At 43.6% G+C, this 72,089-nt stretch overlaps 1 protein-coding gene across 2 annotated transcripts; it reads left to right on the top strand.

Moving 5' to 3' along the window:
* Positions 1-5,562: 5,562 nt before the first annotated feature.
* Positions 5,563-43,624, top strand: LOC311238402 (uncharacterized protein). Of its 2 annotated transcripts, XM_084326452.1 has the most exons (13): positions 26,725-26,851; positions 32,987-33,047; positions 37,336-37,414; positions 37,501-37,716; positions 38,885-39,000; positions 39,102-39,368; positions 39,487-39,676; positions 39,832-40,307; positions 40,511-40,838; positions 40,936-41,155; positions 41,518-41,574; positions 41,915-41,980; positions 42,069-43,624. In XM_084326452.1, the coding sequence occupies exons 1-13, from the start codon at positions 26,731-26,733 to the stop codon at positions 42,404-42,406; spliced, it is 2,535 nt and encodes an 844-aa protein (XP_084182578.1). In that variant the 5' UTR covers positions 26,725-26,730; the 3' UTR covers positions 42,407-43,624. The 2 variants fall into 2 exon arrangements, with proteins under 2 accessions (XP_084182579.1, XP_084182578.1); XM_084326453.1 differs by lacking the exons at positions 26,725-26,851; positions 32,987-33,047; positions 37,336-37,414; positions 37,501-37,716 and adding an exon at positions 5,563-5,805.
* The last annotated feature ends 28,465 nt before the right edge of the window (positions 43,625-72,089 follow it).

Genomic DNA, 72,089 nt, shown 5'->3' on the forward strand with positions numbered 1-72,089 from the left:
ATCTTTGTCCTTTTGGATCTATGTATATTCATGTTGCCTTTGTGAAGTTATCTTTTCCTTCTGTTTTGTTCTTCCATTAAAAGTTGAATATCCTTTGGGGCTCATCTTTGCTTATCTCTCTCATACATGCTCTCTCTCTAACACACACACACACAGACATGCTCTCTCTCTCTAACACACAAACACACATGCTCTCTCTCTCTCTCTCTCTAACACACACAGACATGCTCTATATCTCTCTCTAACACACAAAATGACATGCTCTCTCTCTATATATTTCTCTCTCTTTCTAACACACATATACATGCTCTCTCTCTAACACACACACACAAACAGACATGCTCTCTCTCTATCTCTCTCTTTCTAACACACACAACTGTGCAGCGATAACACTGTATATTGACTGTAGAACGGGAGCTCTCTCTCGCTCTCTCTCTTGCTATATGTTGACTGTATCATGCCCAGCCTCGGGCAGCGCTATTATTTAAGAATATGTTGACTGTATGAAAAAAAGAAAAGATTTTTTTTTTTTTTACCTTTTAGGGGGAGGGGGGGGGGGGCTCGCGTTTAAATATCGCACAGGGCCTCGCATTCCTCCCAGGCGGCCCTGTATGTAGGTGTATATACAATATACAATATAATATATATAAGGGCTGCAACGATTAGTCGACATAATCGACGACGACGATTATGAGAAATCGTCGACGAGATATTGTTGCGTCGATTAGTCATAAAAAAAAAGATAGTTATTATAATTTTTTTTTTTTTTTTTTTTTTTGCACTACCTATCTTTGTGAAAGTGGCTTCTCAGCTCTGGTCCAGCCAGCTGAAGACTTCTTAGCTTAACATAACAGACCGACAGTAAGTTTGGGGGAACTAATGGGATAACTGGGGATGTTGTTTGGTCCTGACAAGAGTCTCAAAGCAACTCTGAGGTCATGATCAATGTCCAATCTGTTCCTCTGCTCTGTCTTCAGCTGGACCAGAGCTGAGAAGCCACTTTCACAAAGATAGGTAGTGAAGAAAAAAAATCAACAGATTAGTCGACTACCAAAATAGTCATTAGTTGCAGCCCTAATATATATATATATAGAAAGGATTATAGGTATATTCAGACAGATATACATCACAAGGCATTAGTCCGGGCTCTTGATGAACGAGAGGTGCACCTAGTTGTTGTCTTTTTGCTTTTTGCTGAATGAATGAATGAATGAATGAAAACTTTATTTAACAGATTGCAGAATGGGTACAATACAGTACGGCTCAATACACACAATTGTTAAGGGGATGCAGACCTGAGAAAGACGTTTGTCTTGTTTCCATCAGGGTCCCCCATTTTCAATTCATATAGACATTTATGACATACACAACATACATGACATTTATGGCATAGGGACATATAGGTATAGCACTCATTCAAGGGTACTACGACTATGCTTGCACCTCATGGTACCAAAGCACCTCAAAGGCGCTAAAAACAAGATTACAAACATCACAAAACAAACTGGTCAGACTTCTACTTGACCTTACCCCTAGAACCCACCTCACCCGAGTCGAGTTGGCTTGAGATAAAGGCATGGATCTGGTTTTCAGCGTCCTTTTGATTTATAAATGGCCGTACTTTAGCTATGTTTCTAAGGTGGAAGAATTAAGTTTTTGTCAACTTGTTGATTGTGATTTAAAGCTTAGGTCTGAGTTTACCATGACACCAAGACTTAACTCACTCAAATACAGTTAGCAGCTGGATAGACCACAGATGGAAATTAGCTTCTGCTAAATCTGGTGCAAACATATTTTCATGTAACAATGATGAATTGTCAAAAAAAAAAAAAAAAAAAAAATTTATTTAAATAGATTCGGGGCTTTTCAGAAAACATTCGGGGCTTGAGCCCCAGTATCCACCCCCTAGCTCCGCCCCTGGTACCCATGTACATGTCAAAATACTTCCCAAAGGTCAGTGAATACCACGACCACAACACCAGAGGAAGCTCAACAAATCATGTTAAACCCAGATTCGGCTCAAACAAGGGACTAAACACGTTAACCCAATCTTTCTTTCACCAAAGTACAAACAGAGAATAAAAAGTACTCCTGTAGTCTCGCGAGAGGTGCAGAAATGGGATTTGACGTCAGAGGAGACGCTCCGGTCTGTGTTTCACTGCACAGACTGGAATGTGTTCCGCGACACAGATAACATTAATGTCTACACGGAAACAGTGCTGGACTATGTTTGTACTAGGGTGGAAGAAACAATCCCCACTACCAAAATGAGAGTTTGCCCAAATCAAAAACCCTGGGTAGACAAATCCGTCCGTGAAGCTCTGAGAGAGCGCACCAAAGCATACAACGACGGCCTAGTGGCAGGCAACATGAATGACCACAAGGTGGCGCGATACAACGTAAGGAGGACAGTGTCAGAGGCCAAACGGCGCTACAGGGATAAAATTGAACTCCAGTTTGAACAAGCTGACTCTAGAGCTATGTGGCAGGGGCTCAAAACGATGACAGACTACAAAGGCGCCTCCCTCAAACTGAACAGTGACATCTCCTTAGCAAATGACCTCAATACCTTCTATGCGAGGTTTGATGCTGGTAATAACAACACCAGCTCACAAGCCACGGCAATGGGGGGGGGGGGGGGTCGGCTGCTGATGGAGGCGCAGTGTTCAGGGTAACAGAGCATGAGGTGAGGCGGACCTTTAAAAAAGTGAATATCAGGAAGGCAGCAGGTCCGGACGGCATCCCCGGCCGCGTCCTAAAAGTCTGTGCCGACCAACTGGCCCCAGTATTCACTGACATATTTAACCTGTTGTTAGAACAGGCTGTCATCCCCACCTGCCTGAAGAAGTCCACTATTATCCCTGTACCCAAAAAATCCAAGCCTGCTTGCCTCAACGACTACCGCCCTGTAGCTCTCACCTCCATAGCCATGAAGTGCTTTGAGAAGCTAGTAAAGGGCTACATCTGCTCCTCCCTCCCCATCAACATGGACCCCCTGCAATTTGCATACCGCCCCAACAGGTCCACGGAGGACGCCATAGCCCATGTGCTGCACACAGCAGCATCACACCTGGACAAGAGGCAGGGGAACTATGTGAGAATGCTATTCATCGACTACAGCTCGGCATTCAATACCATAGTCCCCTCCATACTCATAGCCAAGCTCAGGGACCTGGGCTTGAACTATGACCTCTGCCAGTGGGTCTTGGACTTCCTGACTGGCAGACCCCAGGTGGTGAGAGCAGGCAACTGCACCTCCTCATCCATCACCCTCAACATAGGGGCCCCCCATGGCTGTGTTCTGAGTCCCCTCCTCTACTCCCTGTACACACACGACTGTGTGGCTCAGCGGAGTAGCAATACAATCATCAAATTTGCTGACGACACAGTGGTGGTGGGCCTGATCTCTGCCAACGATGAGAGGGCCTACCTGGAAGAGGTCAAGGTCCTGGCGGGATGGTGCCAGGAAAACAGCCTCTCCCTGAACGTCAGCAAAACAAAGGAGATGATTGTGGACTTCAGGAGGTCGGGGGTCAAGGACTACAGCCCCCTCAGCATCGACGGGGCACCGGTTGAGAGAGTCAACAGCTTTAAGTACCTCAGAGCCTACATATCCGAGGACTTGACATGGACCACACACATTGACAGTGTTGTGAAGAAGGCACGACAACGCCTCTACTTCCTCAGGCGCCTAAGGAAGTTCCAAGTCAGTCAGAAGATCCTTAAGAACTTCTACTCATGTACAATAGAGAGCATCTTGACCGGCAACATCACCTCCTGGTTTGGAAATAGCACTGCACAAGACCGAAGCAGACTACAAAGAGTGACACGTTCAGCCGAACGCACAATTGGAGGGGGGCTCCCCACCCTCCAGAACATTTACAACAAGCGTTGCAAGGGCAAGGCTAAGAGAATCATTAAAGACTCCAGTCACCCGAACAACTGCCTCTTTGAACTGCTGCGGTCAGGCAAGCGATACCGGAGTCTCAAGGCGAGCACAGAAAGACTCAGAAGAAGCTTCTATCCCCAGGCCATCAGGCTGCTAAACGAACAATGAATGAACACTACACAACAACAACCACCAAACGCACATAGCACACACATCCACACGCACACACTCACTTAAACAAACACACTGTAGCACCCACTCCACACACTTTATAGCACACACCCACTTTAAACAAACACACTGTAGCACCCACTCCCCACACTTTATATTTATTGATGAAGGATTGCACTACAACTCGTACACCTTACTGTAAATTGTACCTAAATTGTACCTCATCCCATTTCTGCTTTGCACTAGATAGTACTGTACATTAGTACACTGCATAGTATTGTATATTATATGGTAACTCAGAACATTGTACATATGTCTATACCGAACACTGTGACCTCTTTTTCTTCTTCTAAATTACACGTATACTATGTTTGATACTATCTTGTCTAGCACAGTCTCTGGAGCGTAACAGTAAGAAGCATTTTGTATGAAAGTATTCTGTACTTCTGTTTGACAACTATTAAAGAAACTTGAAACTTGAAACGTTTCGCAATTATGCCACATCAATGTGGAACGCCCTACCCAAAGCTGTAAAGGAATGTGAATACCCACATTCAAAACCGCTCTTAAAGAGCACCTACGGGAGGCTGCAATTCGAAACTGGCCACCGTAAATGTCCAAACCCCCCCACCCCCTCCTAATAGACAGTCTCCTCCCCACCGCATGTATATATTCTCTCCCCACCGTATGTATATTTCTCTCCCACCCACCCACCCCCTCCTAATGTACAGTCTCCTCCCCACCGTATGTATATATTATCTCCCCACGTATGTATATTTCTCTCCCACCCACCCACCCCCTCCTAATCTACAGGATCTATGGGTAACAGTACGGTATATTTGCATATCGTGTATGTCACAAATGTAACAGTACTAAATACCTGTATGTCATGTATGTTGTGTATGTCATAAATGTCACTATGAATTGAAAATGGGGGAATTAATGAATGAATGAAAACTTGATTTAACAGATTGCAGAATGGGTACAAAACAGTACGGCTCAATACACACAATTGTTAAGGCGATGCAGACCAGAGAAAGACGTTTGGCTTGTTTACATCAGGGTCCCCCATTTTCAATTCATAGCGACATTTATGACATACACAACAGGGACCCTGATGTAAACAAGACAAACGTCTTTCTCTGGTCTGCATCCCCTTAACAATTGTGTTTGTGTTTTCAATTGGTTTGGGGGGTAGGATTTGATTTTAATTGAATTATATTTAATTAAATAAAAAATAAAATTGTTTGGTTATTGTTGTTTTCCTTTCTTTATCGGGTTCTCGATTGTTCAGTATGTGGCGGTGGCGGTATGCATAGATATCTATGCGCCTTTTGTGGTCGCGATCTGCCATTAAACCATTGAAGAAGAAGAAGAAGAAGAAGAAGAAGAAGAAGAAGAAGAAGAAGAAGAAGAAGAAGAAGAAGAAGAAGAAGAAGAAGACAGAGTGATGCATTGTGGGATGTATGCGCGGTCAGAGAGTGCAGCGGGAACGATAGAACTTTATTTGTCTGTAACTTTAGTCAATAACATTAAGAATAGAGAGCTGTTGTCAACATTGCAAACCCAAATAAATGCCCAGTCCTCGAGAGAAGTGTCTCCTGGTTTACTGTCACCACCTTCCAGAGGGAATGAGCCAGAAGTCCGGCTACTTCTAACAAGTAGTTACATTACGGAGCTTCACCTGCAGCAGGAGACGCTGCTGGACTCTGCTACGTTCAGAACAACACAGGAAACAAACACAGGTAGGTTCATGTCGACCTCTCCGTTTAGTTACAGTAAAATCAGCTTACTGACCGCACATCTGATCTGTTGGGCGTTTCTGCCACTTTTCCACCAGACTGGGCCTTGACCAGAGGTAGCTGGAGCAGCTAACAAGCTAAGCTAAGCCCACCCACCCACCCCCTCCTAATGTACAGTCCCCTCCCCATCATAATATACTCTGTCGGGATCTAGGGTTAACAGTACTGTATATTTGAATACCGTTTATGTCACAAATGTATCAGTACTAAATACCTATATGTCCCTATGCCATAAATGTCATGTATGTTGTGTATGTGTAATTATGATGAATTGAAAATGGGGGACCCTGGTGTAAACAAGACGAAAGTCTTTCTCTGGTCTGCATCCCCTTAACAATTGTATGTATTGAGATGTACTGTACTGTACCCATTCTGCAATCTGTTAATAAACTTTTCAATCAATCAATCAATATGTCATAAATGTCTATATGAATTGAAAATGGGGGACCCTGATGGAAACAAGACAAACGTCTTTCTCAGGTCTGCATCCCCTTAACAATTGTGTGTATTGAGCCGTACTGTATTGTACCCATTCTGCAATCTGTTAAATAAAGTTTTCATTCATTCATTCAAGCTGCTAAACTGAACACGTGACGTTAGGTCAGAAACTGGTGCGACTCTATGTATAGAGAGAGAGACATGTGCGTTTATTCAGCTCCTTACTAATAATACTGTTATCTTAGCTGCCTGGTACCTCTGTATCTGGGGCTAGTGTTACTGTGTTATCTTAGCTGGTACCTCTGTATCTGGAGCTAGTGTTACTGTGTTATCTTAGCTGGTACCTCTGTATCTGGAGCTAGTGTTACTGTGTTATCTTAGCTGGTACCTCTGTATCTGGAGCTAGTGTTACTGTGTTATCTTAGCTGGTACCTCTGTATCTGGAGCTAGTGTTACTGTGTTATCTTAGCTGGTACCTCTGTATCTGGAGCTAGTGTTACTGTGTTATCTTAGCTGGTACCTCTGTATCTGGAGCTAGTGTTACTGTGTTATCTTAGCTGGTACCTCTGTATCTGGAGCTAGTGTTACTGTGTTATCTTAGCTGGTACCGTACCTCTGTATCTGGAGCTAGTGTTACTGTGTTAACTTAGCTGGTACCTCTGTATCTGGGGCTAGTGTTACTGTGTTATCTTAGCTGGTACCTCTGTATCTGGAGCTAGTGTTACTGTGTTAGCTTAGCTGGTACCTCTGTATCTGGAGCTAGTGTTACTGTGTTATCTTAGCTGGTACCTCTGTATCTGGAGCTAGTGTTACTGTGTTATCTTAGCTGGTACCTCTGTATCTGGAGCTAGTGTTACTGTGTTATCTTAGCTGGTACCTCTGTATCTGGGGTTAGTGTTATCTTAGCTGGTACCTCTCTATCTGGGGCTAGTGTTACTGTGTTATCTTAGCTGGTACCTCTGTATCTGGAGCTAGTGTTACTGTGTTATCTTAGCGGTACCTCTGTATCTGGGGCTAGTGTTACTGTGTTATTTTAGCTGGTACCTCTATATCTGGAGCTAGTGTTACTGTGTTATCTTAGCTGGTACCTCTGTATCTGGAGCTAGTGTTACTGTGTTAGCTTAGCTGGTACCTCTGTATCTGGGGCTAGTGTTACTGTGTTATCTTAGCTGGTACCTCTGTATCTGGAGCTAGTGTTACTGTGTTATCTTAGCTGGTACCTCTATATCTGGAGCTAGTGTTACTGTGTTATCTTATCTGGTACCTCTGTATCTGGAGCTAGTGTTACTGTGTTAGCTTAGCTACTAAGGGGTAGTGTTGTCTGTAGATGTCCACAATAGTCTTTACAGGCGGGGTGATGTCCACTTAAAAATATTTAAAATAATTTTTATAAACTGGTCAACACTGCTCAAAACGGCTGTATTTCCGTATTTGGCTGCCTGGTGCGCCTGAGCTGTGATCACAGCGCATGCGCATCATGCACCCAACGCCGGAAATAATGCAGTGTTGACCAGTTTATAAAAATTATTTAAAATGTTTATTAGCAACGCCAAGCTTTCAAACCCTGCCGCGTGTGTGTGAAACCCTAATGGAACGCTGGGTACCTGGCTTGCATCGCAGTCACGAAAGGGGCTACCACTCTGCCGGACTAGGAAGGGAGGGGTTTTAGTTTGTGTGGTGTGATAACTATGTTGAAATTTATTTAGAATTTAGACGTTAGTTTTACAACTGAAATAAAAATTGTTATTACAGAGAGGGAGTAAAGTACAGAAAAAAAGGTACCAATATCGATTCCCAGGTACTTGTACCGGTATCGGTTGAAATGTGAACGGTCCCCAACCCTAGTCGTAGGTGAAGAGGTATTCAGTATGGTTCTGACACTGGGTCTGTAGTAAACAGATGAGCATCAAGTTCTGTTCAAGTAATGTAATTAATGTAACGTTATCTTTGAAATAATGTAATCTTATTGAGCTCAATAGGGCACAATAAATTACTTTGCTCTTTTGATGTCATACATCACTCCCAGCAGCTTTCTGTGGGGGCAGGTGTGGCAGTAAGTAGGAGGCTGATTATGGTGATTTGTGCGTCGCCCTCCCTGCCACAGGTGATTTTTATTTTTTGCATACATTTTTGCAAATGTGCTGATCGCCCCTCAGTCCTCTTGTACATTCATGTGTTGGCATTTTCTTTTTCAAAAACCACAACCTCCAATGCATTTCTATGGGTTGTTTTAGTGTAAGCCCTTACGTGCTTTAGTCATACGTAACGTAAGTCATACTAGGCTGAGCGTGTGGCATTCATTTGACATCACATCCGTAATCACACCAACCAGGAAATAACTAATGCTAATAGTTGTTGACTTTGATAACAATCACTTCACCAGATACATTCAGTGCTGGATCTAACTAAATGGATTTATAGAGACACATTTATGGAAAGTTCACGTCCGGACCACAAAGCTTCTCGAAGGGTTAGCGTGACACGCGACGGCTCTTCCAATTCATACGCAATGTTCTACCGGCAGCAAAAAAAGTGAGTCTCAGCCTTAGCGTTATGATATTATGATATGAAAATGTAATTGTAGTGCGGTCAGACCCGGTTACGGGTTGTCTTTTCCCTTTATTTTCTTCTGAGTTGCAATAAAACACATGTAAATAAATCTGTAAAGTAAAGTGCAATGGTGAGGATAAAATAAATAATAATTTTAAATAAAAATCTACATAAACTATGGGCTATATACACAGGTATACAGTGAGGTACAGTGGGCTAAGTAGTGTTTTGATTCAGTAGTCTGACAGCTGAGAGGAAGAAACTATTTGTGGTCCTGTTGGTTCTGCCTGGGAGGCTGCGAGTACCCCGCAGGCGGGTGAACACACAGTCCATTGTTGGGGTGAGAAGCATCTCTGATGATGTTCCGTGCTCTCCGTGAGAACCGCTTCTCGTAGACTGATGAGATGGTGGGGGGGGGGGGGGGGGGGGGGGGGGGGGGGCAGTGGGGTCTTGTGACGTGAATGCATAGGGGAATAGGAGCGAGTGTTTTAATGCAACTAATCTCCATTTAGATGCAAATGCAAATACATCAGAATTGTCATTTAGAAATGAGATTGCATAGATGACATGTATGAATCGAGATTGCGTTTTTATCGTGCAGCCCATTTTGCAATTGAATATTTCAAAATGTTTTACTAGTATCCTCAGGTCACATGGGTAGTTGCCTCTTTGACACCATCGACACCTAACTTAATAGCCATAATAGGAGATGAGCCATGAAGTAAATTTATGTCGGCCGGGTAGTGCAGCGGATTAAGCGTCTGTCTACCACCACAGAGACAGTGGGATCGAATCCAGCTGTGGTGCTTCCGGGTTGGCCGACCGTCCATACTAGCACAATTGGCAGTGTTAGCGGGTGGGAAGCCGGCGAGGGTGGGTCCTGGTCATTGTAAACAGCGACTCCTACAGTTCGGCCGGGGCGCCTGCACAGCAAGGGAAGGATCTAGGAAAGGTAGTGTGTTCCTTCCACACGTTACTCTCCCCCAGTGAGAGTCCGCGCTGCCAGGTGAAAAGAAGCGGTGGGCTGGTTACACATGTGTCGGAGGAAGCATGTGATCCGCCCTCCCGGACAGACGGTAGGGGGTATAGTGCGCAACGACCAGGAAGGGGATTGGGAATTGGCATAACGACAAACATTGGGATGGAGAAAAATGGAAAAAGAAGGAGGAAAAAGATTATATATAAAATAAAATAAAAGCCCACTGTACCTGAGTAGGGTGAGTAGAGCTGCCGCGGTATTGATTATTTCCTTACCGCACAAATTTGCAAAATATTTCCTACCGCCGCGGTTATTACCGCATGCACAAAAAAAAAAGAAAAAAAAAAAAAGTTTGAATGCATTTTTTTTAGTAGTAGTCTACTCTTTATAGCATATAGCCTGCCTCTAGTCTAAATGTCTATTTTTAGAGGATGACTTTGCAGCATGAATATTGTTTGGGATTCGGCAAGCACGCATTAGTTATTGAAAGTGAAACACGGATTCGAAGTTTCCCATCTGGTCGTGCGCCGTTCACTCGGTGTCGCGGGCAGGGGTGGTTACCCCTAACCCCCCCGACCCTTTCTTATTATTATTACTATAAAGTTACTACTTTATAATAAAGGCATTCGTTTTGTGGCATTAACATTATATAGTTATACGTTCAATAACATCAGCGTATTTACCGGACAATAGCAAGGCAAGCAATACTCTATTCATATCTCAGTTCCTTTCTTTGCTCAGAGCGTGCTGAGTTGTCCCATTCTGCGGTCTGTTAATAAAGTTTTCAATCAGACAAGTGTATAGAACGAAGGGCTTTTATTATAACATTCGTTGCAGACAGTAAAATCATTATGTCTCGTTTAGTACTCCTGAGGAGCGATGATAGTCCACTCCGGCGGAGAGTTAAAGCTAACGTTATTAGCCGTGTTGTGATGATCTGACATTCAGGAAGTAAAAACCTAATACGCGCTTGCCGATTGGTGGTAACACACTGCATGACGCTACACCGTGTGACGCGTCTCTCTTCTGACCAATCAGTGGTCTGCAATGTTTCACGTGACTTTTCTGGTACCCAATAGGGTCGCTTGGAACCTCGATAGATGAGTAGGGTATATCTGCAGAGCCGCAAGCCCAACGAGAGGAGGGTAATTTATTATTATTATTATAAAAACAGCGGTGACGCGGTATTCAGCCTACTCTGCGGTGGCCGTGATGTAACAGCGATACCGCGGTAATCGCGGCAGCTCTAAGGGTGAGTAACCTACATGCCATTACTGCTTTTTATCTATTGACTCATTATAGCTACTTTATTATCTTGAAATAATATAACGGCAAACGGGTGCTATTTGCAGATTTTAGCTCTGCTAAAATTCACCCTATAATTCACCCTCACCTGCTTGTTCAGAAGCTTATGAGTTTGGGGATAAACCCCTCAATAATCAAATGGTTCTATTCTCCTCTTACCAACAGGACACAACAAGTCAAGGTGAATGACTGTGGCACACTCTCGTCAAATTCAAGGTGCGGTGAACTTTTTTTTTATGTTGTGGGACTTGTACAGCACTTCAACTTTGTCAGTGCTGTAAAGTTTAAACCTTTTTAAATCTTAGACAAATGAAACACTTTGCTTTAGGGCTGGGCGATATGACGATATTATATAAATATCGGGTACAGTTAACGATACACTTTTTTAACGTATCGTGGATATCGTGATGTTTTGCCCAAGAGGATTGTGTCGCGTCAATCTGGTCCACACGTTCAAACTTTTGAACAACGCCGCCCCCACACACACTACTGCATCAAAGTTACTACTTATGATTAACAAACGCATTCGTTTTGTGGCATTAACGTTATATAGTTACACGTTCAATAGGGATGGGTACCTTTCACATTTGAACTGATACCGGTACCGGTACCTGTGAATCGATACCGGTACCCAACGGTACCTTTTTTCTGTACTTTAGTCTCAAGAAATTTAATTTACCTACCTCAGTCGTAAAAAAAAAATCCAAACTTCAAATAACTACAATTTAGACAGTTTTCGGCTTGTCATTGCTCCGACTGCTTTGTTGTTGAATCAAGTCAAATCCTAGGTAAGCATATATTGTGCGTGTGAACGTTGACATGAAAAGAAAAAAGTAAAAAAAAAAAAAAAAAAATTTTTTTTTTTCTTTCGGTTTCTCACTTGATTCGATACTCGGTAGTACCGACGTGTTTCGGTTCGGTACCTCAAAAGTACCGAATTCGGTACCCATCCCTAACGTTCACTAACATCAGCGTATTTACCCGAACATAGCAACGTCCGAGGACGACATAGATAGCAAGCATTACTCATTCATATCTCAGCCCGTGCCGAGTTGTGCCCATTCTGCGGTCTGTTAATAAAGTTTTCAATCAGACAGATGTATGGAAAGGCTTTTATTATAACATTCGTTGCAGTAAAATCTAGAGCTGCCGCGATAACCGCATTACCGCGGTATCGCTGTTGCATCACGCTCACCGCAGAGTTAGGCTGAATACCGCGTCACCGCTGTTTTTTATCATAATAATAAAGTTGGCTTGCGGCTTTGCAGATATACCCTACTCGGTTCCAAGCGACCCTATTGGGTAGAAGTGGTACCAGAAAAGTCATGTGAAACATTGCAGACCACTGACTGGTCAGAAGAGAGACGCGTCACAGTTTGGAGGCTCTGAACAAAAACAGAACGCCGCCATCTTTACTGCCTCGCTAAGGATGCATTTCATTCAGGATTTGTTTGCGACAGAACCAAGTGCAATAAACAAAAAATAATGGATTCACTGTGTATTCTGCCTTATTTATTGACGAAACAAAACCGACATCAACCCAATTTACCACCGAGCGGAGAGTTTAGTGTCACAACAAGATCGCTGATGTCGTTTGTTGTTGTTATTAGCCTAATACTACCGTCAGCCGATATACACGAGAGGTAACGTTAAACCCGGGTTGCTTGGTAGAATACACAATGAGAGGTAACGTTAGCTTTGGCAGAATAGACGCAACGAGAGTATGGTTAATGTTGTTATTGATTGATTGATTGATTTAAACTGTGTTAAACTCTGGCTTGCTGCAAGCCCTCGGACATGGCTAATTGGCTATGCCCACGGAGCTTTCAGTGTACACAAGCGAGCGGCACCGCCTGCATCCCCACACGGAGACAAACGGAGTAGTACCTGGCTGCAGTGGAAAAGGAACGAAGTACCAGGTGCCTAAAGCGGGTCGAGTCGAGTAGGTACTATGCAGTGGAAAAGCGCCATTAGACTAGAGGCAGGCTATAAGAGTAGACTACTAAAAAAAAAAAAATGCATTCAAACTTTTTTTTTTTTTTGTGCGCACTGTGCGGTAATAACCGCGGCGGTAGGAAATATTTCGCAAATTTGTGCGGTAAGGAAAATATCAATACCGCGGCAGCTCTAGTAAAATCATTATGCCTCGTTTAGTCATGCTGCGGTGTGCTGGTAATCTGACTCGTCGACCGCGGGGAGCTACCGTTGTTGTTGAGCTCTCGTCAAAATCAATGGAGGACTTTCTGGAAAGTAAAAAACGAATAGCGCTTGCCGATTGGTGCTAAGAACAGCAGGGCGGGTGCAAGCGGTGTGACGTAATTGGCAGACTCGACTGTCAATCAAAATGATTCTGTTGCCGGCTGAATGATTGAATGAATGAGAACTTTATTAACAGATTGCAGAATGGGTACAATACAGTACAGCTCAATACAACAACAGTGGACTGGAGTAGAGCCATATGGAATCCGCGATCACGGAATCGCGGACGGAATCGCGGAATTGAGCAATAAAAATGGGAATCCACTATAATTTTTTTTTTTTTTTTTTTTTTACCTTTTTTTTATGTTGTGGGACTTGTACAGCATTTTGTTCAACTTTGTCAGTGCTGTAAAGTTTAAACCTTTTAAAATCTTAGACAAACACTTTGCTTTCATGAAATATTGTAAGCCGTCATTTGAGGCTTTATAAAAGCAGCACAATGAACACAAATCTGTCAGTGCCGAGTCCGACCTCATCTTAAATAACAAACAGCATTGCTTGTTGTAGTTAACAAAGAGAGGCAGAGTTGATTTAGCAAAAATATATATAATTTTAAAAAATTATCAAATTTTATTTTCATATTCGAATCCCATGCCCATCGAACAAAGCTTCAAAGTATTTAAGATGGCCCTATTAAATGGACTGTTATATCTTATTAAATTGTGGACATTTATTCATTCCCACTTATTAGACACTATTCCTGATGGTAAAATGAGCGTACAAAGCAAAATACAGAATTCTGAAATATTAAAACGGAAAAAACGGAATTTGGAAAAAAATAAAATGGAATTTGGAAAAAAATAAAACGGATTTCATATGGCTCTAGACTGGAGGATGAAGACCAGAAAAAGACTTTCGGCTTTTTTACATAAGGGTCCTCTATTTTCAATTCATCAAAACATTTAGAGACATACAAATATTCAGTAGTTTCATTAAAATGCTATTGATTGATTGATTGATTGATTGATTGATTGATTTAAAACTTTATTAACATATTGCAGAATGGGTACAGTACAGCTCAATACATACAATTGTTAAGGGGATGCAGACCAGAGAAAGACTTTCGTCTTGTTTACATCAGGGTCCCCTTTTTCAATTCATCATATTTCATATCTAAATCATATAATATCTCATTGCTAAATATATGCAATATATAATCTAATAATCCAATCATCTAAACCTAATATATAATATAAAAATGCTAAATGCATGGGTATTTTATTTTGTCTTTAATGTTAGCTTGCAAACTCAAATACTGTCTTGGTAAGCCTCATAATGATTTGTTTGTGGAAAAAAAGAAAAACATTGTGATGTGTATTGTGTATCGCCGAAAGGTCAGAAAATATCGTGATATCATATTTAGGCCATATCGCCCAGCCCTACTTTGCTTTCATGAAATATTGTAAGCCGTCATTTGAGGCTTTATAAAAGCAGCACAATGAACACAAATCTGTCAGTGCCGAGTCCGACCTCATCTTAAATAACAAACAGCATTGCTTGTTGTAGTTAACAAAGAGAGGCAGAGTTGATTTTGCACCAAAATATATACATTCGAATTTTATTTTCATATTCGAATCCCATGCCCATCGAACGAAGCTTCGAAGTATTTAAGACAGCCCTAGAAATTACAGTGTGGCAGTAATGGGAAAAGGGTGCTAGCTCGCCATCAATCAGTAACTTGCCACAAGACTTGCATTCGCTCTCTCCAGCACACAGCCTCCCTGCCTGGCACAACAACCACAACAGTAGGGTCTATAGTCACAGTCAGGACAGTAGGCTCTACAAGTAGGCTCCCTTAAAACGCTAACGCTATTAAAAAAAAAAAATAATACAGTGGGTGTTAAAATAAGAATATGACTTGGCCTGAAAAAAAGTCAGTCAGGAGATTTCTTTTTGATTTAATCCCTGAGCCTACATGCCATTACTGCTTCTTATCTATTGACTCATTATAGCTACTTTATTATCTTGAAATAATATAACGGCGAACGGGTGCTATTTGCAGATTTTAGCTCTGCGTTTGATATTGTTCATCCTCACCTGCTTGTCCAGAAGCTTATGAGTATGAAGAGTGAAGAGTATGGGGCAGGGTTAAAAAAAAATTAAAATCCAGTGCTTTTTTTGCCCCCCTTAATTGATTATCGGGGTCTTTTTTTTATTTTGTGGGCACAGAATTTTTATGATGAAAATTAACAAAGATTATAAAACATTGTTGACGCTTTTTTTTACAGTCTCATCCCTATGTTTGATAACGTAATGTTATGTCTCCATATATAGGGCTCTACGCTAACCTTTTTCCCAAGGAGCACATGTGCTCCTAAATAAAATTTTAATAAAAATATCTGCCGATAATCTAAATTTAGGAGCACACAAAGAAATTTAGGAGCACAGTAAAAAATGTTCAAGTAACACAGTTTATTAACAAACTATTTATTACATGCATATTATACTGTGCGTGTGCATAGTGCTAGGGATGGGCGTGAGTAATCGATTACTTGTAGCTATGAGAAAAATGGGGGGGAATCGAAATTATTAATATTTTATGAAAAAACTGTAATTTTTTATTTATTTTACATATTTTTTCACTATATAAGTGTTTGTTGGTTTCCATAACACTTTGGGTGCCGGGAAACGCTTTACAGCGTCATTCCCGGCCATGCTCAAGTTGCAGAAGGACGCTTTACAGCGTCTTTAATATCAATATTTCAAAAATCTGTGATCGGATTCATATTTCCCCTCCGCTGGCCTGAGATCCACCAGGAGGACCCACTGAGCTCTCTGGCGGTTCAGGAGCGCCATCTGGTGGCCGATCGGCGCAATCGCCAAACAGGAAGTGCTGTGGAGGTTGTGCTGGTCGGCCATATTACTTCCGGGCACTCTGTTTGGCTGCCGGCACTCTGGCTCGTCACAATATATAGCGATCCATTGCCAATAACTCGATAAACAACATGATTTGGACGTATATAGTATTATACAAGCTGGAAATGGTTCATCAGGATAAACATCCCATAATCGAAAACGGTCTACACCACGCTGATCGTCCAACGGCGCGAGGAAGATCCGGTAAGATTCAGCGTTATTTTTGAACGTGTTCCATATAAACTGTTATGATGAACATATGACCCACACTAGATGAATGATATAACGCTGCCCACGGAATTATAAACGATCCCCCGCCCATCCGGTCATCATCAGATCATACGTAGATCATTCTAGAAGTACGTCCAATTGACATTTTTTATATCTCCCCGATTGCCATCAAACTGTATTTCATCATCAATATAATGCATTTGGGGCTATAGATCACGTTCTGGAGAAAGCTGCAGAAAGAGATGAAAACATACTTATACATTAGACTATTCATTACTATGAATATGTGAATGAAAAAGTTTAACGTTGCTACACAATGAACAATACATATAGGACTTTGAATGGGCCCTAATAATGGCAATGTAGCAATAGAATTAAAAAAGTTATAGCCCTGCAAAGAAGGGTACTTCTCCATAGACAAATAGAGCTGGCAATCTATGGTATATCATGAATTTAACCCATGGCAGAGAGAGAGAGAGAGAGAGAGAGAGAGAGAGAGAGAGAGAGAGAGAGAGAGAGAGAGAGAGAGAGAGAGAGAGAGAGAGAGAGAGAGAGAGAGAGAGAGAGAGAGAGAGAGAGAGAGAGAGAGAGAGAGAGAGAGAGAGAGAGAGAGAGATGAGAGAGAGAAGAGAGAGAGAGAGAGAGAGGAGAGAGAGAGAGAGAGAGAGAGAGAGAGAGAGAGAGAGAGAGAGAGAGAGAGAGAGAGAGAGAGAGAGAGAGAGAGAGAGAGAGAGAGAGAGAGAGAGAGAGAGAGAGAGGAGAGAGAGAGAGAGAGAGAGAGAGAGAGAGAGAGAGAGAGAGAAGAGAGAGAGAGAGAGAGAGAGAGAGAGAGAGAGAGAGAGAGAGAGAGAGAGAGAGAGAGATTTCAACAACAACATTGCTGCTAATTGGACCGATTATTTTTTCGATTAGTCGACTAATCGAAAACCAATGTAAACAACAACAAAAAAAAAAATTTCCCTTTTTTTTTTAAATTACCTATCTTTGTGAAAGTGGCTTCTCAGCTCTGGTCCAGCTGAAGACGGAGCAGAGGAACAGATTGGACATTGAGCATGACCTCAGAGTTGCTTGTCTACCATCACCCCAGACTTTGAGACTCTTGTCAGGACAAACAACAACATCATAACATGATGATCCCATAGCAAATTAAAATAATGACTCATGAAACATTTGAATTTGGATCTTTAAGCCACTTTAAATGAAAATGTATTGAAGAACAATACAGCAATCACTCATAACAAGATAAATAAATTAAATAATACAAATTAAAGTGGAAGTGTACTTTAAATAACTTTTGTTTGCTGTGTGTGAGAGGAGTCCGTGTGTGTGTGTGTGTGGTCTTACTCTGATCGCTGTGTGAGTGAGAGGAGTGTGTGTACTGTGTAATTTGTGTGTGTGTCTTACTCTGATCGCTGTGTGAGTGAGAGGTGTGTACTGTGTAATTTGTGTATGTGTGTGTGCATGGCCGCCTAGTTATAGTTGAAAGTGGGGGTGCATTTTTTTTGAAATAGTTTTTTTTTTTTTTTTTTTTTTTTTTTTTTGACAGGCAAACGGCAGATATTTTTTTCATTTAATGAACCTGTACGTGCAATTTCCTGCAATGTAGAGCCTTCAATCTTGACTAATAAAGCTGCTCTTTTCACTATAAAACTCAGTTTATATTGCAGTATGATAGCCAATTACTATAATAATAATAATATTAAAAAATGGAATTAACATATTGCAGAATGGGTACAATATAGTACGGCTCAATACACACAATTGTTAAGGGGATGCAGACCAGAAAAAGACTTTTGTTTTGTTTACATCAGGGTCCCCCATTTACAATTCATAATGAATTGTAAGTAAGGGTGCAATTAACACCGTGCAATCCATTATTTGTGGAGCCCGCCCTTTAAGTCTTTGAGCTATTAGGCTACTAGGGTTCTTACTTTGCGTTTTGGTGTACTGAAAAATGCTCCGATGTCTGTATTCTTTCTTTTTTCTGCCATGTTACCTGGTTGGCTGGACACACACACACACATTTTCATTTCAGGTATTGTACCTTAAGATAATTGAACATCTTGATTTACCGTAAATCCTCAAATATAGGACGGGTCTTCTATTTACCTCAGCTGCAAAGAGCACCAGGCCTTTATTAGAGAGGCTTATATAAGAGGCAGGCCTTAATTTCTAAAAATGACACTCATGGACATAATCCCTTCATTTTCAGACTTTTATTGCATTATTATTATAATAAAAAAAATAAAAAAAAATTAAATTGGGGGGGGGCCCTCGTCACTAAAGGCCCACGGGCCGCGGCCGTCGTTAATCCGGCCCTGCTCGTCTGCCATAGCGAACGGTAAAATTTGCAAACGAAGTCAACGTTATCCAGCTGACGACACCACATATCTAGATATATGACAACGTTAGCTAGCGGCTAGCACTAAAGCTAACGCCAACCAGAGGGAAACTTTGTTATTATTATTATTGACCAGATGGCATTTCGGACCAGGAAACAATTTTATTGTATTGCGTGGTAGAAGTTATACCACTCAATAGTAAAGATGATGTCTAACATAATAGTTTGTTCGAACAACTGAACTTACTTAGTGGAAGATCCTGCTGTTGTGACAAAGTGTTCACGCTGCCTGCGTATCAGTTTACACCTGGAGGCTGCCTGCAGCGCTGTGAGACTGGAGTGCGCGTCCGCTCTGTCTGCTGGGGGCTGGATCAAACCATATCGGACAGGGGGGTGTCGCAGTCTTTGGAAACTTAAAAACTTGCTATTAAGTGTCATTGCGTATTATTAATTTGATTGAAATTACGTAGTTATGCTTAGATAAGATTTATATATTGGGGGGGGGATATTTATATCATATGATATGATCAAAAAGTGAGGGAGCAAAGAGACAAGCTTGCTCCCCCAAGTTCAATAGTCCTGGAGCACATGCATCGTCTGCTCTGTTAAGTGGGCGCCTATGTGTGTGTGTCTTACTCTGATCGCTGTGTGTGAGTGAGAGGAGTGTGAATGTGTGTGTGTCTTACTCTGATCGCTGTGTGTGAGAGAGAGGAGTGTGAATGTGTGTGTGTCTTACTCTGATCGCTGTGTGTGAGTGAGAGTAGGGCTGGGCGATATGGAAAAAAATCATATCGCGATAACGATATGATAATTTTATTTTATTTCTCGATATCGATAATTATCGAATTGTTATAAGTATAAAAAAAAAAAAAACATATATATATATTTTTTTAACAACAGATGTATGTTTATTTTGCAGCAATTCTTTGTCATTGCCGCCATCTTTAGTGTTACATCCCCTCACACTCCAGTTCTCAGGCTGCAGCTGGTTTAAAAGCTAAAGTAAACCGGCTTCTCTGCTGGCTGTGGCTCCAGAGGAGTTGAACAGTTCTGGCTCTGCTAGTTTATTTTCGATCTTTTGGCGCTTTTTTGGTGGACAAACCACCGCACATGTGCACTGTGACTCGTGACTGGAGTCTAGTTCTGCTAGCACACATAGCCTACTGTGTACAGACGGTTTCAAAATGTATTTTAAATTAGAAGGCAAACTAAATAAATGGACAAGAGAAAAAGAAATCTGAATTTGGTCAGTATTGTCATTTGGACAAGCAAAGCCATTACTTTAAGTTGCAGGCAAGAAAGACAAGTCTGTCCACGGTCTCTGGTTTAAAAACTGCCCTGTTGCAGGTAAAAAAAAAAAAAAATCGATTTTTTTTTTATTTCGATATTCGATATCGATTATTAAAATATATCGCGATATTTATCGTTATATCGCCCAGCCCTAAGTGAGAGGAGTGTGTATGTGTGTGTGTCTTACTCTGATCGCTGTGTGTGAGTGATAGGGCTGCAACGATTAGTCGACATAATCGACGACGTCGATTATAAAAAATCGTTGACGAGAAATTGTTGCGTCGATTAGTCATTAAAAAAAAACGTTATTTAATTTTTTTTTTTTTTTTTTTTTTTTGCACTACCTATCTTTGTGAGAGTGGCTTCTCAGGGTTCCAGACAACATCATAACATGATGATTCCATAGCAAATTTTGGACATTGAAAACATTGTTCCCCTGCAGGAGATGATGATCAGACTAGACACACAATACATTACACACGCACTCCTCTCACTCACACACAGCGATCAGAGTAAGACACACACATACACACTCCTCTCACTCACACACAGCGATCAGAGTAAGACACACACACATACACACTCCTCTCACTCACACACAGCGATCAGAGTAAGACACACACACATTCACACTCCTCTCTCTCACACACAGCGATCAGAGTAAGACACACACACATACACACTCCTCTCACTCACACACAGCAATCAGAGTAAGACACACACACATACACACTCCTCTCACTCACACACAGCGATCAGAGTAAGACACACACACATTCACACTCCTCTCTCTCACACACAGCGATCAGAGTAAGACACACACATTCACACTCCTCTCACTCACACAGCGATCAGAGTAAGACACACACATACACAAATTACACAGTACACACCTCTCACTCACACAGCGATCAGAGTAAGACACACACACAAATTACACAGTACACACACTCCTCTCACTCACACAGTGATCAGAGTAAGACACACACACATACACACACACACACACAGACTCCTCTCACACACAGCAAACAAAAGTTATTTAAAGTACACTTCCACTTTAATTTGTATTATTTAATTTATTTATCTTGTTATGAGTGATTGCTGTATTGTTCTTCAAATACATTTTCATTTAAAGTGGCTTAAAGATCCAAATTCAAATGTTTCATGAGTCATTATTTTAATTTGCTATGGGATCATCATGTTATGATGTTGTTGTTTGGTCCTGACAAGAGTCTCAAAGTCTGGGGTGATGGTAGACAAGCAACTCTGAGGTCATGCTCAATGTCCAATCTGTTCCTCTGCTCTGTCTTCAGCTGGACCAGAGCTGAGAAGCCACTTTCACAAAGATAGGTAATAAAAAAAAAAAAAAAAAAAAAAAAATCATTTTTTTTGTTGTTGTTGTTTACATTGGTTTTCGATTAGTCGACTAATCGAAAAAATAATCGGCAGATTAGTCGACTACCAAATTAGTCATTAGTTGCAGCCCTAGTGAGTGAGAGGAGTGTGTATGTGTGTGTCTTACTCTGATCGCTGTGTGTGAGTGAGAGGAGTGCGTATTGTGTGTCTAGTCTGATCATCATCTCCTGCAGGGGAACAATGTTTTCAATGTCCAAAATTTGCTATGGGATCATCATGTTATGATGTTGTCTGGAACCCTGAGAAGCCACTCTCACAAAGATAGGTAGTGCACCAAATTTTTTTTTTTTTCTTTTTTTTTTGACTAATCGACGCAACAATTTCTCGTCAACGATTTTTTATAATCGACGTCGTCGATTATGTCGACTAATCGTTGCAGCCCTAATCGATACTTCGATATTTTTGACAACACTATTACCTACTTATGTATTATGGTTGTACGTCTCTATGTATTGTCATACTCATATTTGCCTGAAGTCCGTTTTACTAACTAACTGAATGAATGATTGTATATATATTATCTTTTTTCTTTGTTTACACTTATCGCAGACTGATGCATCACTGATGTTCCCAGTACATTTTCCCCTCTGGGACAATAGATCATTCTTATTTTATAACACCCGCCCGTTACTATTCCATTATTTATCATTACATGATACAATGTATCCATGCCTGTAGCTAAATGCTGAAAAACAGGGATATTATATGTATTGTGTGTTATCTCTCCACTCCATGCTATGGTAGTGCTTGTGCCAGCACAGGAGATACGATTACAATTAGGGATGCCCCGATCGATCGGCCAGCGATCGGTATCGGCCGATATTCAGTATAAATATGAGATTGGGGAATTCCGATAATGCTTTCTAGTCCCCGATTGCGAAAACCAATCGGTGATGCTAAAAACATGAGCCAATTCTCAGCGGAGTTGGTGTCATTGTCGCATGTTAACTATCCTAAAACATGTCGGTGGTGTGGAACTATTACAAAGTGTCTGAGACAGATGCAACAAATGCCATCTGCAATGTATGCCAGGATAAAATACCTTGTGGGAAGTTTCAACGCAACTAATTTAATAACACTTGGAAGTCCCATCACCCAGAGGAGCATGGAGAGTTTGTTAAGCTTACCGCGGAGTAAAAAGAAAAAGGCAGATTAAAAACAAACGGCTGCTGACACAAACCACTTTAGAGAGCACCGTGCATATAACCGTGATAGTCAGAAGGCTAAGGCGATCACATGAAAAGTCATGAAATTCATAGGGCTGGACGAGACGGACCACTCCGTCACATTGAGCAACCCCCGGTACACTCCCAGCTCGCTGAAGAGACAACAAGCATTCCGTGAAGACCTGCCCTACTCTGCCTCTGATTCGCAGACTGGGTGGGGGAATGTGATTGGACCAAAGCAGAGTAGACAGACAGACATACACACACAGTGGAGTCGGACATGCAAAGATGCTGCTTGCATTATTGATAGCGGAGAATTTGTACTCGTTGCGTTGTCTCGCAGATGATACAGATAATACATATGAAAAGTATCATTTGCTCAGAGTCCAGAGACAGTTGTGGTTTGGTCCGGATCTGGACCGGAGTCCAGACTTTGAGAATGCCTGTGTTAGACCTACAGTATAATACTGCCAGCTGCTATAACAAAACAATCGGTATCGGCAGTGTATCGGCCGATATGGCTCATAGATGATCGGTATCGGTGGCAAAAAACATGATCGGGCATCCCTAATTACAATGTATTTTTTATATATAGACTATGTACATATTTCAATCAATATCTTCCTTTTGAGCATATTATATGGGCATACATGAATGGAATGGCGAGGATGTAAAGCATGTTAGACGCATTTATTAAAACCGTTGCTCACAGAGTTTACACCCCGTTTGTCATAGCTTTTAAAATTGAAGGTGGGGGGTATCGGGCTCAGCCCCTCCCTTCCAGCTGGAGTTGACGTGAAACATCAAATGCGAGCGAACGCGCACTGTCGAGTCCCGGCTCTAGGCAGAATCACGAATAGTGGTTTAAGAGAAGTTATTTATATTTCGAACGTGATCCATTGCGAATCGTTTTCAAATAAACGCTAGATTATCGATAGTATATGTGTACTTATGCACGCTAGAGAAGCGGGTTGAAAAATCAATTATCTATGCCCTGCCTGGCGCTAACACATATGAGACACGTTGTGATCCGCTGTGAAAAAAACTCTGATTACCCCAAGACTGGTAAAATAGATTCCTTACCTCACATCAGATGTTCTGCAAAAAGATTATTCCAATTCCTGATCGCCATTCCAAATATCGATCGCGTTTATTGATCCTGCCGTTATGTACTCGAAACACATATTCCACGCTGCTCTGATGGTCCCCAATTAATGCAGTAGTCTCGTGTTACATTGCCTGAGAAGTAAAATGTGGATTCCGGGTTTTTTTTTTCTCCCATGCATTTCCATTGAGTCCAATCCAATGGGTGCATGACCATCCGGGAGGCGTCTATACTTTCTACAACGGAGCTCGGTTTCCGGGTTCCTCCGATTGGCCACGACGCCCACGTGACCTCTGCTAGCACGCCCCCTTCCTGCTGCGCTGCGCTCGCCAAGCTCCTGCCGCGCCGCGCTCCCGCCTTCCTCAATGAAATGGAAATCGCTACTTTACATCAGGGTGAACGCTGGCTGTTGGTAACACCACCCACTTCAATGACAGGCTCTCATATTTGCGAATGTATAAACTATTAAAAAAATATACTGTTAACTGGAATATGTTGTTTCTTTACACATATGTTGGATTATGTAATTGGTTTGTCATGACAAACCAATAAAATCGCTACTTTACATCAGGCTGAACGCTGTTATGCTGCCACCACCCACTTCAATGACAGAGCTCGGCGCATTACATCAGGCTGAACGCTAGGGCTGCAACGATTAGTCGAAAAATCGTAGACGAGAAATTGTTGCGTCGATTAGTCATTAAAAAAAATTATTATTATTATTTTTTCCCCCCCGCTACCTATCTTTGTGAAAGTGGATCTCAGCTCTGGTCCTGCCAGCTGAAGACTTCTTAGCTTAACATAACAGACCGACAGTAAGTTTGGGGGAACTAATGGGATAACTGGGGATGTTGTTTGGTCCTGACAAGAGTCTCAAAGCAACTCTGAGGTCATGCTCAATGTCCAATCTGTTCCTCTGCTCTGTCTTCAGCTGGACCAGAGCTGAGAAGCCACTTTCACAAAGATAGGTATTTTTTTTTAATATATAATTGTTTTTCGATTAGTCGACTAATCGAAAAAATAATCGACAGATTAGTCGACTACCAAAATAGTCATTAGTTGCAGCCCTACTGAACGCTGTTATGCTGCCACCACCCACTTCAATGACAGAGCTCGGCGCATTACATCAGGCTGAACGAACGCTGTTATGCTGCCACCACCCACTTCAATGACAGAGCTCGGCGCATTACATCAGGCTGAACGCTGTTATGCTGCCACCCATAGATATCTATATAGAACACTAGATAGCTTAAGGCGGAGTCACCAGCGTCACTGAACCGCCGCCATCTTGCTCGAGTCAGCCTTGAGTGAGGGTGAGTGAGCTGCACAGACAAAAATACTCATAACTCGCTGAAATATTGACTGATTTACAAACGGGTTGGTTTATTACAAGCATTATTAACGTGGCTATGATTCAAGTGGTTTGTAAAAAAAAATAACTTTAAGTAAAAAAGTAGACATGAATGTTATCAGTAGCTGAGCTGCCTCGAGCAAGATGGCCGCCCTACGACGACGTCGCTCTACATTGGCCGGCAGCGCGGGTAAGCTATCTAGTGTTCTATATAGATATCTATGCTGCCACCACCCACTTCAATGACAGAGCTCGGCGCGGCAGGAGCTTGGCGCTTGAGGAAGCTGGTGAGCGTGGCGCGCGGCAGGAAGGGGGCGTGCTAGCGGAGGTCACGTGGGCGTCGTGGCCAATCGGAGGAACCCGGAAACCGAGCTCCGTTGTAGAAAGTATAGACTCATCCGGGAGACGATAGGGGGCGGTATTTGCCCTGTTCGAGCTCATAGACAGTCCCAATGATAACGTGAGGCTGGATTGATGAAAACTGAATGGATATCGCTAATAAAAGCAATAACGATTAAATAACGAGATTTCTCGTCCTTGGCACTCAACACATGGCGGCCAACAACGAGTTTTATTGTCCTTGGCACTCAAAGTGTTAAGATCAAGTATAGTCAATATCTAAACAAATGAACAATGGGCAGATAATTTACAGGGGTTTTTGTAGATGCAGTACAGAATTTTGCCATCCGGACAGTACACATGCAATATGAATGTAGAAATGGGTTTATAGTAGGGATGTCCCGATCCGATCACGTGATTTTCCGAAGATCAGGATAAAAAAAAAGGGGGATTTTTTTTATTCAACAAACATGACCATGTTCACGTCTTAAACTCATACTGAGGCCTTAGTTTTGGTTTTAAATTGCATATCATCATTCATATTGTCACACAGAACGGAAGAATTTTGCCAAAACAAACTCAATTCCTTTGATTTAATTATACATCAAATGATTTATGTCAAGGATTGCAATGCCTCGCTTGAATGAAGTTAACTTTTCACCTGGATAACGTCAACATTCAGGGTGAATGTGAGAAATTGGGATGGGATTTAAAAAAAAATGTTATCGGATCGGGAAAGATCGGTATCGGTAGATACTCAAAATCACATGATCGGGATCGGATCGGGAGCAAAAAAATGTGATCGGGACATCCCTAGTTTATAGGGCCAAGTGAGGCATCATTTGAAAGGCCAGAATCTCCTCTATTATAATACCATAGTTAAATCTGTAACCCTCTTACATAGAAACTAAATCACCAATTCTCATTCTCTCCTTCCACTGACACACTTCTCCATCACTATCTCCCTCCAGATAGCTGTCCTGTCAGGCCATTCTGTCTATACACCCATGTTTTTTTCAGTTCTTATGAAAATCTTCCCGTCAGGATTTTCTTTCCTTTCCAATTTGTTAGCCTAGGAAAAGAGAGCTACCTGTATAGCTGGTTAAGGACTGATGGTTCTTGCTTGGCTTTCTGTGTTTCTGATGAATTTCAACTGAAAAGTTAGACCTTTGTTTGTTAGGATGAATGTAAAATGTACTGATATTTCTTTCCTTACTTTCCCCCAAGATTGGTCTGAATATGACCACCCATCATAGCCTCTCACACCTTGGTTCGAGAGAACTGTCTGTCTGTTTGGTGGACTGCATGAAACCGTCACAGGTGGACCAGGCGAAGAGCTGTTTGGACTGCATGGAAACAAGTATGGAAATGTTCACTTTAATCTGTAAACAATATGACTTTATAAGTGTTGACTTTAACCTCTTAACACAATATCTGCCACCCAGTTTGAGCATATTATAGAATTATCTGCCAGCGCTGTAAGCCTATGGAGTTGTTCACCTTCTTTGCAGGGCTATAACTTTTTAAATATTATAGCTATATCGACATTACTATGGCCCATTCAACATCGGGTATCTATCTATCAGATGTGGGAACGTTATATTTTTCCATTCATACATTGTCGTGTTAATACCGTCGTGAATATAAGTATGTTTTTAGAGTGGTCTGCAGTAATTCCTAGAATGCGAGTTATAGGCCCCGGTGCATATTATACATAATCGATTGGCGTTTCGTACGCTACATTAAAAAATTCAAATGCATATGATCGGTATACATTATGCTCCATCATGCGTGAAGGAAAGGGGGGGGTCGTTTATGATTCCTTGATTGTCAGTAACGGCTTTCTTTAGTACGACATCATACGTTGATCAGATGGATTGCAATGAAATAAATGGACAATCGAGCTGGAATTAACGTTGGATTCCTCTTACCTGTGGCCGATGAGTCTGGAGAAAAAATATTCCATTATTTGATTTCCATCTGCTAGATCCGTTTCGGTTTGTACGACACAAAAAAAACGCTGTAAGCATATTGATTCTTGCGTCTCGAAAGCGATCCAATGCACTAGAGTGTTTGTCTGGATCCACATAACAAGAGAGCTCTGCCTGGAACATATTCACCAATGCACAGAGCGCCCCATCCTGTTTAGAGTGGGTGCAACATTGGCCCATTACCTGCCGGCCGCGGTAGATGCAGTGTAGTGTTAGCCGCCAGGTGGCGGGCAGACCTTAAATTCTAATCGCCAAAGAATAAATCTACAAGCCAATGGCGCTGGGCGTGTAACTATTTTGTAACTAAAATGCTGCTTTAGAGTACTTGATTAGAAATACAAAACAATAAAAAAAAAAAAAATTACAGATGTGTTCCATAGACTCACAGGAATTGTGTAACATTGCCCAAATGCGTGTATGCTTTTTTTTTTTTTTATATAACTAACTTTTTTTTTTTTTATATAACTCGCATTCTAATGCGTGTATGCTTTTACCAACGCGTTTGTGTTTCCGGGTTCCCGTTTTTGCGCTCTGATTGGCCGCTGACCTACGCTAGCACGCCCCCCTCGCTACGCCCCGCAGCAGCGGACGCTAAATTGAAAGCTGTTTCCACTCGTACGCCCCCCTCGCTATGAGTGACGCACAAACAGCTGTTTCCGTGTGCTACACACGACAGTACAGTATGCGTACAGTACAGCTCAATACATACAATTGTTAAGGGGATGCAGACCAGAGAAAGACTTTCGTCTTGTTTACATCAGGGTCCCCCATTTTCAATTCATCATAATAAGCGGGACTCTCTGTTTCCGCGTGCTACACGTACAGTACAGTTTAAAGTGCTTAGAAATGTCGGTAAATGCCCGGTAAATGCCGGTTCATTCATGCTTTGAGGCACGCTTCCTGACAGGATTTTATAATATTGTATTTTATAATATTGTAGCTTGACAACGCTCTCGGCTGAGAGTCAAGAAACGACGCTCTCAGCAGTCGCCTTATGCAGCATCACTTTTCACATCAAAACAAAAGTAGAACTGTAATGTGGAGTTAGCACACGGAAACAGCTGTTCGTGCGTGAGTCACTCATAGCAAGTCACGCTTATTATGATGAATTGAAAATGGGGGACCCTGATGTAAACAAGACGAGCGAGGCACGCTTATTATGATGAATTGAAAATGGGGGACCCTGATGTAAACAAGACGAAAGTCGTGTAGCACGCGGAAACAGCTGTGCGTGCGTCACTCATAGCGAGGGGGGCGTACGCGTGGAAACAGCTGTTAGATTTAGCGTCCTCTGCTGCGTGGCGTAGCGAGGGGGGCGTGCTAGCGTAGGTCAGCGGCCAATCAGAGCGCAACACGGGAACCCGGAAACACAAATGCGTTGGTAAAAGCATACACGCTGCCCAAATAGTGAAAGGAATAGCAAGACATGGGACCTTTAACCTATTGGTAAACAAACGTATTGCTGAAAATATACACTATGGCAGCTGTTGTGACATGGTTAGGATGTTTACTGTTGGATACATTTGAAAAAAGAAACAAACATTATGTCATACAGTCTAGACAGATTGATTTATGACGTGATGTCATCTGCCGGACCGCACGGGTGGAAGAGGTTAATATCTAATTTCCGTGAAATCCTCTGCGATTCCGCAATCGCGGATTCCATAGGGTCCTACTCTGACCTCATCTGGTCTTTCCAAAGACCAGAGATGGGATGTGATCATGGGTGAGCACACACACACAGAAAGGGAGAATGGTTTATAGCAGACTTAATGATTTTTGAATATTTCAGCTAATGAAATCAAATGTTTATCATCACCTATCCAGTTTGTTTTTATATTTTTATTTTTGTTAGACACATTGAACCCGGTGGTCTGTGTCTATTATGAAATGATAATTGAGCGTCATTGAAGGTCCGTGCTGGTCTGTGTATTATGAAATGACAATTGCGCGTTCATTGGAATTTGGATTATTTTCTAACTGGGTGGGTCTTGGGTATCGAAATGTTTTCATTAGGTGGTGTCAAAGAGGCAACTACCCATGTGAACTAAGGATACTAGTAAAACATTTTGAAATATTGAATTGCAAATAGAATCGATTGTTGTTCTTCTGGTAAAATAATCGTTTAGATGAATCAATAACAAAATAATCTTTAGTTGCATCCCTAGTGTTGGTGCCATGTACAGGAGTTCAGTCGTAGGTGAAGAGGTATTCAGCATAGGTTCTGACATACATTGCTTCCAAATAAAAGGAGAAAAGACAAAGTGCCTTAATTTTCATTTAGTTTACACTCAGGATTATTAAAAAGTAGTCATGGATTATGTGGTTATTTTGTAGACAAATGTTTCATCCAATTTACAGAAATTGTACTATATCGTGATATATATTGTTACTGAGATATGAAATTTCCTATAGCTTGATATAAGATTTGATCCATAAGGTGACAGTTGACCTGTTGAGCCCTAGCCATATTAACGCTGTAAAGCGTTATTGCCCGCCATGCTTTGACCGCCAGATCTCGCTGTACAGCGTTATTGAGATCAATATTTAATTTTTTCGCCATGGCATTCATAATTCATATATAAACCTCCGATGCTGCAGCTGGACCCTACGGCTCAATACAACGACGGCTCAATACCGCCGCCTGGTGGATGGTCGGATGGAGTTATACTCGAACAACAGGAAGTGGGGGCTGTGCGTCGATTAAATTCATCCGGCCGTCAGACATTGTTGCAAGGCTCCCGACAGACACTATAGTACATATGGATCGCTTTATAAACTTAATAATCAATATGATTTCGGCGTTTATTGCGACATACAAACCGGAAATGGACCTAGGCGATCGACGTCCTATACTTGGGATATTTCACCGCCAGTCTCTTTGATGCACGGTAAGAGGACACTGACATTATTTTCAGCCCAATTGTTTATTCATTTCACTGCAAACCATCTGATCAATATATCACCCATACTACATAAAGCATTTACTGACGATCACGGAATTATAAACGACCCCCCCCCCCCTTTCCTCCGCGTATGATGGCGCATAACGTATACGATCATATACAGTTGCATTTTTTTATATAGCGTGTCTAGGGAATAAACGGCAATCGATAATCTATATATGCGTTTAGGCCTATAACTCACGTTCTAGGAATTACTGCAGAAAACGATAAAAACATACTTGTATTCTAGAAGGTATTTTTGTATTTTTGTATGAATGAAAAAGTATAAAGTTCCTACATCCTGAACGATAGATAATCGATGTTGAATGGGCCATAGTAATGTCAATTTAGCAATACAATTTAAAAAGTTATATCCCTGCAAAGAAGGTGAACATCTCCATAGGCTTACAGTGGTGGCAGACTGGCTATATTGATGGATATAACCAATGGCAGGGAATGTGAGACTAAGTGCCTTTAATTTTTATTTAGTTTACACTCAGGATTATTAAAAAGTAGTCATGGATTATGTGGTCATTTTGTAGACAAATGTTTCATCCAATTTACAGAAAACATACTATATTGTGATATATATCGTTATTTCGTTACAGATATATGACATTTCCCATAGCGTGATATAACATAAAAAATACAATACATAATAAATGTATTTATGATCATCATGCAACATAAAACAATTGTAGGAACGGTTTGGGAGAGGGAGGGGTTTTAGGTTGCGTGTTGTGAGTTAAAAAAATAAATAATTCTTAACACTTTGGATGCGACGGGTCCCCGTCTCAAAACATGGTTGAATGCCAGCACCCACTTCAATGATAGCGTTGTGAACGCATAAACTATGTCTTAAATTATGTCTATGTGTCTAATCTGGCCGTCGCTTATCAATGACTTGTTTGCAGTGAACATTGTCGAAAGTTAACGTATTGTTTTTTAATCTGTTCATTTCCGTTTTATACCATTTTGAAAAATCCTCTTTCTTGAAAGTTTCAGGAAAAGATAAAGATTCTGTGATAAACAGCCTTTACTGGAATATTCTGGAATACACAACAAACGTTGTAATTTTTTGGCCTATTTATGAATAGTTTTCAAATAAACGCTAGATTATCGATAGTATATGTGTACTTATGCACGCTAGAGAAGCGAGCTGAAAAATCTATTCTCATTTCCTGATCAGCGCACACACACATATGGCACACGCTGATATCTCTGATTATCCTAAGACTGGTAAAATAGATTCCTTACCTCAGATCAGATGTTCTCCAAAAAGATTATTCCAATTCCTGATTGCCATTCCAAATATCGATCGCGTTTATTGATTCAGCGCTGGGTACTGGAAATATGTATTCCACGCAGTTTTGCGGCTCTGCAATGACTTGGATCTCTTCGGATGGCTTGCCGGAGAAGTAAAATGAGGAAACTGGATGGTTGGCACTCAAAAGTGTTAAAGTTTAAAGCTCAATATATCAAAACGTGGCACTTTACAGTGAACAGGAGGTATATTTGTATTAAAAACAATAGATTGTTTTTCATTTAAATGTCGAACAGCTCAAAAATAAAAATGTCAAATGATATTTCCGTTGCCTTTTTTGAGTTGATCTAAATGTTACTGATGGTGTTAAATGGGCATATAATATCGTCTCATATCGATCGCAGGCACCTGAATCGAATCGTATCATATTGTCGCAGACGTTGTGATATCTGCAAATATTGTATTGTTGTCCAAAGAATCGTATCGTATCATGATGAGACTGGTGATTCCCACCCATAGTGTGATATAAGGTTTGATCCATAAGGTGACACTTAAATCTGTCATAACCTGAGACTAAAGGGGCTTTAGTCCCGGACTAAATTTAAACAGACCTTAACCATAGCCATGATGTAACCACTCCTTCTCCAGAAACTGTTGACTAACTGGTGCTTTAAACAAAGTGGTTTAAGTCTAGAACTGTAGACGACTCTGGACTACACTGTGTTCTTAACCTGTTAAGCCCTATTTTCTGAAAATCGACCTAAAAATACATACCTAAGTAAATGGAAGATTGCTCCACTTCTACAAGGTCCATTTGCATGTTCTTCTAGGGACATCTATGGATCTCATGGAATGTATTCCTAGTGTCAGAAATATTGTGTCTGTTGCTAGGCTTGAGTAAATTGTGATGAAACAAAGGAGAATATAAATTATGATTTTTCTTTGCGTCTTTGACAGTGAATAACACCATGCTAAAAATGACCAGACATGAAAAACTGACACTGAGCTCGTTCAGCACCTATTCTGGGGTCATGCTGAGCATTTAGTCTGTTTCTGTATTTGTTTTTCAGGTATGCTAGAGTAGTGATTTTTTTTCTTCTTTTTTTTACTTTTTATTGGCGACCCAATAAAAACGGGTCCGAGACCCATTTTGGGTCGTGACCCAGAGTTTGGGAAACGCTGGTCTAGAGGACTATGAATGCCAATTTCATGGGCAGTACAATTAATGAATTCATTTGAATCACCTGTGTTGGTCCTCAACATGACTCATCCTTGAATCCTTCCCTCGTTTCAAGGAAGGACACGCTTTTACGTCCACCCACCCTCGTGCTGGAAGATGGAGGAGCAGAAGCAGAGGTACATTTTAGTACATTTATCTGGTGTGCTGTAGGCTACATCATAAGCAGGGCTGAAAATTAACACCTGCCACCGGCAGGTAAAACGTCCATTTGGCGACTAGATTCAGAAGGCTACCTGCCACTCTGGCAGGTAAATGTGTGTACCAGTCACACAAAAACTAATTGTTTGACAGACTAGTGGAGCAAAGCTTTCATTAGGTTATGTAATTGTAACCATATGTATATTTCTCTCCCACCCACCCACCCCCTCCTAATGTACAGTCCCCTCCCCATCATATGTATATACTCTGTCAGCATCTATGGGTAACAGTACTGTATATTTGCATATCGTATATGTCACAAATGTAACGGTACTAAATACCTGTATGTCATGTATGTCCCTATGCCATAAATGTCATGTATGTTGTGTATGTATAAATGTCACTATGAATTGAAAATGGGGGACCCTGATGTAAACAAGACAAACTTCTTTCTCTGGTCTGCATCCCCTTAACAATTGTGTGTATTGAGCTGTACTGTACCCATTCTGCAATCTGTTAAATAAAGTTTTCATTCATTCATTGAACGCATATAATGCTCAAAAATGTTTTGCCTACTAAAACAGATATTTGTGACAAATACAATTTACTGTGATGATGGCGCCGCCCCGACCGGCTGCCTCTCTGTTCGCTCCGTCGAGACTGTGTTTACTTTTGTTAATATTTATAGTTTTTAGAGTTTTGTGCGTACCAACTGTTGGTGCATTTAATGTATATGACCGTCAGTCACTCATAGACATTGGATTACGGGAAACTTACCAACTGGATTACTCGCTGGATCAGCTTTCCGAACCACACCAATGGCCTGAAGAAATTCTCCGGAGACTAGGACCAGACCCTTTGTTCCCAGAGCCCAGGAAAAGACGACGAGGAAAGAGGGCTGGGATCCGAAACAGGCTGAGATCCAGACGCCACCGTACACCACTTCCCAGTATATTGCTAGCCAATGTACAATCAATAGACAATAAACTGGATGACATCCGAGCAAGGATTCAATATCAAAGAGACGTTAGGGACTGCAATGTCCTTTGCTTCACCGAAACATGGCTCACACCGGAGGTTCCAGATCACGCAATTCAACCAGCGGATCACTTCTTTATCCATCGAAAGGATCGGACATCATCAGAGTCCGGTAAACAACGTGGAGGAGGTATTGCCTTCATGTTTAACAAAAATTGGAGTGATCCAACGAACGTGAAGGAATTATCCAACCACTGCTCCCCAGAACTGGAATATATAACCATCAAGTGTCGTCCTTTCTTCCTCCCGAGGGAGTTAACGGCGATCGTCCTGGTCGGAGTGTATATTCCACCGCAAGCCAGCAACAAGGTTGCGCTCTCCAGACTACACGACGAGGTAAATAGAATACAAGTGGCTAACGTTAACGCCGCCATTTTAGTACTGGGAGATTTCAATAGCGCCAATCTGAGAAAGGTATTGCCCGACTTCTATCAGCATGTGACTTGCAACACCAGAGGCGGTAACATCCTAGATCACTGTTACACGCAATTTAAAGGTGGCTACAAGGCTCATTCTGATAGTGGCTTTGGCAAGTCAGATCACGCATCCATTTTCCTTTCACCAAAGTACAGACGGAGAATTAAAAGTACTCCCGTAGTCTCGCGAGAGGTGCAGAAATGGGATCTGACGTCAGAAGAGACGATCCGGTCAGTGTTTCACCACACAGACTGGATTGTGTTCCGCGACACAGATAACATTAATGCCTACACGGAGACAGTGCTGGACTATGTCTGTACTAGGGTGAAAGAAACAATCCCCACTACCAAAATGAAAGTTTACCCAAATCAAAAACCCTGGGTAGACAAATCCGTCCGTGAAGCTCTGAGAGAGCGCACCAAAGCATACAATGACGGCCTAGTGGCAGGCAACATGGATGACCACAAGGTGGCGCGACACAACGTAAGGAGGACAGTGTCAGAGGCCAAACGGCGCTACAGGGATAAAATTGAACTCCAGTTTGAACAAGCTGACTCTAGAGCTATGTGGCAGGGGCTCAAAACGATGACAGACTACAAAGGCGCCTCCCTCAAACTGAACAGTGACATCTCCTTAGCAAACGACCTCAATACCTTCTATGCGAGGTTTGATGCTGGTAATAACAACACCAGCTCACAAGCCTCGGCAATGGGGGGGGGGGGGTCGGCTGCTGATGGAGGCGCAGTGTTCAGGGTAACAGAGCATGAGGTGAGGCGGACCTTTAAAAAAGTGAATATCAGGAAGGCAGCAGGTCCGGACGGCATCCCCGGCCGCGTCCTAAAAGTCTGTGCCGACCAACTGGCCCCAGTATTCACTGACATATTTAACCTGTCCTTAGAACAGGCTGTCATCCCCACCTGCCTGAAGAAGTCCACTATTATCCCTGTACCCAAAAAATCCAAGCCTGCTTGCCTCAACGACTACCGCCCTGTAGCTCTCACCTCCATAGCCATGAAGTGCTTTGAGAAGCTAGTAAAGGGCTACATCTGCTCCTCCCTCCCCATCAACATGGACCCCCTGCAATTTGCATACCGCCCCAACAGGTCCACGGAGGACGCCATATCCCATGTGCTGCACACAGCAGCATCACACCTGGACAAGAGGCAGGGGAACTATGTGAGAATGCTATTCATCGACTACAGCTCGGCATTCAATACCATAGTCCCCTCCATACTCATAGCCAAGCTCAGGGACCTGGGCTTGGGCTATGACCTCTGCCAGTGGGTCTTGGACTTCCTGACTGGCAGACCCCAGGTGGTGAGAGCAGGCAACTGCACCTCCTCATCCATCACCCTCAACATAGGGGCCCCCCAGGGCTGTGTTCTGAGTCCCCTCCTCTACTCCCTGTACACACACGACTGTGTGGCTCAGCGGAGTAGCAATACAATCGTCAAATTTGCTGACGACACAGTGGTGGTGGGCCTGATCTCTGCCAACGACGAGAGGGCCTACCTGGAAGAGGTCAAGGTCCTGGCGGGATGGTGCCAGGAAAACAGCCTCTCCCTGAACGTCAGCAAAACAAAGGAGATGATTGTGGACTTCAGGAGGTCGGGGGTCAAGGACTACAGCCCCCTCAGCATCGACGGGGCACCGGTTGAGAGAGTCAACAGCTTCAAGTACCTCGGAGCCTACATATCCGAGGACTTGACATGGACCACACACATTAACAGTGTGGTGAAGAAGGCACGACAACGCCTCTACTTCCTCAGGCGCCTAAGGAAGTTCCAAGTCAGCCAGAAGATCCTTAAGAACTTCTACTCATGTACAATAGAGAGCATCTTGACCGGCAACATCACCTCCTGGTTTGGGAATAGCACTGCAAAAGACCAAAGCAGACTACAAAGAGTGACACGTTCAGCCGAACGCACAATTGGAGGGGGGCTCCCCACCCTCCAGAACATTTACTACAAGCGTTGCAAGGGCAAGGCTAAGAGAATCATTAAAGACTCCAGTCACCCGAACAACTGCCTCTTCGAACTGCTGCGGTCAGGCAAGCGATACAGGAGTCTCAAGGCGAGCACAGAAAGACTCAGAAGTAGCTTCTATCCCCAGGCCATCAGGCTGCTAAACGAACAATGAATGAACACTACACAACAACAACCACCAAACGCACATAGCACACACATCCACACGCACACACCCACTTTAAACAAACACACTGTAGCACCCACTCCACACACTTTATAGCACACACCCACTTTAAACAAACACACTGTAGCACCCACTCCCCACACTTTATATTTATGGATGAAGGATTGCACTACAACTCGTACACCTTACTGTAAATTGTACCTAAAATTGTACCTCATCCCATTTCTGCTTTGCACTAGATAGTACTGTACATTAGTACACTGCATAGTATTGTGTATTGTATATTATATGGTAACTCAGAACATTGTACATATGTCTATACCGAACACTGTGACCTCATTTTCTTCTTCTAAATTCATGCTATATTATGTTATTATGTTATTTGATACTATCTTGTCTAGCACAGTCTCTGGAGCGTAACAGTAAGAAGCATTTTGTATGAAAGTATTCTGTACTTCTGTATGACAACTATTAAAGAACTTGAACTTGAACTATTATTTGGCCGGTAAAAAATATACTTGGCCGGTGGATTTTTTTCATCTACCAATCCCCCTGGCGGTGTGAGCCAAAAAGTAAATTTTTCACCTCTGATCATAAGATATACAGTATTTGTATACCTAAATAGCTAGCCTGTTGTTTTTGCGTTCATTTGGACTTTAGACTTGGTGGTGGTGGGGTTTGTGAGGACTACCCAGCGAGAGCACAAGACAAGAATATAGAGGACTACCCACAGTTAAAGGTAATCCCTGTCGTGGATTATGATCATTCCTAATCTTTATGTGGGGGTCTTAAATTACCAGTAGGCTAATTGCATGTCTCCTGTAGGGTTGGCTGCCTGACAAGTTTCCGCTTCATGTGTGCAAGTATGAAGAAGAGGTGGCCCCATTAGTAGACCACACTGGTTTCGTGTGTACAGTACACGCGGATGTCCGTACTGTGGAACAGGCCAATGAGTGGGTGGTGTTGGTGAATGAGTCATCTGGCGTGACATGGAGAGTGGAGGTTACCCGACCAAGGGTGGGGAACCGTGTCCTATTCAAGGTAGGGCTGGGCGATATGGCCTTAATATGATATCACGATATTTTCTGACCTTTCGGCGATACACGATACACATCACAATGTTTTTCTTTTTTTCCCCAAACAATTCATTATTAGGCTTACCAAGACAGTATTTGAGTTTGCAAGCTAACATTAAAGACAAAATAAAATACCCATGCATTTAGCATTTTTATATTAGATTTAGATTATTGGATTATTAGATTATATATTGCATATATTTAGCAATGAGATATTATATGATTTAGATATGAAATATGATGAATTGAAAATGGGGGACCCTGATGTAAACAAGACAAAAGTCTTTCTCTGGTCTGCATCCCCTTAACAATTGTATGTATTGAACTGTACTGTACCCATTCTGCAATATGTTAATAAAGTTTTGAATCAATCAATCAATCAATCAATAGCATTTTTACGAAACTACTGTATATTTGTATGTCTCTAAATGTTTTGATGAATTGAAAATGGAGGACCCTTATGTAAAAAAGCCGAAAGTCTTTTTCTGGTCTTCATCCTCCAGTCCACTGTTGTTGTATTGAGCTGTACTGTATTGTACCCAATCTGCAATCTGTTAATAAAGTTCTCGTTCATTCAATCATTCAGCCTGCAACAGAATAATTTTGATTGACAGTCGAGTCTGCCAATTATGACACACCGCTTGCACCCGCCCTGCTGTTCTTAGCACCAATCGGCAAGCGCTATTCGTTTTTTACTTTCCGCTCTGTCCGCCATTGATTTTGACGAGAGCTCAACAACAGCAACAACGTTAGCTCGCCGCGGCCGACGAGTTAGATTACCAGCGCACCGCAGCATGACTAAACGAGGCATAATGATTTTACTGCAACGAATGTTATAATAAAAGCCTTTCCATACATCTGTCTGATTGAAAACTTTATTAACAGACCGCAGAATGGGCACAACTCATCACGGGCTGAGATATGAACGAGTAATGCTTGCTATCTATGTCGTCCTCGGCCGTTGCTATGTTCGGGTAAATACGCTGATGTTATTGAACGTGTAACTATATAACGTTAATGCCACAAAACAAATGCCTTTGTTAGTGATTGGCTAAAGAGCCGCATGCGGCCTCGAGGCCGCAGGTTGCCGACCACTGCTAACCCATACTGCATTCAATCAAAATGTTGTGCAGAAAAGTTACAGGTGCCAGCATAAGGTGAAGGGGCCAAGACAAGGCAAGCAGAAATCCAAAAACACCGGCTGCCAAGCTACCATGGCTGTTACACTAAAAAATAGAGGAATGACCCGGTGAGTTTGAACTGTACAATACTTATAATTCAATTGTTTTTATGGACATAACAGTTGGGGCCTAGTTTTTATTGTTAAGTTGATTTTGATTTGTTTTACAGGAGCAAAGACCCACACATCCCTCATTTTCCATTGCACGTTTGCATTGTGAATAGGCACAATCACAATCTCCATGATGCAGATGCCATTCGCTATAGAGATGTTGGACAAAAGGCCATAGACACATTGATGGGGTTATTTGCGATTGGCCACACGCCTCCTTCTGCTTTGGCTGTGCTAAAGCACGATATCATAATCGAACAAGGAGACTCATACGTCTATGCTGCAGCCAACAGAGAGATCTGCCCAGACATGCCCTATGTGCAAAAGTAAATGTTTAATTATAAACTACAGTACTGCCAAAATATTCATAACCATGTAGATGTTCATTTAATTGGAATTTTATGCAGTTACAATTCCACCAACTAAATTCGTGTTCTATGACAGATTATTCGCAAAGGTGTACAAGGACCAATCTGGCACCCAGAGTGGCCCGAGTATGGTGGAGGCCCTCGGTCAACAGGTGGAAACCTACAACGCCAAGTGCCAGGACAGCTGTGCCGTAATGGGAACCTCTTCTCAGGGAGCCCCATTAATTGCGGTGTGCTCTCCCCTGATGAAACGAGTGCACCACCAGGTATTTTGGCTATTTGTATCTGTATACTGTGATTTTGTCATGGTGTTCCATTCACAGTGGTGCTGAGGTGGCAACTAAGTAACACACTAACTAACACTAACTATGCCTGCCTCTGTGTCTGTCTGTCTGTCCGTCTGTGTTTGTTGGTCTGTCAGCTGAAGCACAGTGGCGAACTCTGCTTCATAGACTCTTCAGGAAACATGGATAGGGAGAACATGAGTGTTTTTTTGTTGCTGACCCACAGCCCTGCCGGAGGTCTACCATTGGGGATCTTCTTCTGCCAGTCTGAGGACGAGGAGACTATTTTTGAAGGGTTACAGCTGCTGAAGAATTTGATTGGAGAGAGGGCCTTTGCTGCCAGGGGAGCAGCAGGGCCACAGGTCTTCATCACGGATGACTGCAAGGCAGAGAGGGGAGCCTTAGGGAGGGCATTCCCACTAGCCACTCCTCTCCTGTGCTCCTTCCATCTGCTACAAGCAGTATGGAGATGGCTGTGGAGCAAGGAGAGTCTGGTGGCGTGCCGAGACAGACCAACTCTGTTCACTCTGGTTAAAGAGATGCTCTACTCCAAGGAGATGGCAGAGGTGGACAGGCTGTACTTGGAGGCGAGAGAGCACCCTGTTGCAGTGAGGTTAGTGCTTAGACAAGTTTGCTTATGTTTAGCTGTACACAGACATTCCCACAATCACACAGCAGTCTTGCAAATTCGGTGCAAGAAAGTCAGGAGGCTTGTGTTTGCATACTTCATGTGTGTCGACCTCTTCATGAGCCTGCTGTCATTACATCCATGTATGTGCATTTTCTGTGTTTGTTTCCTTATTTGATCAATTGCAGGTATGAAAAGTACCTGCGGTACATTGAGCGCCTGTACAGTCGCAGGGAGTGTTGGGCACTCAGTTACCGGGGCAGCCGCGATCTCCTCACCTGTGGAAATAACACCAACAATTTAGCTGAAGCAGCGATGCGGGTGGTCCTCAAGGACAAGATCCTCCAGAGGACGAAAGCCTTCAATCCAGGCCAACTGTTTGACCTCCTGACCTCGAGGCTGGATGTCTACTATGAGGCCCGCATTGTGGATGTTGCCCTCGGACGCTGGGAGGCGTACCAGAAGAGGAGATTCCTTCCCCAGGATTGCAACCACACTGCATCTCAGATTCAACAGGTACTATATCAAATGCATACTTTTAGAGATTACTGCAGTAACCAGTGCAGATTTAGCCATTCTGTAATGTCCCTTGTATGACTTATGATTTGTATAGCTTGAGGACAACACGTATGAGGTGAAGGGGTCGGTGAAGGCCCAGGGGACATACATCGTGGACATGGAGATGGAGCTGTGCTCATGCCCGGCAGGACAAACTGGGGCCCCATGTAAACACCTGGCAGCAGTGGTCAAGTTTTACAGTGTGGATATGTCCAGCACTTTCCTCCCCACAAGTCTGGAGATGAGAGCAGAAATGCTCAAATTAACATCAGGAGGTAAAGCTAATACCTTTCTTTTCACAATAAACCGTAATAGACCTTTCCTACACTGAACGCAAGTCCCGCCCCCCATTGTTACTGTTGCTATGTCCCACAATTAGAGACGGGGGAGAATCTCCCATCTGACCAGATCTGCCCTTAGTTCCTTGATTAACTTTCCATAATTGGCGTCATATAATTGTTGTGGTGGGAGTGATTACAATGCTTAGATATCGGAATCCAGCTTTGGACCATTTGAACTAGTATCTCCCATCTGCATGCCAGTCATTCCAGGGTAAGTAATACCACCCTCGCGCGGGCACGCACACACACACACACACACCATAAGATGTGAGATGCGGATGTCTTTGTGTCAACAGAAGCCACCCCTGGACCAAGCAGTACGCCCATCCCCATGGAACAGCTGCAAGAAACCGGTTAGTTATGAACTGTCTGTTTGTGTCACTTTCTCTCTCACACACACACACACACACACACATACACACACACACACACACACACACACACACACTAGTTTAACTATGTAGGATTCCCTACTCCAGCCACAAGTGTTAAATAGGATATAATAATATGAAGGATGTACATCCTTGATGTTGTTCAAACCCTGTGACTACCATACAGACAGACCATTCTAGTTCTCCTTGGTTCAGCAGAGAGCAATGTGCATAATGGTAATTATTACCTATACTATACTGCATGTACAATACCAGCATACACATTCAAAATAAACCTATTCCCTTATTGTCACACATTCAGATGATGACGACTCTGATCTCGCGGATCAGAGTCTCCTTGGTTCAGCAGAGAGCAATGTGCATAATGGTAATTATTACCTATACTATACTGCATGTACAATACCAGCATACACATTCAAAATAAACCTATTCCCTTCTTATTGTCACACATTCAGATGATGACGACTCTGATCTCGCAGAGGTGATCTCAGATATGAGGCGACGCAGCGGGGACCCCCTCTTCACTGCTGGACTCAAGGCCATGTCAAAACAGTATCTGCTGCTGAAGAGAAACCCTTCCGCAATGTTGTCAGCCTTCCACACATTCGGCAAGTCCGGGAGCCTGTCGACGACGAGGGCTGCCACATTACGGCCGGCTGCAAGGCCCGATCATTGGCTGCCAGCCAACTGCAGTGGCGCGCAGGAAGTTGCCAGCCGGCTCAACGAGGCGAGTTCAAGTTGGGCGACCTGCGAAGCAACACAACCTGAGCTTGTCGGTGGCTTTGAACACTAGTGGGACGAAAAAAACATTGAAGCTCATAGTGTAACGGTCTGTATCGGACAAAGTCTGCCACAACCAACAGTCATCAGTCGTTAACACATTGACTGCCACGCTTCTATCCATCAATGTATGCTCACTGCCACCAGTCTAAACCTATGGAGATGTTCACCTTCTTTGCAGGGCTATAACTTTTTCAATTGTATTGCTAAATTGACATTACTATGGCCCATTCAACATCGATTATCTATCGTTCAGGATGTAGGAACGTTATACTTTTTCATTCATAGATTCTTCCAAAAATAGCTTCTAGAATATTTTTCTGCAGTAATTCATAGAACGTGAGTTATAGGCATAAACGCATATATAGATTATCAACTGCCGTTTATTGCCGATACACGCTATATTAAAAAAATCAACGGTACATGATCATATACGTTATGATTCATCATGCGCGGATGAAGGGGTTGTTTATAATTCCGTGATCGTCAGTAAATGCTTTATGTAGTATGGGTGATATATTGATCAGAGCGGTTTGCATTGAAAAGAATAAACAATCAAGCTGAAAGTAACGTTACTGTCCTCTTACCGTTCGCCGATGAGACTGGAGGAAAAAGATCCCACTTATTTGACGTCGATCGACTAGATCCATTTCCGGTTTGTATGGCGCAATAAACGCCCAAATCATATCGATTATTGAGTTATGGCAGCGATCCATTGCACGCCAGTGTGTGTCTATAGTCCCGCAATGATATGTGACTGCCGGACGGATTTCCCAGATGCACCGAGATCACCAGATCCACTTCCGGTTGTAACTCGCCCGATCATCCACCAGGCGGAGGTATTGAGGCGTTGCACTGTTGTGCAGAGTCCCACTGTAGAGGCAGAGGCTGGGTGGCGGAATTATGAATGCCATGGCGAAAAAATGAAATATGAACTCAATAATGTCGTACAGCGTGGTCTGGCAGAATTAGCATGGCCAGCAAACACGTCGTAAGCCTTTTTTTGGCGGTCAATGTGTTAATTGACTTAAAAAAAAATTAATTATTAAACCTCTATTTTTCATGAGGCACGTATAATCCACAGGGCACATTTACGCACACTGTGACATAGCATAACACAACAAACAAATCACACCGCAAGCAGGGCACAGACACCAGAAATACATGTCGGCATACACTTCTAATAGGCTGGGTGCATGACTAGGGACAAGAACCCAATATTGTCATTGTATGTGTGTAGACCTAATGTTTTTTTAAATAAATGCCCAGTCACGTGCTTTGTCGCCACCTGTCAATCTGTTCTGTTATTAGCCTACACCAAGGTCCTTGATGGAAATAAGTTGATATAGACTTTATTCTGTCAACCTTGACAATGTGCTATTGATGTAGACTAATCAAAGTATTTTAAAATGCTTTATGTCTAATAAACTAGACTAAATATAGCCTATAGAACAGATTTTTACAGCCTAATCTAGAGCGGATTTTTTTACACATTGGTTCAAACATGATCATGGAAGGTGACAACCCTAACATGTCTTGTTGTGTCACAACAGAATGAGTAGGTGAGTGTTAGGCCTACAGAAAGTGTAATCTATTGATTGACTTGCATGACCTAGTCAATTCGGTAGAAGAGTCTGGTGGGCGAGATTATGCATGACTAGCCTGTGATCTAAAAACTCCTGCCTGTGGCTGAATAATGAAGCCCAAAGTCGCGTCACGCGCAAGAGCATATTACCTACTTATGGCATGCTCAATATTAAAACTCCCAACATAAACAGAGCAGAGATAAGCAATAATGAAGTCGTGTTTTGAACAGAGCAGAGATAAGCAATAATGAAGTCGTGTTTGCAGAGATGAGCAATAATGAAGTTGTGTTTTGAACATTTATGTTGTGTTGATGGAATCACGTTAACACTTTCAGTGCCCACCACGTGATAACACGTGTTATCAGCCCAATGCCTGAATGCCCACCACGACAATTATCGTTTAATTTTTTTATTAGCGATCTGAATTCATATTTCATCAACCGAGTCTCCCGTTGGTAAACCAGCCCCATCAGGAGCTCAGATGTGAAAAAAGCGCCCCCTATCGTCTCCCAGATGGTAATGCACTCTTTTGGAATGGACTCAATAAAAATGGATGAGAAAAGAAAAATCCGGAATCCACATTTTACTTCTCAGGCATGTAACCCGAGCCGATCGGATTCATTGTGTAACCCTCAGAACAGCGTGGAATACATGTGTACAATATGTAGCGTTGGATCAATAAAAGCGATCGATTTTTGGAATGGCGATCAGGAATTGGAATGATCTTTTTGGAGAACATCTGATCTGAGGTAAGGAATCTATTTTACAAGTCTTGGGATAATCAGAGTTATCTGTGCGCGATCGCTTTGAGGAAATCAGAGAATCGATTTTTCAGATCGCCTATATAGCGTGCATACGTACACATATACTATCGATAATCTAGCGTTTATTTGAAAACGATTCATAAATAGGCCGAAACATGACAACGTTTTTGTGTATTCTAGAATATTCCAGAAAAGGGCGATTATCATGGAATATTTATATTTTCCTTGAAAACGAGGGCTTTTCAAAATGCTATAAAACGGAAATGAACCGATAAAAAAACAATCCGCTTCGACAATGTTGACTGGAAAACGAGTCATTGATAAGAGATGGGCAGATTAGACACATAGCCATAATTTAAAACATAGATTAGGCGTTATTGAAGTGCCAGCCACGACAGCCAGTTATTGAAGTGGATGGTGGGCATTCAAGCACAAAATCGTGCGCCCCCTGCTGGCACTGAAAGTGTTAATATAGAGAGATGAAAACAATCCAATACGTTATTTCGATTGATATGAATAGCTAGTTACGTTAATATAGAGAGATGAAAACAATACGTTATTTATAGGGGTGGGAATCACCAGTTTCATCACGATACGATATCGATTCTTTGGACAACGATACGATATTTGCCGATATCACAAAGTCTGCCACGATACGATATGATTCGATTCAGGTGCCTGCGATCGATATGAGGCGATATTATGTGCCCATTTAACACAATCAGTCATATTTAGATCAACTAAAAAAAGGCTATGGAAATATCAATTGACGTTTTTATTTTTGAGCTCTTCCAGACATTTAAACTAAAAACTATCTATTGTTTTTAATACAAATAGACCTCCTGTTCAGTGTAAAGTGCCACGTTTTTATATATTGAGCTTTAAACTTTTAAGTAAAATGTTTTGGAACTCACAACACGCAAGCTAAAACCCCTTCCTCTCCCAAACCGTTCCTACAATTGTTTTATGTTGCATGATGATCATGAATACATTCATTATGTATTCATGTTTAAATATCAACATTATCTGTCCATCCTCAGTAAATAATATCAATATAATAATACTCCTGACTTCATCTGGTATTTTCAAACGCGCACACACACACAGACAGAATGCCCCCGCCCGCCCCTCCTCCTTCCCCTCTCTCTCCGTTTCTCTCTCTTAGCTTAGTTAGCTTAAGCAGCTAATGTAACGTTAATTTAGGTCTGCCCACGCGACGTGGGCATAAAAGAATGGCGACGATGCAAAGCATGTTAGATGTATTTGACCTGTTGCGGGGGGAAAACTGCACAGACTAATATCGGCTCGCAAAATAGAGGCTCCCTAGCGCTGCTCTGCTACACGGAGTTTCACAATATTGGCCGCGGGGCGGATATGACGTCGCTGGATTTTCAAAATAAGAGTATCGCAATATGAATCGATCTTTTTACGTTGCATCGATCCTATTTGATTATTGATAATAGATCGATATATCGATCTGGATCGATGTATCGTCCCACCCCTAGTTATTTATATTGATGTGATGTTGATTGATATGAATAGCTAGTTACGATTTAATATAGAGAGATGAAAACAATACGTTATTTATATTGATGTGATGTCCGACTTGGGCTGTGGAACTGAACGACTTGGGCTGTGGAACTGAAAGCTAGGCGCGATTGTTAGGAGTAACGCGATTGGGCGCTGAGAGAAACGTCAGTGGCCAATCAGGCCGCGCAAACCGAACACGGAAGTGCAACCCCCTTAGGGAAAGTATTCACGGCCCCAGGACCACCGCTCCGGTACGCCGCTCACCTGGACGCGCCGTGCGGCTGAATACTTTACCCAAGGCAGTTGTCCTTCCGCGTTCGGTTTGCGCACCCTGATTGGCCTCTCAGCGCCCAATCGTGTTAGCCCTACTATCGCTGCACGGAGGAATACTATCCTCAAGTTAACCTAATTTATACAAATGGAAGTATTGATTTCGCCGTAACGAATCATTAAAAAAATATACCGTTAATGGGAATATGTTGTTTCTTTACACATATGTTGGATTATGTAATTGGTTTGTCATGACAAACCAATAAAAAATCGTGAATTAACCGGTGGTTATCCTATTATATTAACATAGCTACAACAACACACAGTAACGTTAACTTTAGGTTAGTTTTAACGTTAGCTAGCAGCAGGGATGGGCGCCTTTGTGCAAATGCAGGCAGCTACAGGCACTCGAGGTGGAAGAGCTGCTGAATTTAATCGGCAGGAGAGAGAGAGCTCGTCAAAGCCGGATATGTCCCTGTGGCTGTGGTGTGGTTGTAGGCACGAAAATGCAGCTCGAACTACCTGTTATATTAAATTAATTGATTGCTGTTTAACTTGTCCATGTCCAGTCCTTTTGATTAGCCCCACCGTTCATTGTAAACAATGATGCATGTAATTATATTAACGTTACTGTGTGTTGTTGTAGCTATGTTAATATAATAGGATAACCACCGGTTAATTGGCGTTTATTTTTTTGAGGGGGCAGCGGTGGCCTAATGGATAGAGAAGCAGGTTTGTGACCGGAAGGTCGCCGGTTCGATCCCCGGGACCGGCAGGAAAAATCTGCCGCTGAAGTGCCCTTGAGCAAGGCACTTAACCCCCAACTGCTCCAGTGGAGTTGCTCAGTGGCCAATGGTGTCAGACTGTGGTTGTACTGGGCAGCTCCCAGGTATGAATGGAACTGTATGAATGTGAAGCAGGGCGTAGCTGAAAAAGAGCATCTGTGCTCAGCGAACCTACCCTGGGTAAATAAAGGTTAAACAAAATATTCCAGTTAACGGTATATTTTTTTAATGATTCGTTACGGCGAAATCAATACTTCCATTTGTATACCTAAATTAGGTTAACTTGAGGATAGTATTACTCCGTAGGGCTAACGCGATTGGGCGCTGAGAGGCCAATCAGGGCGCGCAAACCGAACGCGGAAGGACAACTGCCTTGGGTAAAGTATTCACGCGCCCCGTGCGGCACATGGAACGCACCATTCCTCTTCTGAAAAACATTCTTGTACCTGTCGCACATTCCTAACTTGTAAACCTGTCTGCTTGGGAGGTCACAATTAAAACCAACCTAAACCGCTCCATTCTCTCTCCTTCTGTGTTCTGCAATTGGGCTCCGCCAACCCCTATCCTAACACCATATAGGCCTTACCTTCACTCGGATGTACCCCAAAAAGAATATTCCAATTATCTGATCGCGAGTCCCAGTATTGGTGTCGAACGTGTCGCCAATATAATCCGCCACGCATCATGGACCGGGAGCAATTCACGCTTCTCAATCCGATCGGGACAACCGGTCCCCTTGCCCCAGACCCGGCGCCATGGGCGGCTTTAGGGGGCCTGGCCCGCCCACTGAGTCAGCTGTGCCCGCCCTGGCGAAATGACTAACCTCGTTCCCAGTTTTATCTCCTCCGTGAGATAAGTAAGGGATAATGTATAGCTACGAGGTCATTGTCGCAAAATAATTGACCGACACAGAGTTTAAAATACCGAGGCGCCTCGCCGAGGTGTTTTAAACGTCAGTGAAGGTCAATTATTTTGCGACAATGATCGAGTATAGCTATACATTATCCCGCTTATTACATGGCTAGCTTACTAACAATATACCTAATTCATTTTACATCGTCAAGACGAGATCAAATGCAGACGCAGTTCTGTTCTGGCTCCACTGTCATCGTCACACACACTCCGCTGTCAGTGCAGCCAGCAGGTGTGTCTGATTGGCTGCACTGATGCAGTGTCAGTGGCCTTGATTGCGAACACCTGCGCACAGCGGTCATTATTGTTCCACAGAGGTCCGTTATCGAGTAATATTGGACCTTTGACGAGCGCTATTGACCAATCACAAGCAAGCATTTCGGCGAATGTGAAAACGCCATGTAATAAAGCCTGGTAAAGAACTCTGTATGGGGCTGCGGCAGCGTCTATGCCTTCTACAACGCTGTTCGGTTTCCGGGTTCCTCTGATTGGCCACTAAGCCCACGTGACCCTACGCTAGCACGCCCCCCATATCGCCGCCAGTTTGTGCGACAAGCCCCTTCAATGACAGAGCTCCCATATTTGCGAATGCATAAACTATATCTTAAAGTATGTGTCTAATATGGCTGTAGCTTATCAATGATTTGTTTTGTTTACATCAGGGTGAACGCTGTTGCATTCGCAAATATGAGAGCCAGCAATACGCAGCTATGTTGTTTCTTTACACATATGTTGGATTATGTAATTGGTTTTTCATGACAAACAAATAAAAAATCTGACTTGTTTTGTTTACATCAGGGTGAACGCTGTTGCATTCGCAAATATGAGAGCCAGCAATACGCAGCTATGTTGTTTCTTTACACATATGTTGGATTATGTAATTGGTTTGTCATGACAAACCAATAAAAAATCGGACTTGTTTTGTTTACATCAGGGTGAACGCTGTTGCATTCGCAAATATGAGAGCCAGCAATACGCAGCTATGTTGTTTCTTTACACATATGTTGGATTATGTAATTGGTTTGTCATGACAAACCAATAAAAAATCGGACTTGTTTTGTTTACATCAGGGTGAACGCTGTTGCATTCGCAAATATGAGAGCCAGCAATACGCAGCTATGTTGTTTCTTTACACATACGTTGGATTATGTAATTGGTTTGTCATGATTGGTTTGTCATCATGACAAACCAATAAAAAAATCGCTACTTTACATCAGGGTGAACGCTGTTACGCTGCCACCACCCTTGCGAATGTCATTGAAGGGGCTTGTCGCGCGAACTTGTGGCGATAAGGGGAGCGTGCTAGGGTAGGGTCACGTGGGCTTAGTGGCCAATCAGAGGAACCCGGAAACCGAACAGTGTTGTAGAAGGCATAGACGCGCTGCGGCACTGCAGATATACCCTACTCAAAGAACTACCAAATGACCCGCCCTACTCTGCCTGTGATTGGCTTACACTGATTCCTAGTTTCCTACTACCCAGTCGGAGCTCTGCTACTACCTAGCCAATGTAACGTACTAGCCAATCACAGGCAGAGTAGTGTGTACTGTACTCATACCGGCGTCGCCATCTTTGAAAAGGTAGCGTAGCTAAATATAATGGATAATTATGGACATCAGACTTTTTTTTTTTTTTTTTTAAGTACGACAGCTGGGTCGGAGAATCGTGAGAAAACGGGCAGCGTGGGAGGATGTGCCAGTTCGGGCCACAGCAGCACTGTCACTGATCTGATCATCTGAATAATAACACGACTACAAGCAGTGCCACTCCCCCTAGTAGCGTGGGCTCTGATGTCAACAACAACACTGCTAGCATTCATGCTAGGAGCAGCTACGGGCCATTGCAGGCTACTACAGCGTCAAGAGATCTTGGTACTGCGAAGCCCAACAACAGAATAAAGCAAGACATTTCCTACACGCCTTTTCTCTGGGAAAAAAATATCATTCTGCAGTGCACTCTGCAGCTCCTGGTATGGAAGATTTGACTGGCTGGAATACTCAATTCAGGCAGATGCTGCATTTTGCTTCCCATGCAGGTACAGTACTGTACATCTGTATGTATGTCATAAATGTCATGATTAATTGAAAATGGGGGACCCTGATGTAAACAAAACAAAAGTATTTTTCTGGTCTGCATCCCCTTAAAAAATGTGTGTATTGAACCGTACTGTATTGTACCCATTCTGCAATCTGTTAATAAAGTTTTCAATCAATCAGGATGTTTCAGCACATACAGTAGGTGTTTAGTCTCAGCAGCACATACAGTAGGTGTTTAGTTTCAGCAGCACATACAGTAGGTGTTTAGTTTCAGCAGCACATACAGTAGGTGTTTAGTTTCAGCAGCACATACAGTAGGTGTTTAGTCTCAGCAGCACATACAGTAGGTGTTTAGTCTCAGCAGCACATACAGTAGGTGTTTAGTTTCAGCAGCACATACAGTAGGTGTTTAGTCTCAGCAGCACATACAGTAGGTGTTTAGTCTCAGCAGCACATACAGTAGGTGTTTAGTCTCAGCAGCACATACAGTAGGTGTTTAGTTTGAGAAGGACTTAACAAAAAAGTTCAGGAATGAGTGGAGGGACAGTGTTTTAACTGCCGCTCGGCTCTACTAATAATGGGTGAGTAGCCTGTGGAGGAATTTTGTTTGCTTTTTTATACACCTTCTTTTTGTCAGTTCAGTTTGTCCGTGAATTCAAAAGTGTTGAATAAATGGAGACCCTCCAAAGATATATATCCGTTCAGTCTGTTTTTGTATAAGTGAATGTTCTTAAGATACACTACACGACCAAGGTACCCATGTACATGTCAAAATACTTCCCAAAGGTCAGTGAATACCACGATCACAACACCAGAGGGAGCTCCACAAATCATGTTAAACCCAGATTCGGCTCAAATAAGGGACTAAACACGTTTCGCAATTATGCCACATCAATGTGGAACGCCCTACCCAAAGCTGTAAAGGAATGTGGATCACTACCCACTTTCAAAACCTCTCTCAAGGGACACCTACGGGAGACTGCAATTCAACACTGGCCCCTGTAAATATCCTAACCCAACCCCCTCCAATGTACAGTAATTTACCTAGTATGGTTTTGTCAATAGTCCAATGTACAATTTTGTTTGTTTGTACAGTGTCTCCCCCCCCCCCTCAATGTACAGTTTTGCTTGTATATACAGTGTGCCCCCCCCCCAACCACCTCCAATGTAGATTACCCAGTATGGTTGTCAATATCCCAGTGTACCCAACCCCCCCCCCACCCAACCTCCTCCAATGTACAGTTTCTACGTCAAATGTATATACTCCCTTTTCCTGACTCCTTCTGTATCACAAACAGTACTGTATTTGCAAATCTGGTATGTCATAAATGTATAGATGTAGCAGTACTGACTATCTGTATGTCATATATGTCCAGATGAATTGAAAATGGGGGACCCTGATGTAAACAAGACGAAAGTCTTTCTCTGGTCTGCATCCCCTTAACAATTGTGTGTATTGAGCTGTACTGTATTGTACCCATTCTGCAATCTGTTAATAAAGTTTTCAATCAATCAATCAATTAAGAGAGAGAGAAATTAGATTTTTCAGTTGCCTCCCTGCTGTTTAGTTCAGCACTGTGGGCAGCACCAAGCAAGCCACAGCGCCGCTGTCCCAGCTGAAACAGATGAAAGGGAACCTGTTATGTTGAAAAATCATTGCCCCCCCGAGAACATTTTATGCCCCCCCGCTCATTTGTTTCTGCAGCCTGGTCTGCCTTGCCCGACCAATAGAAATCCGACCGGAGACCTCTGATCGACCCACAGGCCAAGATATCATGTTTCAAAGGGTGCTCGATACTGCCACCTGGGTGGATGCAGCCGGTATTGCACATTGGCATTCTCAAAATGATTCCCCATGTTAACCCAGATGTCCGTGTGCCTGTAATGAATGGAAATAACGATGAAAACCTGACTATACTCGGGTCTGGTGCTGAACATTCGGCGAGTTAACCCGACTATCATCGGGTATGGCGTCCAAAGTGTTAACCATGCAGATAACGTGCGTATCAACCTCTTAACCTCTTCCGCCCGTGCGGTCCGTCGGCGGACCGCAAATTACATCACGTCATAAATCAACCTCTCCAGACTGTGACAATTATCGTTTTTCTTCTCAAACGTATTCAAGTATAAACATCATAACCATGTCACAACAGCAGTTATAAAGTATATTATTATCAATACGTTAGTTTACCAATAGGTTAAAGTTTTATTAGTGCGATTTTAGTATTAGTTTTTGTGCTGTTTTGATCGCGTCAGCCATTCTGTCAGCCATTTTGAAAGATTTACCAATGGGAATTGTAGTTATTTTTTTACGCCATTTTGAGGAGGACATCGATGGCTTTCAATGAGCGATGGAATTTTTCAGAACGACACTTCCCAAAGGCCTCTATGGGGCTTCAAGCTAATTACTTATGTATGAATTCTTATCTCTTATTACTCTGGATAATAAATCACAAAACGTAACGTTATTGGCATATATTGGAGCGCAGTTCGTTTCTCTCCCCTATTTTTAGCATGTAGCAACAATCAGATTTGAAATTAGTTTCAAATTTGTGGCACTCTGGCCAGAATAATAAACCTACTGTACATACAGTAGATTTCATTATCTTATGCACGCCTGGTGATACTAAATCCAAATTGAACAAATTGAATTTGAAAGATAAGATTTGGCACAATCCATAAATGTGCGAATTGGCTATAATAAGGTAATTTATAAGCCTGCTATTTATTCTATGTTCTATAATAATATTTCAAATTGCATTGGTCCGGATGGGAGAATTCAGTACTGTATCTACAAAACCTTCTGTTTAATCATCTTCCCTTTATTAATTTCCTTTAGATTTTTTGTACACGTGATCGCAAGAGGGTACTGAACAAGCTCAGTGGCAGTTTTTCATGTCTAGTCATTTTTAGCATGGTGTTATTCACTGTCAAAGATGCAAAGAAAAATCATAATTCATATTCTCCTTTGTTTCATCACAATTTAAGCAAGCCTAGTAATAGACACAATATTTCTGACATGGGAATACATTCACTGAGGTCCATAGATGTCCCTAGATACCAAGAATACAAATAACATGCAAATGGACCTTGTAGAAGTGGAGCAATATTCCATTTACTTACCAAAGTAAATGGAATATTGCTCCAGTTCTACAAGGTCCATTTGCATGTTCTTGGTAGCTAGCGACATCTATGGTCCTCAGTGAATGTATTCCCAGTGTCAGAAATATTGTGTCTATTACTAGGCTTCCTTAAATTGTGATGAAACAAAGGAGAATATGAATTATGATTTTTCTTTGCATCTTTGACAGTGAATAACACCATACTAAAAATGACCAGACATGAAACACTCCCACTGAGCTCGTTCAGTACCTTCTTGCGATCATGTGTACAAAAAACCTTAGGACATCAATAGGGAAGATGATTAAACGGAAGGTTTTGTAGATGCAGTACTGAATTCTGCCATCCGGACCCATGCAATTTGAAATATTATTATAGAATATGAGGAGACCTTATTATAGCCAACTTGCACATTTATGGTTTGGGCCAAATCTCCTCTTTCAAATGTCAGAGTTCAATTTGGATTTAGTATCGGCAGGCGTGCATCGAGAATGAAGATGAAATCTACTGTGTACAGTAGGTTTTTTATTCTTGCGACAGCTCCGCCATTTTGAAACTGATTTCAAATCGGATGGTTGCTAAATGTTCACAATAGGGGAGACAAACCAACTGCGCTCCAATATATGCCAATAACGTTCAGTTTTGTGGTATATAATCCAGAGTAATAAGAGAAATAAAAAAAATTCATACACAAGTAATTTGCTTGAAGGCAGTTAGAAGCCGTTGGGAAGTGTAGTTTTTCAAAATGCCAATGCTCATTGAGATCCCTGGATGTCCTCTTCCCCAAATGACTACAATCGTCATCATTCAGCGACAGCCGCTAATTCAAAATGGCCGATCTCCGTGAATAATACAACACAAAAAAAATTATCTCACTAATAACACTAACATTTTCAGTGCCGGCCACGTTGATTAATGTCCTTGAGTGCCATCATCCACTTCAATGATGGCGTTAAAAACGCATAATCTATGTGTCTAATCTGCGATTCGCTTATCAATGACTTGTTTGCAGTCAACATTGTCGAAACTGATTGTTTTTTAATCGGTTCATATCCTTTTTATAGCATTTCGAAAAGCTATTGTTTTCTCGAAAATTTCAGGGAAAATAGAAAGATTCCGTCATAAACGGCATTTATTGGAATATTCTCGAATACACTAGACACGTTGTCATTTGTCGGCCTATTTATGAATCGTTTTCAAATAAACGCTAGATTATCGATAGTATATGTGTACTTATGCACGCTATAGAAGCGAGCTGAGAAATCGATTATCTTATTTCCTCAACAGCACACACACACACACACATATACACATACGGGACACGCTGTTATCTCAGTGAAAACAGCTCTGATTATCCTAAAACTGGTAACATAGACTCCTTACCTTAGATCAGATGTTCTCCAAAAAGATTATTCCAATTCCTGATCGCCATTCCAAATATCGATCGCGTTGATTGATTGATTATTGGCTGCTGTAAATATATATTCCAGGCTGCTTTCCATCTCGCGATCACTTCCCTCTTCATCAGACGGCTCGCCAGCATAGTGGAGCCAATAGGCTCCCCCCCCCACAGATCCACAAGTGTAATCGAATGGCCTGCAGTTACATAGGGATAGACGATAGGGGGCTGTATTTTCCCATCGGAGCTCCTAGAGGGGCTGCTGTACCAACGGGAGACTCGGTTGATGAAACATGAATTCAGATCGCAAAAAAAATAAAAGACAATTAGCGTCGTCTGCATTCAACGGGCGGGGCGTAATAACGACATGTCGTGGCTGGCACTCAAAGTGTTAACATATTGGTAAACAAATTTATTGCTGAAAATATACACTATGACTGCTGTTGTGACATGGTTAGGATGTTTACTCTTGATACGTTAGAGAGAAAAAAACGATAATTATGTCAGACAGTCAGAGAGAATGATTTATGATGTGATGTAATTTGCGGACCTGTACCGGAAGAGGTTAAAGGGATAGTCAACTAAATTATTTCCCAGCCTTTTGTTCAATTACATTTCTCCCGATACTGGAAGCTACCTCTGATAGCTCTATGTAGCTGTAAAGAGAAAAAAAATCTATGTAGTTGTAAAGAGTAAATTTGTTTGTAATATGTTTATCAGATCAACATACGCATAATAGATCTAAAGAACTTAGTTAGTTCACACCTTATTTCACATCTATGGGCACTAGGGGTGTAACAGTACACAAAAACCACAGTTCGGTACGTACCTCAGTTTTGAAGTCACGGTTCGGTACAGATTTTCGGTACAGTGGGGGAAAGTTTAAGTTTATTTATTTGGCTTTCCATGTTCCCCTCAGGGGTGATGCAGTAACTGTTAAGTAGGGCTGTCAATGAATATTCTATATTCAAATTAATAATAAAAAAAAAATTGAATTGATTGTGGGCCTGAATGCGCTGCATGACTGATAGGAGACACACGACGTCATTGAACTGAATACAACAACAACCGCGACCACCATCCCTCAGGGTAAAACGTTATTGAATAGAGAAAGAAGCGCCATGCAGGTCCCTAATGGTAAATACTATTTCCTTTTTCATGCCAAGGAAAATATATAAATTCATGTTTATCACACCTTGTTTGGAAGCGCGTTGCTGTGTATGAATGTGTTTTATATGCTGCAAACTATCATTAATTTGATCTCCGAGAGACGGCCCCTTCTCAATCTAGCACCAATCCTCCTCACGCACTGAGAGAGGGTGTGTGTACGTGTGTGTGTTCGCCACACTTTGAGGCCCTTCACACCGGCTGGGCTCCGTGCCGGAGCGCGTTCACACCGGGAATAATTGGTTCGGAACATGACGGAGGCTTTAGTTCGGCCCTCTAAGAAAACACTGAGAACCGATTTTTCATGTTCCGAACCAATTATTCGCGGTGTGTGAACCGGCGCCGGCCGGTTCGAGATTACGTTCGGGAACCGGCTCGGACACGGAGCCTGGCCGGTGTGAAAGGCCTATATGAGGCTATGCTAAATTGCAGGTAATCTCTGTGTTGTGCGTGGGCTGAACAAATATCTGGCCGTTTGCGCAAGTTATATTTTGGGAAGGGGTGAACTTGGAGTTTTGAATTAAATTCTGCATGCAAAAAAAACTTTGCATTAGTTCGGTACACAGCACATACCGAAGGTCCAGTACTGAAACGGTTCAGTACGTATACGTGTACTGTTACACCCCTAATGGGCACTAGGGTGGTCCTTTGTGATGGGTTAATTTTTTTATTAATTTATTTTAAGCTCCAACCCCCATAATCCGTCAAGAACACTCTCCTGGTGAATTTTTCACTTTGGGCCATACCTTTTAGAAATACAAGATTATGTAGGTTAGAGTTATCCTATCCCCAAAATTAACTCATAATTTTAGGAAACGCATAATTTAGACACCTTGCATGATGGGATTTCCTTCAGATTCATGTTGGCACCAATGTCTGGCCAAGGGGTTACATTTTTTTAAATCCAAAATGATGTAGGTTAGTTATCCCATCTGATAAATAAGCCAATATTTGAATTCCCCACAAAAAAAACTCACATTTTCGACACCCCTCATGTAAAGATTTCCTTCAAATTCATGTTGGCACAAAAGTATGGCCCGCTCTACTCTGGGATCCTCAGGGTGAAACTTGAAGGTTAACATATTGGTAAACAAATTTATTGCTGAAAATATACACTATGACTGCTGTTGTGACATGGTTAGGATGTTTACTCTTGATACGTTAGAGAGAAAAAAACGATAATTATGTCAGACAGTCAGAGAGAATGATTTATGATGTGATGTAATTTGTGGACCGGTACCGGAAGAGGTTAACACTTTGATTGCCACTCACGAGTTTTCTCGGATTTATAATATTTATGTTGAAAGCCACTCACGAGATTTCTCGGATTTTTTTTTTATTTTTTATTTTTTGCGATCTGAAATCATATTGCATCACGCGAGCCTACCCTAGTCTACCCGAGAGCCGCCGGCAATCAGATGTGGAAAAAAGCACCCCCTATCGTCTCCCAGATGACATAAGGGATTTTGGAATGGACTCAATGAAAATGGATGGGGAAAAAAATCATGTACTCCACATTTTCCAGTCCACTGATGCAGCCTTGGTTACCACAGTTCATTATGGATCCTCTGAGCGCCGCGGATCATGAGTTCTACTGTATACACGTTAGATCTATACACTTATCGATTTTTTCGAATGGTGATCAGGAATTGGAATATACCAGTTGGATACCATCTGATGTCGGGTAAGGAATCTATGTTATCAGTGTTAGGATAATCAGACTCTTTTTGATGAAGATATAAGCTGTTTTGTGAAATGTGCTCTATCGGTTTTACTGAAAAAACCATGAGGAAATGAAAACGGCTATCAGAATTTACCGCTCGAATGCGCGTGCGTGTACGTATAATATTGATCATCTAGCGTTTATTTGAAAACGATTCATAAATAGGCCGACAAATATCAACGTTCTGGAATAATCCAGTAAAAGACGATTATCACAGAATGGCCCAGAATGGGCTGTTTTTTACCTCAAAACGGGTGCTTTTCAAAATGCTCTCAAATGGAAATGAAGCGATAAAAAACCAATCTGCCTTGACAGCACTGACTGGAAAATTATTCTTTGATAAGCGACGGGCAGATTAGACACATAGCCATAATTTAAAACATAGATTAGGCGATATTAACGTTAACATTAAAGTGGATGGTGGCATTCAAGCACTAACTCTGGCGCCACCTGGTGGCACTGAAAGTGTTAATGAGGGAGCGGTAAATGTTGTCAGATTGAGGAAAACATTCACCAGGAGAGTTTTCTTGACTACTATAACGGATTCTGGAGGTTGGAGCTTAGACTTTCCAACTTTCAATTTTAAGGACCACCCTAATGGGCACAGAGGTAACTACCATGAGAGACGGATATGACCAAATCAACAGAAAAAGGTAACATGTCTTTCCTCCTTTGCCTTTCAGCCATAGGCCACAACAGGATTAACAAGCAGCATCAAGGCTGCAATGCCAACAGTTGTCTTGGTGCTGGGCAGACTGAAAGGTTATAGGGTGGCAATAGTGGATACTATAAGACTGTTGAAAGAAACAGGCAAAAAGTTATCTTAATTCATGATCTTGATCTGATGAACATATTACAAACGAATTATCAATAGGCTATTTGTGTAACAGAGGGGTACAATTCCCTGACTGTATTGATAAGTATGGTATCATTAAACCACTACCGCTTGATGTACTTTAACTTCTGGCCATACAGTACACGATATCTAAGTATGATGAACACTTTCCCACATATGAAATCAGGTCCACACAAATATAACAGTCGAAGGTTTAATATAGCAAAAGGTATATACAACATTCACTTAATTACATTTATGATTTGAATGCACTAGTAAGGCAAATTAGTATTCGTAGGCAAATCAACACTGAATGTCCAATCTCTGGTTACGCAGGAAGCAAGTATACAACCTGGTTCTTTAGGGAACTATAGCGATGGTACTTAAGGATTATAGCGGGATACTAAAGGGGTCCTGCTGGTTGTAAGTCAGTAGGGGGGGGGGGGTTTAGAGAGCCGTCAGCTGCATCCCATCTGGCCAACGATTCCTGGGGAGAATTCAGGTACAGAACACAGTGCCCGCAGGATCTTGATCCACAGATGAATACACTTGGGCCCTCTTGTAGACGGTAGCTGTAGGCTGTAGGTCCACAACGAAGGAGAAGCGAGGCGGCCTTGGTCTGGGTTGAGCGCCGTCTCACCTGGGCTCCTCTCGGGGGTAATTCCAACACTCACCGGCGTTGGCTGTTATCCGCTCCACAAATCAAAGCACCAAAGCAAATAGATATTCCATGCCGTATAGGCTCAGCAGTCGTCCGGGTAGGTAATCCAATGTGCAGGTCCACTCGTCCTCGCCCAGAACTCCTCGGATGAAAGCACCACGCGTGGTCTGCCCAGCCTGGTTAAGACTCTAGATAACGCGAGGAAACGATGGGGGTGCTGCTCACTTTAGAACTCTAACCGAACGATGCACCATACATAATAGACTATTATTAACTTAATAGAAATACGTCCCACTCGACGGTACAGTGCCAAACTATGACAATTCAGCTATGAATTTACACGAGGTCTCAATGCCTATTCTGGGGCCAAATAGGCCATACTGCACCACACGTGGGTCGTGGGTGAGGCTTCACGTCTGTTACTAGGTTGGAGGGTAAAGGACTAATGGACTAAAAAGAAAGTTCTACTTTACTTGCGCCATATTTATATGCACGGTGAACAAATAGTACCATTCGTATTTCGGTAGCCGTATTCCTACGCGGAACCGGGGCTAGTTGGGACATGTTCGTCGGCACTATTGAACTTGACTCAAGGGGCTTGTCCGCTGGCGCCAGGTTCTTGTCCAATGAGAGAATGAACTATTATGGGCTGTAGTAGACTAAAGGGATATTCAGTGTATATGTACAAAGAATATACAAGGGATATCAAACGATATACAAATACTATTAAATATATATCCATAAATAAATATATATATTCGGTTTAATCTGATCCTTCACAACAGCCGCCCCCTAATTAGTCCCACCTAATTAGCTAAGCAGAGACAGATTAACCGCACTGTCTACCACTCAAGGTCCGCTGTAAGGGTCAGTCAACTCACAAAGTCGTGGGGTCATGGTCGTCATCGATAGTGTCTGGGAGTCTTGGCAGTTCTATTAGCCTCGCCACGGGTCGTGTGTAAGTCCGCCCTTGGACGAGCACTTCAGCTGCTCGGACCTTGCCATCGGCACCGGGGATCACTTTGCTTACGCGGCCAGCCGGCCACATAGCTCTGGGTAGTGACTGGTCGATAATCATGACTACTGTTCCTTCTGTCAAATTGTCTCTCTCTTTCACCCACTTCTGGCGGGTCTGTAGAGACGGTAGATAGTGGAGTAGGAAGCTATTCCAAAACTTGTCAGCCAGTACTTGACTGTACCTCCACATTCTTCGGCCGTTCGCTTCTTCAGGCCTGTACATTGTCTGGGGTAGCGCGGGGTCCAGCCGCCCCATCAAGAGTGTGTTGGGGGTGACTGGGTCGACATCTGCTACATCACTTGAGACGTAACCGAGGGGCTTGGAGTTCAATACTCCCTCGATCTCCGTGAGGACTGTCATTAGGACTTCTTCCGCCACAGTCTGGGCCCCAAGCACGGCGTACAGGGCTGTCTTTATAGAACGTACTTCTCGTTCCCAGGTTCCACCGAAGTGGGGTGCGTTCGGGGGATTAAACTGGAAGTCAATCTGGGATGGAGCGAGGTGGGTCTTACGTTCTGGGCCCATAGCTTGGAAGCTCTCTCTCAGCTCTCTTTCTCCGCCTTTGAAGTTTGTCCCGTGATCAGACAACAATGTAGACTGTTTTCCTTTCCGCGATGTGAATCTTCGGAAGGCCATAAGGAATGAGTCTGTGCTCATGGTTGGAAGGAGTTCGATATGTATCGCTCTGGTGGTCATGCATTTGAATACAATACCCCACCGCTTCTCGGTTCCTCTTCCTTTCTTTATATACAACGGGCCAAAACAGTCCATGCCTGTGGAGTGAAAGGGCTTGTCGCAGAGTCGGAGGCGACAGGGAGGTAGGTCAGCCATCCGGGGTATGCTGGGCTGCGCGCGCCACTTTCGGCAGTCTAGACAGGTTCGCTGGAAGCGTCGCACTGCTTCTCTCCCTTGAAGTATCCAATAGCGACGTCTGATCTCCGCGAATACTCTCTCTGCTCCTGCGTGGTGCACATCCTCGTCGTATTTCTTTATGATCAGCTCTGTGACCTTGTGTCGGCTGTTCAAGACTCGGGTACTTAACGTCATCCGGTAGGTCGGGGGCTCTCCGCAGACGACCACCCACTCTGATGAGATTATGGGCGTCACTCTCGGGTGCCAGGTGGAGCAGTCTGCTGTCTGATGGGACGGGCTTTCCTCCCTGTAGACAGTCTAGCTCATCGGGGAACGAGTCTCTCTGGGCTCGTTGTAGTAGAAGAAGTTCTGCTTCTTCGTAGTCAGCTGCTGAAATGTCAGTGGTGGGCTGAATCTCTGGGTGGTGCCACAGGAATGTCTTTAGCTGCGCACTCTGTAGGGTGAGGCAATCATCTATGTTGGGCTCTGTGGAGGCAACTGTGCTCAATCCACAGAACATAGGTTTCTTATTTTCAGCCTCCTCTTTACTCGCCTCCCGTGGGGTGGGCGTAGGCCACTCTTCTTCCGGGAGCTTGAGGAACTCTGGTCCGTCACTGTAGATGTTGTGACGGGTGAGGTCATCTAGGGACATTCCCCGGGTGATGACGTCAGCTGGGTTGTGTTTGGTGTCCACATACCGCCAGCTTGCTGCTTCTGTTAACTCTTGAATCTCTGTGACTCTGACTCCCACGAAGACCTTGTATCTGCATGAATCAGACTTGATCCATGCGAGTACTGTCGTAGAGTCTGACCACAAGATTGTTCTTTGCACCGGGATGGTGAGTTCACGTTGGATTAACGTGGCTAGATGCGCTCCTGCTAGGGCTGCGCAGAGCTCTAGACGCGGGATAGATTGTTGCTTTCGTGGGGCTATTCTTGAGCGAGCCAGGATGAAAGCGGTGTGTATCTCTCCTCCCTTCTCTTGGGCACGCAAGTAGGCCACAGATCCATAGGCTACTTCGGAGGCGTCGCTGAAGACGTGTAGATCCATCTTGCATGTCTCTGGCCTCACTGTGGGTGGGAAGTAGCTGCGGCGTATGTTGACGCCTGGGAGTGAGCGGAGTTCCGTCTCCCACTCTCTCCATGTGGAGGCAAGGTGTGCGGGTATTGGGTCGTCCCAGCCCTGGTCCTTGTCCCATAGTGCTCGTACAATCATCTTTGCCCTGGTGGTGTAAGGTAGAATACATCCCAACGGGTCATATTGTCTGGCGAGTGTTCTGTACACACTGTCTGGTGGTCGGTATCGCCGTCGACCTTCCCTGCTCCGTGGTCAGGGGTTTGTGTCTATAGTGGAGCGAGTCTGTTTTGAAGCGCCAGACTAGTCCTAGTGTCATTTCTTGGGCTTCTCCTGGGATGGTCGCCATCCAGGTCTCGCTACTGGCTGCCTTGTCCGCGGGGGAGAGGCTGCGCAATACTTGCGGGTCGCTGCTGGCCCACTGCCTGAGATCAAAGCCGCCTTTGATCAGGGAGGCGCGTAGCTTGAGTAGGAGAGCCTCGGCTTCTTCTTGGGTCGAAACGCTTTGTAAACAGTTGTCCACGTAGAAACTGTTCTTCACACTGTGTCGGACCTCTTCATCTGCTGCTGGGTCCTCTGCGACGTGTTTCTGCAGTGCAAATGTAGCACAGCACGGGCTGCATGTGGTTCCGAAGGGGAGGACTTCCCATTGGTAGATGGCTGGGTGCTCATCTCCGATCCTCTCTCTCCATAGGAACCGCAGTAGGGGCTTATCCTCCTCCACTAGTCTCACCTGCAGGAACATCCCTTTGATATCCCCGCTGATAGCCACCTTGTCCTGGCGGAAGCGTAGTAGCACGCCTAGTAGAGAGGGGCCGAGTGTGGGGCCGGGCAAGAGCTCTTTATTCAGATTCTGGGATCCGATCTGGTAGCTGCAGTTAAACACAATGCGATCCTTGCCGTTGTGGTGGACCTTGTGGTGCGGCACGTACCATGATTCGGTCGTCTGATCGGCCTCTTTAATGTCAATCTTCATTACGTGTCTCGCTGTGATTAGCTTCTCAATCTCAGCGCAGTACACACTCTCTTGAGCGGGGTCTTTGGCTAGGCGCCGCTCTGTGTTCAATAGATACCGCTCCGTAGCTTCTTTCGTGGCGTGAAAGGTGGGCATTCCCTCTCGCCTCAGGAGTGGAGTTGCGTATCTCATCACTCCGCCGACTGTGACTCTCTTTGTCCCTTGCTCGAGGAGGTTTATGGCGTAAATGTCTTCTTTAGAACGAATGTCTTTCTTTTCGTTCTTAAAGGGCATTGTCTCTAGTGTCCATAGCCTCTCGACATGCTGCAGGAGAGTGGTGTCTTCTTCTGTCACTCTGGAGTGGAGGCAGCTAGTGGCTGCTGTTCGGTTGAGAGATTTAGCGAGGGGGCCTTGTAGTGTCCATCCTAGGCGGGTCTCGACTGCTGCAGGACAGCCTCTGGGTCCTGTATGGACCCGGTCTATCAGGACTATGAGGTCTGCATGGTCGGAGCCTATCAGCAGGGTCGGGGTGGCGCCGTCTATGAGCGGGATAGGTAGTTGACGCAGGTGCACATATTTATCCATCAGTTTGGCGATGGGGTAGGTGTACTGTGATAGTCCTATTTCTTGGCTGGTGAAAGCATTTGTAATCCTATACCGTCTCTCTGGCTGCCCGCTTGCTGCGATAGTGAAGGAGACATTCTCGCCTTTTATCGTCTTTAAATCTCTTCTTATTGTCCGAATCGTCATCTGGTTCTCGCTCCCCCGCAGTCCCAGCTGGGCCGCAGCGGATGCGAGGAGAAGGGTCTTCTCTGACCCGTCATCAAGGACGGCGTAAGTGTCCATGACTTTATCTTGGTGGCTCAATGTTACACGGACTACCTTTAAGAGCACCTGGGCGCTGCTGCTGCTGGCGGGGTCAATGTACATGACACTTGCCTTTGTGCTGCTCGATGGTGCAGGTGCAGGCTTTCTTCTGTTACTGTCGTGTAGGACATCTAGGTGGGCTCCGTCACACCGACTGCACCTCTTCTTTAGGCGGCACTCGGCTGCCATGTGACTGCGCGCACATCGGTAACAGCGCCTGTTGGACTTTATCCATTGACTCACTTCTTCTGCATTCATCTTCTTGAACAGGTCACATTGTGACAGCCAGTGTTCCTTCTCGCAGTACGGGCACACCATCTTCCACTTCTCTTTTCTCGAGGGGGTACTGTGGTTCTTACTGCTCGGTACTGATTCTGATTGGTGCATGACAGTCACTGATCTTCTTCCATCGTTTACTCTCCTAGGTCCCTCTCTGGAGCTTGGTGTGCTCCGCACGAATGTATCCAAGCGTAGGCTGCTGACTTCTCTCGTCAGGAAGTCGGCTAAATCGAGGAGGGATGGTTCGGGACCGTTAGGATCACGGTGGTCTCTTTGCCGCCTAAATCGCTCTTGTCTGGCGGGCGGCAGCTTCTCTAAAATCCTCTCGACGTTAGAGTTGGCGTATAGCTCGTGCATACCCTTTTCTCGTTGCGCTCCCAGCATCCCTACCAGGGACTGCACTTTTATAGACAGGTCGTCTAGTGAGCGATTGTCTGTTGCTGGGGGTAGGCGGTCAATATGCTTTATCTCTTGGATTACGTAATCCCATATACGTCCATATCTCTGGTCCAGCGCTGCTAGAGCCGCGGTGTATGGGGTCGTAGAGGTGGCATAGGCTAGCGCTATATTGTGCGCTCGGGGTACTTTCAGGTGCTTCAGTAATATTGCATACTTGTGGCGTTCGTCAACGACATCCACCATCATTGTCTCTAAGCACATCCGGAGCTCCGTGTACTGTGCTCGATTCTCATGGGTGAAGTCTGGAAATGTCGGTGTGCCAATGTATGACGCCGTGGATGGCTGGCACATCGGTGAGCGTTGGGAGAGAGGCCTCCTAGGCGAGTCTCCTCTTGCGCCTCTCTGTGGGCTGGTACCGGCAGGGTACCATGGCCCGCTGGTCCAGGTGCTGTTCCTCGGGGCTGGTCGTGCGTCATGCTCACCCGTGAATAGAGTCGGGGGTCTGTAGCGCAGCGCCGTGGGGGTATAGCCTGGGCTGTACTGGACCTCCTGGTCCGGTGGAGTACTGTGCTGTCGTCGGGCTTGGTTCTCCTCCTCTCCCTCTTCTTCTTCTGTCAGGTCCTCTAGATCCTGTAGTCGTTTATTTAGCCTCTCCGCAGTGTATGCTGCTCCTTCCTTGTAGCTGGGTCTCGCTTGGACCGGTCGGGGAAAGGGGTCTGCGGGCGGTATAGGCTCTCTCTGGTGGTCAAGTTCAGGGTCGCTTGGTCGGTTAGGGGATGCTGCCCTTGACTGTTGTCTCGACGAGGCCCTTGAACCCCTGGCGGAGGGAGAGGGTGTTGCCTTGGTGATCAGCTGCTCCATTAGCTGCGCTTGTAGTCTGTCGCGCTCGCCCTGTAGTCTGTCGCGCTCGGCTTCGCGCTGGATGAGAGCGATGTCGCGCTCTGCTTCTCTTTGGGCACCGTCAGCGGCGCGCTGTGTGTCGGACCGGTCTCTTGCCATATTCTCTTCCGTCTGAAGGCGTCTCATCTCCAGGCGTATGTGCTCTTCTTCGATCCGTTGCTGTGTTTGGAGTCGATCGCGTTCACCCTGAAGTCGATCGCGTTCACCCTGGAGTCGATCGCGTTCGGTAGAGGCTGTCAGGCTGACGAGGAACGCCTGTGACAGCATCCTCTCCGCCTCGCTGGGGGAAGACGCTTGTAGAGGTGAGCCGCTCCTGGCTGTCCTCGTTGGGGAGTCCTGGAGCTCTATCTCCTCGGCGCTCTCCTCATCTTGTTCCGTGCAGGGTTCCACCTCTGGAGGGTTGTCTTCCTCCCGGAGCTGGTCGGGGACTACTTCTTCGGTATTGGCGGGGGGTAAAGGCATGTCTGTTCCCTCCTGGTCCCCACCGTGAGCTTGGTCAGTTACATTAGAACCCACTAGGGCCTCTGTGGTCGGGGTAACCTGGTCGTTAAGGTCAGACATAATTTTACTTTCTACTTTTACCGCGTTTACCGTCTGTAGAAGGCTAGGTAGTTGACTGACAGCGTAATCCTCTAAGTACTGAGGTGTCTGTCGTCTGCGCCGCGGGCGTTCTACGTTAGGAGGACCGTTTCGTGGAGTGTTCATCATAGGCCATTTCAATATTAATAACACTATATTAATATTACACTAGTTACCCTCCGGCTCGAAGGACCAATTGTAACTGAGGGGTACAATTCCCTGACTGTATTGATAAGTATGGTATCATTAAACCACTACCGCTTGATGTACTTTAACTTCTGGCCATACAGTACACGATATCTAAGTATGATGAACACTTTCCCTCATATGAAATCAGGTCCACACAAATATAACAGTCGAAGGTTTAATATAGCAAAAGGTATATACAACATTCACTTAATTACATTTATGATTTGAATGCACTTGTAAGGCAAATGAGTATTCGTAGGCAAATCAACACTGAATGTCCAATCTCTGGTTACGCAGGAAGCAAGTATACAACCTGGTTCTTTAGGGAACTATAGCGATGGTACTTAAGGATTATAGCGGGATACTAAAGGGGTCCTGCTGGTTGTAAGTCAGTAGGGGGGGGGGGGGTTTAGAGAGCCGTCAGCTGCATCCCATCTGGCCAACGATTCCTGGGGAGAATTCAGGTACAGAACACAGTGCCCGCAGGATCTTGATCCACAGATGAATACACTTGGGCCCTCTTGTAGACGGTAGCTGTAGGTCCACAACGAAGGAGAAGCGAGGCGGCCTCGGTCTGGGTTGAGCGCCGTCTCACCTGGGCTCCTCTCGGGGGTAATTCCAACACTCACCGGCGTTGGCTGTTATCCGCTCCACAAATCAAAGCACCAAAGCAAATAGATATTCCATGCCGTATAGGCTCAGCAGTCGTCCGGGTAGGTAATCCAATGTGCAGGTCCACTCGTCCTCGCCCAGAACTCCTCGGATGAAAGCACCACGCGTGGTCTGCCCAGCCTGGTTAAGACTCTAGATAACGCGAGGAAACGATGGGGGTGCTGCTCACTTTAGAACTCTAACCGAACGATGCACCATACATAATAGACTATTATTAACTTAATAGAAATACGTCCCACTCGACGGTACAGTGCCAAACTATGACAATTCAGCTATGAATTTACACGAGGTCTCAATGCCTATTCTGGGGCCAAATAGGCCATACTGCACCACACGTGGGTCGTGGGTGAGGCTTCACGTCTGTTACTAGGTTGGAGGGTAAAGGACTAATGGACTAAAAAGAAAGTTCTACTTTACTTGCGCCATATTTATATGCACGGTGAACAAATAGTACCATTCGTATTTCGGTAGCCGTATTCCTACGCGGAACCGGGGCTAGTTGGGACATGTTCGTCGGCACTATTGAACTTGACTCAAGGGGCTTGTCCGCTGGCGCCAGGTTCTTGTCCAATGAGAGAATGAACTATTATGGGCTGTAGTAGACTAAAGGGATATTCAGTGTATATGTACAAAGAATATACAAGGGATATCAAACGATATACAAATACTATTAAATATATATCCATAAATAAATATATATATTCGGTTTAATCTGATCCTTCACAACACTTTGGCTAAACAATACATGCATTAATTGACATGTAATTGATATTGCTAATATAATCATTCCATTGAAAACATAATTTCAGACTGAATTATCTGTACTAGTGGTCTGTGTACTCTTAAACGTTTCTGCACCAAAAACGAGTTAACTCGTTATAGCCCGCCAATCGAATTCTGCCAACAACGAGTAAACTCGTTATTGGATCGTTATTTCTTTTATTCGCTATTTCCATTCATAATTCATCCTGCTATGCTGTAGGACTGTGTTGCACTCAGACAGCAACCGTGCGATACCGCCGCCCTAACGCCTTGCGGCCGCTATTGCACTCCATTTGAAACGATGTGGTTTGTTTTCCTCGCCGAGCTGCAGCGTGCAGGCAGGCTCCCCCCCCCCCCCCCCCCCCGTTCATTTTCTATGGTGGATAACGTGGGACACACGACCGCGACCAGTATTTTGAATGACGATCAGATAATTGGATTATTCTTTTTGCAGTACATCATAGACAAGGTAAGGACTATATATTATCAATTTTGCGTTGATCCAATACTTTTTTCCCGCGATTGCAACGTGTGTATGTGTGTGCTGTGTCCCGTTAGCTGCGATCAAAGCACAGAGGGCCGGCTTTCCCCCCCGCTTTTGTGCATGCATGATGAAACATAATACCGATAATCTAGCGTTGATTTCAGATTGATTCAATAATCAGGCGAGAAATGGCAAATTCAATGTTTAGTGAATTGCACTAAAGCGTTGTTTGACGGACTTCCCTGGGATTACACAGGATCACTCTACAACTATACTCATATATTCACCACGGTATAAAACGGAAATGTATGGATGAAAAAATAATGTTGACCGGGAGAAACTGACAATCGACGGTGTTATTAGATCCATAGCTATAATATTTAATATAGTTTTAGCACTACAAACACCGGCATCAATCCCTATTGCATTACAGCGCTGGCACAAACGGCCATACGCCCACAGCGACCTCCGGCGGTCTATGTGTTAATTACTCTCCAGAACAACACAAACTAAGAACAACAATGATATTGTTACAAGGACAGATACAACCACAATGTCATATTGCAGGCAACTGCCTGTTGGGTTTTATCTCAGTATTTTATTAATGTTGTCCAGTTTTCAATAACTGCCCTTGGAGCAGATTCACGTTTAAATCACATCAACAACTAAATTTGGAGGATACACATTTTTTTGAACTTGAATAATACAAACTGAACGAATGCAAAACACACAAAAGATCTAAACTTTTCATTGGTGTACTTCTCTCTTCTCCAGGTACAATTGCTGCATTGCTCCCCAACAACAAGCAGAGATATGAACGAGTCAAGGCCTCACTGCTGTGACGAGTGTGGAAAGAGCTTCAACAATAAGTCCACTCTTCTAATACACCAGCGTATTCATACAGGAGAGAAGCCCTATAACTGACCAGTGTGAGAAGAGCTTCAGTAGATATGGAGTATTAAATAGACACCAGCGTATTCATACATCTGTGATCAGTGTGAGAAGAGCGTCAGTACCGCTGGAGGCTTAAAGAGTCACCAGCGCATTCATACAGGAGAGACGCCCTATAACTGTGACCAGTGTGAGAAGAGCTTCAGTCAGTCTGGAGACTTAAAGAAACACCAGCAGATTTAGGAGAGAAGCCTTAAAGACGGTGGAGGAAACATTTCATTTGATCATTCAATTTAAAGACGCACCAGCACATTCATACAGGAGAGAAACACTCACCAGTGAATTCATACAGGAGACAAACCCTACCACTTGGACCAGCATGGGAAGAGCTTCAGACAATCTCAAGATTTAAAGAAGCACCAATATATTCCAGTATATTTATTCCGGTGTCAAACCCTAACATTTTGTAGAAATCTGCTTAAAAACTCAACATACTTAACACATTCATCTTGGACAGCAATCCAACTAATGTGATCTGCATCAGAAGAACTTCTGACACTCATCTTCAAACACCAGTTTCATGGTTTAAATAGAGCCTTGCTCTCTAGTCCTCTCTTCCAACAATAGTTGTCTCTCTTCCAACATGGCTGCCTGTAACCAGACACACATAGGGCCCAAGGGGAGCTTGAGCATCTGCCCTTTTTCCCTCAGAGTCAAACAATGCTCTTTTCTGTCTGGTGGTAATGGTATTTAATTTGTTGTGTATTTTCTATTGAAATTATATCAAATATGTGCTAAATATAGATGCAACAATGGATTTTAAAGTTTTGAAAGATTGCGTTCCTCCCAACTATTCTTTGACATCTGTAAGCTTTGCAACAGGACTCAGTAGGAAATACTGTGTGTTTTAGGAGGGGTGGCTCCTAGGTAGAGCAGGGCAGGACGCAGAAAGAGACAATATCTCCTCCTGTGTATGAAGATTATCATTTAAATATCTATTTAAAATATTTCTTGTTATACCCGACATCGCTGCGAATGAAGGCAATCTGAACTTTTTAATAGTTAAAATAAAGGTTTGAATTAACTGAATTGGGATCAATGGTATTCAATACAGTGTGAAATAAGCGACCAACAGAGCAAAAAACTTTAGGTTATGTATATAACCAAGTTCTGTTAATACTAGTGACGCTCAGCGTCATATTGCATATATCTCGCTTCAGCATATATATAGTGAATACATTTCAAAATGTACCTTTAAATGCCAGCATTCATCTGGCCACACCCCCATCCGCTTACCTACATAAGCAGGGGTGGTGCCACACACTCATCTCCTTCCCAACAAATTTCACCACAATGAAAAATCAAGGGCCGCAGCGGCGTATAGACGCTGAGCGTCACTAGTATTAACAGAACTTGGTTATATACATAACCTAACGTTCTGTGTCATACTAGCTCCCGCTCAGCGTCATATTGCATAGCAGGAGCTGAGCGGGAGCTAGAAGCTCGACAAATGTACCCCGCTGAGGCCCCCCACAACCATCAGATCAGGGAGGACCGAGCCCCCCCGACCCCCCCTAATGGAGGGCACCCCCCCTATTGGGGGCTTCACGGGAGGGCGACGGGCCCGACCGTGCGAAGAGGCACTCAAGCAACTCAACGCACAGGGTGAGCAGACCGTAACTTGACCCCATGACTACACACACGCACAACCCGCATGCCACCCGGGAACGAACGGAGGGAACAACCTCGTTACTGCCCCCAAAATCACGGGGTCAAGGGCAAACCCAACCCCGTGGCAAGGCCGTAGCAGCGGAGCGCGAAGGAAGACCCAGACCCACCAAAGGGACTGGACCCCCTGGAACGGGGGCCCGGAGAATCAAAAATCAAATCAAATTTATTTATAGGGCCCGACAACACACGTTAATGTCCCCATGGGCCGTACAGGTCTTCTTTAAACAAGTCAAGAAGAAAACATAACAATAAGTCAAGAACAGAACAAGAACACCATAAGGTCCAAACATTTTTAGATGAATGCAAATAAATGAAAGAATGCAAGCACTCCCAGACATACCCCACGCGAAGGTAAGGAAAAACTCACTAAAACCTAACAATAGGGAAAAAAGCTCCACAGGCAGTGTGGAGGAGAGAAACCTTAGAAGGGCCATCAAGACCGCACCAGGTGGGCACTTAGTGACCCCGCCCCCCACATCGCCAGCGTATTCGGACAAAGGCCCCTCAGCCGAGCGGGCCCTGTCCCCCCAATAGTACACCGCCTGGCACACTGACCCTGCAGAACAGGCAGTCAGCATGGCCGTAAGCACACAAAAAAGGTTAACCAACGGAAGCAGGCAGCGCACCGGGGAAAAACCAGGCAACAGGCTGTTAACCCTAGCCTGGAGACTGCGGACGAGACAGGCGCCAGAGGGGACAGCTGAACACAGCCGCCCCGGCGGAAGGGGTGTATGCTGGCGTTGTTGCATGACCAAGCCTCCATTTAAAAAAAACCCACCCAGAGGGGTTGAGGCAGAGAAGGCTGACACGATTGGCAGACGTCATGAACGTGCAGGGGCACCCTCAACCGGTGAACCCGGGAGTTGACACTGCTCCAACACACCAGGGAATCAACCACCTTGGTGTTACCCAATGCGGTGGTTGTTCCTATAACCCCTCAAGAAAAAACTCCAAAACATACCTGTGGGTATACACCGGCTATACCGCAGTACAAGTGTTTCAGTTTTCAAAAAAGGGTTAACCCAGGCCTACGGGTCGACGAAATATTACTTCGGACCGGGCCCGGCGATACGGGAAGCACAGGGTCACCAGAGGAGGTCAAAGACCACCCCAACAGGCCCCTCTTCGCCATGCGTGAGAGAGGAGCGAAAAAGAATGGAGAACCAGCCCCAAGCACACCGTACTTGGTATTCCCAGGCGGTCTCCCAACCAAGTACTAACCAGGACCAACCTGCGTAGCGGCCGAGATCTGACG

This window comes from Notolepis coatsorum (genome assembly GCF_963971535.1).
Source record: "Notolepis coatsorum genome assembly, chromosome: 12".
Taxonomy (NCBI): Eukaryota; Metazoa; Chordata; class Actinopteri; order Aulopiformes; family Paralepididae; genus Notolepis; species Notolepis coatsorum.

Excerpts from the sequence above, each read along its gene's own strand:
- LOC311238402 (XM_084326452.1), top strand. The coding sequence starts at position 26,731 with ATGACCACCCATCATAGCCTCTCACACCTTGGTTCGAGAGAACTGTCT. Across the intron at positions 26,852-32,986 it reads TTTGGACTGCATGGAAACAA|GAAGGACACGCTTTTACGTC; the intron begins GTATGGAAATGT and ends CCTCGTTTCAAG. Across the intron at positions 41,981-42,068 it reads AGAGAGCAATGTGCATAATG|ATGATGACGACTCTGATCTC; the intron begins GTAATTATTACC and ends TCACACATTCAG.